The 72,089-nt window shown below is 43.8% G+C and overlaps 1 protein-coding gene across 1 annotated transcript; it reads right to left on the bottom strand.

The window, feature by feature from the left end:
* Window positions 1-40,277: 40,277 nt before the first annotated feature.
* Window positions 40,278-53,084, bottom strand: FDXR (ferredoxin reductase). Its single transcript, XM_088482706.1, has 12 exons — window positions 52,664-53,084; window positions 51,097-51,194; window positions 49,146-49,241; window positions 44,616-44,738; window positions 44,426-44,539; window positions 43,124-43,225; window positions 42,941-43,048; window positions 42,444-42,528; window positions 41,811-42,010; window positions 40,992-41,163; window positions 40,729-40,902; window positions 40,278-40,558 (listed from the first exon to the last, which is right to left on the bottom strand). The coding sequence occupies exons 1-12, from the start codon at window positions 52,749-52,751 to the stop codon at window positions 40,428-40,430; spliced, it is 1,491 nt and encodes a 496-aa protein (XP_088338832.1). The 5' UTR covers window positions 52,752-53,084; the 3' UTR covers window positions 40,278-40,427.
* Between the last annotated feature and the right edge of the window lie 19,005 nt (window positions 53,085-72,089).

Genomic DNA, 72,089 nt, shown 5'->3' with positions numbered 1-72,089 from the left:
GGGTTGAATTGAAATGAGGATTAAGGAGGTTAGGCTAAAATAAGAGAGTCCGCATTGTATGCAGTACTTGTAACACATAATTTGCATGCAGACAGTAATCTTAACAACAGGGAATAAGAAGTGACCTTAATTTTAACGTGATTTAATGCATAAGAAGTGTGTAGAGTTTGACCTTCTGAACATGTATCTATTACTTTCATGATCATTTATTTTTAGCACTTGCTATCCCTGTTCATATTATGTGTACATGAGCCTTGCAAAAGGGTATCACCCAATGAAAGCTGTGGCCTTAGAGGTTATTGAGATTCAAATATTAATATACAGTAGGCTCCATTTATATATAATAATTCCTTCATATGTTAATATTTTAACCACTTAACTGTCATGGTCACATGGGATGCGACTGTAGTCAGCTGTGCCTCAACTGACATGGTCGCGACCATGCCACCCCGCTGCATCCCCTACCTTTTAAAGAATGCAGATCTCCTCTGACTCCCCGGACCCCCAGGCAGTGATGCAGCAGTCTGTGATCGCCGACATCACTGCCGGAATCGCACCCAGAATGCCATGTGACGGCATTCTGGAGTATATGTGCCAGGGAGATAAGTGCGAGGAGGAGAACTTTGGTCCCCCTCGAGTATTATTTGGCTAATTTCTGCAAATGCAGAGATCAGCTGCGAACTGGGGGGACCGATCAACAGTCTCCCTTCGCACACGCTCCGCTGAGCTCTGCATGTGTGGAGGGGTAAAAAACAATGGAGGTCTGGGGGTGGGTGAGCGTGTTTTCTACTATCAGTGGGGGTGGGGGATGGGTACAATAAAGTAATTTCATGCTGAAGGGGGAGGGAATAAACATTTAAAAAAAGAGAGTGATCAACAGGGAGGAGGAGGGGGTGCAAAAAACGGCTTTTAAAACGGGGTGGTGGTTGGGTTATAAAACAGTACCTCTTTTACTACTAAGGCGGTGTGAGGGGTTCTGCATACTTGTCGACAATGTGGATGCCCCCTCCAGGAGGAGGCAGCCATGTCGGCACAGCAGGGGGGCTTGAAGCATATTTAGGGATGGAGCAAAGGGGAGTGACTGTGTGATCGCATCATCTCAGCCCTGCTCCACAAGATTACCTGCATTGTGCAGCAGCAGGCAGGGTCACGATGACACACCATGTACTTGTATTCTCATACTCCTGAGATTTGCTATAAAGATGATTAGAATAACTTATAAATATCTTCTTTGTTTATTGAAACCATTTTTATAGTTAACACTCACCAGCTTTGTGGAGCTCCCTGGGACTGCAAGGAGATGAGAGATGAGGCAGCAACAGCCCAGCCTCACTTCTGTATAGTCAGAGCTGGGGACAGGGCCACACCACGGGCAGTAAGCTGCACAGTAAGAGAGCTAATAAAGGCATGTCTCTGAGTATGGAGGGGGGGGGGTTGGGGTGGGGGGGGGTGCCCTGAGCACTGATGGATGCATCATGTGACGTGGAAGTGCACTGTAGTGTTTAGAGATCAGAGCTCAGTCAGCAGCAGCTAGAGAAGACCCAGTGATGCAGGTAGGAGAATCACTGAAGCTTACTGTAGTGAGGTGAGAGTTACAGTGCGTATGGGGTTTGACAGGCTCCCAGCACTCAGACCCATCTCCATGTGTGCCTCCCCAGCCACTGGCCTCACTGCACGTCAATGGGTACAGGATGCCGGTGCTCAGGATCCCGGCAGTCAAAATCCTGACTCCGGCATCCCAGCAGGGTTAGGATACCAACACCTGTTGGTCGGTATCCTAATCCTCTCCCTCTCTCTACCGCTAACCCTAACCCTCCCTCCCCTGTGCCTAACCCTAACCTCAACCCCTAGTGCCTAAACCTAACCTCCCCCCTCCCTGCACCCTAAACCTAAAGGTGCCTACACACTAGACGATATTATGCACGATTTGGCTGATTCTGTATCGGAATGACAGATCGTGCATAATATGTGCACATCGTGATTTCCCCCCCTAAAGCACAACCAGCTCCAGGCTTTTCAGAGCCAGTGCTGATTGTGAAATACAGGGTAAAAAAAGACGTAGGTATTTAGTACAACCAGCACTGGGCTCAGCTGAGCCGGTCCTGGTTTTGGAAATACAGGGGACAAAAAGAGTAGAGGTCCCCTGCATTTTCCATAACCAGCACCAGACTATTTCTAGCGGAGGAGTAATGCCACAGCCAGAGGAACTCTGAAAGCATTACCCCTTAATGCTAGCCAGCCCAGTCCGGGGATCCCTGGGGAGGTGGGGACCCCCTCTATAAAGTGGCCCTCCTCTACACGGCACCCCAGGCCTGGGTTGATAGCCCCGGGCTATCCCCAGCACCCCTGGGCGGTGGGTGCCGGGTTGATAGTGTAAAATGTGGTGTAAAAAATAGATGTAAAAATATTGTGTTTTGCAGGTGAACTACAGGTCCCAGCAAGCCTCCCCTGCATGCCGGTACTTGGAGAACTACAAGTACCAGCGTGAGCAGGGCACCTGTCAGAAAGGGGCACTTCAATGGGGCACATCCGTCAAAGGGTGTCCTTGAGACATCTATACACTAACTGATGATTGTTTCACCAGCATTTCCAGCACTTTCAGGGTGCATGTCAGCACTTACAAATCGGGCAGGGCGTAGTGCCCTGCTAAAACAGCCTTGCGGGAACACTAGTAGTGTACGCAAGGGGGGAGAGTGTTTGTCTGAGTGCTGCTGGGGTGTTGGAAGTGAATAGGGACAGGGGTGAGTTCATGCAGGAGGAGGAGAGTGTGTGTCTGGGTGCTGTTGGGTTGTTGAATGTGAATGCAGGGGGGAGGAGAGAGTGTGTCTAGGTGCTGCTGGAAGTTGGGTATGGGATGCCGACTAGGTTACCATCCCAATGGCTTGAGATAAGTATACCTAACCTAACACTCCCCGATGCCTAAACCTACCTCCCCCTAGAGCCTAAACCTAGCCCTCCCCCCCCTTAGTGCCTAACCCTGACCCTCCCCCTAGTGCCTAACCCTAACTCTCACCCCGACCACGCTACATACAGTACCTTTGGGATTCCGGCAGTCGGGATGCTGACACCGGTATTCCGAAAAAAGTGTCGGTATTCCGGTGTTGCCATTCTGACAGCCGATATCCCTGCTGTCAGGATATTGAACATATCCCGCTGCTGGGATGTTGGAAGTGAATGCAAGGGAAGGAGAGGGTGTGTCTGTGTGCTGCTGGGGTGTTGGAAGTGTATGGAGGAGTAGGGTGTATGACTGGGTGCTTCTGGACTGTTGGTAGTGAATGTGGTTTACGGGGAGTGTGTGACTGCTGCTGGGACTGGGATGTTGGTAGTAAATGCAAGCGAAGGGGGGGGCACCAACAGCCATCTCGCCTCTGGGCTCCTGGTATGATCATACGCTCCTGTCCAGGAACATGATGCAAGTTCCATTTTCCCATTAATTTCTGTGACATGGCGAAGGTATATATTGTGAATGGGCACATGATGAGTGGTATGGGCCCCCTGTACCAAGGGGCCCGTGTGTACCCCATACCCTGCACCCATTATAGATTTGCCAATCTAATTTCCTTTCTCGTCACTTTACCTCAGCTGCCCACTCTGCCAGTCACTACACTAGCTCCCTATATCACTTAAAATTATATTCAAACGCCTCATGTGCAATTGGTCCTCTAATGTCCTCCCTCCTCACTCCATTAGACATTTATCCAGCCTCCTAGTCTTCAAATGTGCCTTAAAAACATTTTGTTTCATTGTATCTGGTCATCCCTCCTCCATGCAGTTTCTGCTCTCCTATCCCTAATTTGCCTCCCAGTGGTGTAACTTGCAAGTGGTGGGCAAGGTGCAAAAATATGCTTTGGCCACCCTGAGTTTATAATGTGCAGGTAGTTTACAACTTTACCACAAGGGAGAGGCAAGGCAGATGGTGACAGGGAAAACCGTAGGGAACAGGGATAGGCAATGGGTGACAGGGGGAGGCAGAGGGTGACCAGGGGAAGTCAGAGAGTGACTGGGGGAAGTCAGAGAGTGACTGGGGGAAGGTAGAGAGTGACTGGAGGAAGGAAAAGTGTGACAGGGGGAGGCAGTGGGTGACGGGGGAGGCAGAAGGTTACAGGGGGAGAGGCTCAGAGTTCGGCCCTTACCAAGGTAATGCTGCATGTGTCTGTGCAGAGCTGGGCCTGACCAGTTTGATGCCCTAGTCAAGATTCTGGCTGGTGCCAATGTGGGACTCGAGAAGGGGGAATATCCTCACCCAATGGGCATGGTCTCATGATAGTGGGTGACTGGGGAGGCAGAGGGTGTCACCATCTCCAGCCATTAAATCCCCCCTGCCCTTGTATGTCTCCAGCAATCTCTTGGCACGCTCTCTACTGTGAATGTTGTTGAAGCGTCACACTGATGGAAGCTGCAGGAGCTGTATGATGGTGCTGGGCTGTACAGGTTTTCTGCTGCTGCTGCCTCTCATATAACATGAAAGGCAATGGCACAGAAGTGCTGGAATGTCTGTACATCCCATCGGTGGACAGCTACAGTCAGAGGAGACATCCCCTAGGCATTTGCCTATACCAAGTTCTGCCCCTGGGCACACTGAGGCAGCCCCACCAGGCATGGAACCACCAGGTGCTCTCCGCATCTCCCCTAGGGTTCCGCAGTCTCCTTCCACAAGCCACAGAAAGGATGCCAGAAGCATTTTTCTGTAGTGATATTCTCCTTTCCTGTCATCCTTCCTGCTGCCTTGACCACGACCCGGCTTCACCAATGGGTCTGACGTCACAGGGTCATACCGGTGGCTTCCCACTGGTCAGTCGAAGCCTGTGGAAATGGTTGGGATACTCGGGCCAGAGAAAACGAGTTGCTGGTCTAGGCAGCTGCGACAGCGGGCCCCTTAGTTCCCAGGGGGCCCAATTGCAATGTATCTGCTACTCTGCCAGTAGTAGTCTACCCATATGCCCTATCTGTAAGCTCATGTGAGCAGGGCCTTCTCCCCTTTGTCTTCCTATAAATTATTGCACATTTGTAATTATATATTTAAGTGAAATTGTTTACTTGTTTGTACTTATGGAACTTATCAACCCTTGTGACACCTTGTAAATAAAATATATTAATAATATTAATGAGGCACATTGATAATGAAGATGATCGACAGCACTGGCTAGTCATTTGAGAATCATACTTTAAAACCTTCAACGTGCGAAATTATGAAAAAGGAACTATATGCGGCACGCTAAAAATGAAAATGATCAGGAACGGATGGATAAAAGATATACTTTGTGCACTCTTCAGAATTGGGTACACAATACTTTTTAATAAATAAATACCGTACAGAGCCCATTACATGCAGACCTCATATTCTTAAGACCATAACAAACTATATTTGGTGACCAGTTAAACATGGACAGCACAGTCAGTGTAATGGTTAGCATTGCTACCTCAGAGCATTGAGGAATTGAAGCCAAGACCTACCATAGTCCTAACTATGGAGTTTGAATATGTTTCCCCTGATTGCCTGTGTTTTCTACCTCCCACAATCCAAAAATATACTGGTAGAGTGAATCGTCCAGTGAATTAACATTTAAGGAAAATCTCTGGTTTAAGATTATGGTGTATGAAACAGATACAACATAAATTCAATTTTGCGATATGTACCATTATCATTACTATATTTACTTTACAAAGAAATTGTGGTTTAAAGATTGTAGTAATAGTTAGAATTTTACAACCAAAAACCAAGAGAGGTGCAGAAATGACCAGTGATTGCATGCTCAAAGCCAGCAAATGAACACACAAGACCAGTGTATGAACAATGTAATTTACATTAATAAAACAAAGGCAACAGGTCAACTTACTGCGATGGTATGTTAAATCGAAGTACAAGATACTTCAAGTAGATTAATAATAATTGAAGAAAAAGATAATTTGATGTTTAAATGCTATTAAGCATCTTTTTTTTGTCTATAATTTAGTATTTCTATATCCTCTTGAACCAGTTCTTTCCCTCACCATGTTATTGCCATACCATATCCGGTCCTTTTTCTCAGGCCATTTCCGAGGTGACAGGCCAAACATGGTCATGGTGCTTACTTCACCTTGGTTATGGATTTTATCTTTCACTGTTCCTGGATAAAACTCTCCCTCATAGTCTACAATAACATAGTTGTTGACAGTGGTGGCTCCAGAGGTGGGGCTGCAGCACAGTTCAAAATTCAAATAGAGGAGCAACACCAACTGCCAGTGAGTCCTGGCTGGCAATGTTTGGCAGCATTTGGGAGAACAATTGGTGTGGCTCCCCTATTTGAACTTTGGACTACACTGCAGCCCCACCTTTGAAGCCACCACTGGTCGTTAATATATATATAAAGTTTTGACCATGTGTTGGCCCCCTTCTATATTCTCTTCATTGGAGTTCTCGCCTAAACTGTCAGGGGAAAATTCAATTGAGCGCACAAAAACCAATCACCTTTCTAAACTGACGGGGCAATATTCAGTTGTTTCAAATTTTTGCGCATGTTGCTCCCAAATAGACTGAATTTAGCCACGTAAAGTGGCTAAACCCATCTAAAGTCCTGCTTACAGTAGCTTGCCCAAAAAACAGTTTGGGTGTCCAAAAGAGGGACTTTTTGACGATTTCTGCTCGCCACCTCAGGAGCGGGCAAACAGAAATCATGCATTTTAAAATGATACACTTGTCATGATTATTTTGATACTTTAAACTTGAAAACGTTCATTCACTGGAAGTGTTAATTCACTGGCTGATTCACCATAGTTAATTGGCTCCTGACAAAAATTAACCCAAGTGTATATGTGTGTATGTAAATATGGTAGGGACTACAGATTGCAAGCTCTACTTGGGCAGGGACTGAAGTAAATAGCCATATATTCTCTGTAAAGTGCTGCGGAATATATGTGAACTATAAAATTAACTGGTAATAAATAAGTAAATAAATAAATATAGAGTCCATTTTCTGGACTTCTATGTTACAATGTAATGCCTTATTATAGTCACAGTAAAAGGAAGAACCCAAAAAGCTAATATCCTGGTGAACACATTAAAGTAGAAAACTCATAATCTGCCTAACATATTCTAATGCAAAACCGTAATCTTGTGACCACAATACAGTTATAGCCTGGAATGTAAAGACTCTGTTAAGACTCTGGTTTTGGGCGGGCTGCATATCTCCAAAAAGCCTCTATTATATTATATTATATATTTTTTTTCTTTACAAAGTAGGATAACAACTCACCACAAAATAGTGCTGGTCTTGAAAGACAAGTTAGTTGCAAATTCATCTATCTAGCCAGTCACCTTACTTGAAACATTAAAAAAAAAATACATAGCCCACCAAAGTGTAACCAGCAATAGTGCTCAAAGCTTAGGCTGGGCGCATCAAAATCAGTGGGACATCAATAGTCTTGACAGGCTCGGCTAGGGGCACGATAGCAGGGGAATACACAGCATGTGGTCCACAAGTCCCAACCTGTTCAGCACAAGGCTAAATGCCCTAGAGATACCATAAAAAAAATGTGCCCCACCACCCGAGGAAAAAACAGTCCCTTACTAAGAGCACTAGGGCAATAAACATGGTGAAAGATTATTTTATTAAGTGATTAACTACAGGTCTCAGCAACCCCTGTTCCTCCTGAAGTGTAAGGGCATGCTGGCACTAACTGGCTTAGAGTATCCCTGAAAACCTTACAAAAAAAGTGCTGCTGAAACACTTGGTTTGTCAGGTGATAAGCTGCGGCTTGGGCGCCCACAGGTAGCAAGACAAGCAAGGTCGAGAGGGATTGAAAAAAAATATTTAACGGAAACAAAAACTCCACCACATATTTCTTAATTTTCCCCTTTACTATTCACCTATTTCCAAATGGAGGTACTCTTAGGTCCATGTAGCATCCAAGATTCTTGGCTTGGCAAAATAAAAACTACATACAACAGCACAAAACTTGATCTGTGACAAGCCCTGTTCTCAGGTACTCATTGTAGACAGAGTGTCTTTCCTCTCACTGTACAGTGTTAGAAAAGCCACACTGATTGGCTAGATGCAGGGGAGTTTAACCTATCAGAATGTTTTCTCACACCCATTGTGTGTTGAATGTGCTTGTAGAAGCTATAGATACTTACTTGTGGGCTAATTCCTTTGAACATTCCCCTCTATAATATTCAGGTAATACTACACATTGTTTATTTTAATCATTTGATACCGCTGAGTAGTGGAATCTGTAGAATGGGAAGTTCAGCCATCCAGTTGGGGAGCTAAAGCATTCAATATATTACTGAGGAGCAAGTGAGCGCCATGTCCAGTTCTCCGGATACCAGAACCCAGCCATAGACTGGACTCCTCATTTTAACCAAAGACAGGTGACAACAAACAACCTTAAGCACAGTCTCCTAAATGTTAAAATTACAATATTTACTTTCCCATAATTTAAATTCATTACTTCAAATTAAGAAGTAGCAGGTTCCTGTTCCTGTTCCACCTACTGTAATTTGGCATCTAACAAGAGATGTAGCATAGACTTTATGGCCTGATTATAGTTTAGCTTATGTGCTCTGGGTTTACATTTCAAAATAAGTATGGCCATCAGTGGGTTAACCATCGGTAGTACCACTGGTTGTTAACCTTGATGGTATGAAATCATCGACTGAGGGAACCATTGATGGTCTCGTCTCACTGATGGTCATCCCTGCTCTATTAGTCACCAGGCAAATCAGAGGTGGGGATGGGGCTTTGCAGGTTGCGTTGGGTGGGCGGAGGTAAGCTCAGTGTCCCGGTGCCAGGCTGAAAAAAAAAACACTGTTTCAGGGCTCTGTGCCATCGATGGTGGAGAACCATTTTCTATCCACCATCGATGGCAAAACCATCAGTCATCAATAGTTAACCATCGATGCTTGATGTCCATCCCTATTTCAAGAGGATGCGAGGCCTGCATAATGACCATTAAAAAAGGCTTTGCCCACTTTCTAAGAGAACAAAGTAAAACATCTCCATGTATTGTATGTGCACCAGATTGTTTCTAACAACACTTATTAAACAAGCCCCATTCTCTTTCAGATTATCTTGCTATGTTATTTTAATGCCCTAAATAAGAAAACATGCAGTGACAGGAGGACCTGCAATTTGTCTTGGCATCTGGACTAGTACGGAGTAATTTTCTCTAATAACAACCACAGATAGAGGCCAGAAGAGCAATAATGCCTGTGAGAGAATGCAGTGTCATTGTAAAGTCACAGCGCTGACTCATCCACTATGTATGAAATATTGATATTCCATTTCTTCCTATCTCATTTATCAAACCATACAGGTACCTCCATTTATTTATCATTATAATACTGTAGGGCCAGGAATGGAGAAACATCACTTTATTACTAACCAAATTAACTATAAGCTGTAATTGTCCTGATACAGGATAATTATATTCAGTCATTAGAGACCCCTCGGCTAACCTGCAATTTGACAACTGTATATTATTCATATAAAAATTGCAGTTAAGAACTCCTCCTGGTATTTAGAATAGGGTTAAATGATAGCTTTCTCTAATTTTTATTTCACTTTATATCTGTCATTTGTAAGTTTTAAGGAGACAATGTATTCAATAGCCCTGTGCCATCTCTTGCTACTATAATAGTGTCAAACACTCTGCTTTCAAAATGTATTTTGCCTCATGATCTCTTCCCAAATCCCTCATGTGTCACACTTATACTGTATATACATTACAATAAAACTGCTTGGAGTGCTGCCTAATGGTAAAGCCGGGCATACATTATGCAATTATCTGATGCGCCAATTATCTGCTGGTTTCAGGCGGTAAGATAAAATATCTGTCATGTCTGTCAGTGTGACAGACATTTTATCTGACAAGTGCCCATCATAAGGAACACAATCTAATCTTATTGGGGGAAAATTACAAAAAACAAAAAACTAAAGTAACAAAGATCAGGTTTGGGTGAGTCAGACACATCCCACTTATACCCCTTTTACACCAGAGCAAAAACCTGGGTTTTTGCTGGGTCTACCCGGGTCGCAGCTCAGTGTAAAAGGGTCCCTGAAAAATAACCCAGGTTAAGTGACCCTGCAATCCAACCCAGGTAGCTACCAGGGTTAGACCCAGGATGGACCCGGGTAATGGTGCAGTGTAAACGGTGCAACCCGGGTTATCTGACCTGGGTCATGCCTAAAATGAGCTGATTGGTGGTTGTGGAGCAGTCACCGTCCACTTTTTATGACCTCACAGGTTTAGCAGGGAAGACCTGAGTTCAGTGTGAACAGGGCTGACCTGGGAGTAACCCAGGGGTGCAGTGTAAATAGGTCTGACCTGGGTCTGACCAGGGTTGGAACCATGTCCAAAAACCCAGGTCGGACCCGGGTTTTTGGTGGAAAAGAGGTATAAGTGTGATTGTAGCCCATACAGAGAACCAGGGCTGCCATCAGAAATAGACAGGCCTGGGATTGACCAAATAAAATATGGTATGCTGCTCCTCAAGGAGCATCTCGAACCATATGACGTATAGACGCTAGGTGTACCATGGATGTTTCTAAACCTGAACTGTTGGGGTGCCTTGAGGACCGATTTTGGGAACCTGTGTTCTAAATATTTAAACTTTGAAAGAAAAATGCTGATCTATACTAGGAAATGGATGAGCAAACAAAGCAGAAAGGTTTGTTGGAATCTAGTAATTTCCTGTTCTAAAACATCAGTCCTTAGTGATCAGAATGTTCATTTAAGTAACTTCTGCCCTAGACTTATATACATATATATAATGATGTGCTATGTGCATAAAGTATAGCCAGTGTGTTCTGTCTCTACCATTTCTGCCTCATCTTTTATCCCTCACGTGGACATCTCCTGCCTGGGGCACAGAAGACACATTAAATGTTTCTCTCTTTCCCTGACAGTCTGTGCGTCCCCCCTCCTCCCCTGCCCATACTCTGCTGCTGAGCTCCTTGCAATGTACAGCTTGCCTTCTCTGACCACAGGCTAACGCTCAGCTGTCTGTGTCTTCCAATGGGGGTCCATGGTCCTTGGGTACAGATGAGGATAATAGACCTAACAATCAGTCACTGTCTTAATAATTAAGAATTATCACTATGTTGCCAGTCTTGTGTCTTGTTTTGTGCAGTCTATCAGGATAAAGCATTTCCTTTCACCTTCACAGTATGTCTACCATAATAATAGGAATATATTCTTCATCTTTCAATTTCTGCAGACATCCCTGGCTCTTCAATTTGTTAGATTGTTACAAATGTTTCAACAAAGGTTTCAGATTTAATATTTGGATGTAGATGTACTAAAGCTTTTAAAAATTAAAAGTGGTGGTGTTGCTCATAGCAACCTATCAGATTCTGTCTATCAGTTTCTAGGATGCAACCAAGAAATGATCGCTAGAATCTGATTTTTATTTAGAAGCTTTAGTAGATCCACCCTTAGGTGTCTGTGCACCTGAGACACAATTGTCTTGAGGTTTGGGGTGACACATGCATGTCTGTCTCAGTCGGCTCTTTAGCCTAGGTCTTATGGGCGGAAATGGCGCCCTTATAAGAATATGTTCAAAGGAAATAAGAGCCATTGAAAAATGCAGATGCCCAAGTAGTAAGAATTTAAATTGTATCTAGTTTGGGGAACTTAGTAAAAGATGCTTTGTATTATAGATAAATATGAAACATTTAAGAGGATTAGCCGGTTAAATTTCAGAACATGAAGTACACTGGCTTACCAAGAGAAGGCGGTGTTGGGATACAGTAGGCTTACCATGTTGAAGATGAAGTGGAAGGCTGTGGGCAACAGGAGCATGGAAGGTAAGTACATAATAGTTTTACATATCTCACCCCATACACCAAATTACATCTACATTTTATGTGAAAACAGCCTTTATTTTTTTATTACCCTGTGACTTAAGCTGGGAACACACTATAAGATATACTGTACGATATATCGTTCTAATCCACAACGGATCATATGGATCATATAGTGTGTACACCTGATTGCGTGTGCACAGCGGTCGTTCATTGCATCCTCCCATCTGCCGTGCTGCACAGCAGAAGGGACATCGTGTGAACGGGATGTAGTTATGAGACCGGGGGCCGCGATGCTGCCGGTTTCAATCCCAACGCTGAAAGTCCAACACAGGATTTAAGACAGGCGTCGAAATACCGATGCCTATCTTAATCCCGATGCCGGAACACAGCCCAAACGAAGGTAAGCCGGGGCACCCTCAGTGTTAGCATCGTGGGGGGGAGTGGTTAGGTTTAGGTAGCATAACCGGGTTTGCTTTAGGTTTTTTGGGGGAGGATGGGGTTAGACACCCCTAGGGGGAGGGTTATGGTTAGGCACCACTGGGGGGGGGTGTTAAGCACTAAGGGGGGAGGGTTAGGCTACAAAAAGAGAGGGTTAGGGGGAGAAGGGGGGAAGGTAAGTATACTTACCCGGCATTACATACCGATTCCTGTGTGAACGACCAGTGCTGTTAGATGCAGCATGTATTGCACCATCATACACCAGATCATGCGGTGTGTACTGCACGTGCAGTGTATCGTTACATCGCACCATCAGCTGTGTAACATTGTATAGTGTGTACCCCAGCTTTAGATCATAGAACCTGCAGGCAGGTTTACAGGGACGGTAGGAATTCAGCTGAAGATAATGGTTTCTCGTTATCTGGAACAGGCCTGTACAACATGTAGATCTCCAGGTGTTGTGAAGCTACAAGTCTCAGCAGTCTGTGCCAGTATGTGTATGCTGGGAATTATAATGCCTGCAGAGCCACAGGTTGTCAAGGCCCAATCTGGAACATACATTGATTTCACCATAAACCCAGCTAAGGTTCCTGATTTATTGAGCAGCATTTTTTTTAAATCCTCTTATGCTTTATATAGTAAGCTTATTTGGTCAAGGACTACTATACCCATTATTTCAATACATGTCTGGTTTGTTTATATTGAAAACAGTCCTATAAACTATTTTGGTGCTTCAAAATACTAATACAACCACAAATAATAATAATAATAATAACCTTTGCATAGAAAATATTTACTGGCAGGTATTTGGCTTGCTTTTCGCATGGATTCAGAGCTGGGTGCTGCCTATGCTGATGTTTGCGCAGATGAGCAATGTTTTTTATATATTGTACATATACGTCTGGGTCACACTGTGCATGTGTCGGGATTGGTTACCGATGGCAGTCACAGTGAGAATATGGACGCATAGTGATTGACAGTCAGTGTGCGTTTATGGAAAGTAATGAGGGGGTGTCTAATCAAACACTAGCAGCCTAGATGGGCCAAGTGGTTCTTATTTGTCATCAAATTTTATGTTTCTATGTGTATATAATTTCACAGCTTAGTTCCTGAGCACCATAGAGTTGCTTAGAAAATGAATGGTGCGACCGATAGTGTGTCTGTATGCAAGCGGTGGATGAGAGACGCAGTCAGTTGGCGTCTCTATACAAATTTCTTTGGCTGCGGCATTAGCATATTTTTGCAGTACCACAGTGTACGAATGAAATGGCATCCACCTCTGATTCAGGCCCAGGGTCTCTTGCAGTTTTATGTAACTAGAGTTTTATTTTGGGATAGTATGTGCCACCCTCTCACCCACAGCCTCGCTCAGGTTAACAAGGCTCTTGCTTAATCACATCCTTCTTCTTAGGTTAGTGGTGGCTCTTGCCCTCGGCCTCTCTGCAAATTTGCTATTCTCCTCTTATTACCATCATTCCCTGAAAGGTTCTGACAGTTTTTCCTTAAAGGCTCAGATGTTAATCCTGAGACTTCCAAGAATCCCAATTGTCATAGAAGACTTTGCAGCTATAGTGATGAATACATTCTAATGGAGTTTTCACCAATTTTATACAAGAATGTGCTGTTGTATATTTATTTATTTAATACATGGTTAGGGTCTTTTCTACTTATGTATGTTTCACAGGGTCTTCGAAAGCTCGAGGCTACTGCGTTTGTGAGTTTAGGACTATGTAAACTGACACCTGTTAATGCGAGTAGCATTAAAAGGTGCGAGTTTTAGAGAAGCCATCACAGATCAGTGAGATCCGTGATGGCTTCTGTGTGTGCTTAAAAAAAAAACGTGCACCCTCTCCCCAAAAGCATAACCAGCCGCGGGCTTTATAAAACCTGTTCTAGTTCTAAAAATACAGGGACCAAAATGCGTAGGGGGCCCCTGTATATTAAGAACCAGCACAGGGCTTTGTTGAGCTGGTCCTGATTCTGGAAAATCAGGGAACAAAACGAGTAGGGGTCCCCTGAAAGTCCCAAAACCAGCACCGAACTCTTTCTAGCGGGGGGATAATGCCAGATTTTTTTTTTCAGGTACAACCTTTATGAATTACTTACTAGGTGATTTTGTGTGAGTGTGAGTATATTTTATTAAAATTTTACATTCACGGTGTGTGTTTGTTTATTTATGTATTTCTTTAGTTGTGGAACTACAAGTGCCAGCGGGCCCGTAATTTCCCCGCATGCTGGTATTTGTGGCTCTCCAACTACCAGCATGCGGGGGAGGCTTGCTGGTTTATTTAACCCTTAATTTAACACACAACACTAACACTATCAACCCGGCACCCAGGGCCGTAGCTAGGGTAGTGCGGCTGGTGCCATCGCACAGGGCACCACAGGTCAGGGGGCACTATTTGGGCCTGTAAAATTTCTGTTTATTATCATTCTTGCTCGTAGCTTCCTCTTATTTCATCCCCAGCATCTCCTGGCCTCCCATATCTCTTCCCTGGCCCTTCCCCATGAAGCCATGGCCCTTCTTTGGGTGCATTGTCCCTTTGAAAAATGAGGGGGCGCCAATGCTCTTTCTGGCACAGGGCACCAAAAAGTCTAGTTACGGCTCTGCCGGCACCCACCACCCTAGGGTGCCAGGGATAACCCCGGGCTATCAGTCTAGGCCTGGGATGCCCTGGAGAGGGGGGCCCCAACTCCCAAGGGATCCCCGGCCTGGACTGACTAGCGGCCAGGGATAATGCTTTGGCCGGGGAAACCGGTGAAAGGTTTTCCCTGGCTGTGGCATTATCCCCCCGCTAGAAAGAGTTTGGTGCTGGTTCTGGAATTTTCAGGGGACCCCTACTCGTTTTGTCCCCTGATTTTCCAGAACCAGCTCAACAAAGCCCTGTGCTGGTTCTTAATATACAGGGGCCCCCCTACGCATTTTGGCCCTGTATTTTTAGAACCAGAACAGGCTTTATAAAGCCCGGGGGTGGTTATGCTTTTGGGGAGGGGGTGCACGTCATTTTTTTTTTTACATTTACAACCTTTTACATAAGTACACACAGAAACATGCACGTATCTCATGGATATGTGCATGTTTCTGTGTTAATCTGACCTGCTCAGGATATACTCGCTATCCTGAAGCAGGTCTAATATTTGGGGACTTTTGGTAATCTTTTTTTTTGCGAGTCTAAAACAGACACTCTATTACATTGGGAGAGTTGATTGTTGTCAATGTGAAAACATCTGGATGCGAGTTTGAGAATGGAGAGTTTTAGTAACTCTGAAAAATGCGAGTTTTAGTGAACAGAGGGCCTGATTCAGAGCCGGACACTCTGACCAGAGCGCTCTCTCTGAATCAGGGCCCTCCTACCTAAAATTGGAGCGGCCAAAAAGATGGTCGCGATGGTCAAGACCATTGCGACCATCGGGCTTGCGACGAGACCCTGCGGTAAGGTCTCGCTGCCGCAAGCCCAGGAGTGCTTTTGGCTATATCAGAGCCAAAAGCACTCCCACTGACATCACTAGTGATGTCAATGGGGCCGGCTCCAGACGGTAGGCGTTCCCATGGGAACACCTCCGTCTGGGCAGCAACGCCCCTGGCACGCCCACCAAAGGGGGCGTGCTGTCATTCACCATCGACAGCACGCCCCCTTTGGTGCGAGACCCATAGCGACAGCTTGTCTGTCGCTATGCGGGTCTCGCGCATGCGCACGACGGAGCTCCCTCCGTCATGCGCATGCGCACTAGGGCACCATCGACCCGCTTGCGAGCGCTCAGTGCTCGCGAGCGGGTCTGAATCAGGCCCAGACACCCTATTATATTGGAAAGTTGTGAAAAATTTTGCACCAAACTCGCAATTTACCAAAACTGACACCCTATTACATTTGGCTCTTACTGTTTCTTAGATCTTTAAGACTAGTTTAGATATTGTATATAGGTCACTACAAGTCATGGACTGTAAAAGTCATGGTTCTATATCTTGCATTGATAAGAGCTAATAAATGCAAAATATCTGTATGCAAGTTCAACAGATTTGGCTGCATCTGTTCTATAAAAACAGGTATCCTAGTTACATAATTGCTCTATAGGGACATATAAAGAACAAATTACATGTCTCCTTTCACAATACCTCAAATAAGGACCAAACCCTTAATTGTTTGTTACCATAGCAGAATAAACACCTCAAACTATTCCAACCTGTGTGGACCCAGCTTGCGGTCACTAAGGCAGTACTTTTTCGGAGCCTGGGCGATGGTGAGTTCAAGCAGGGCTGCGCCCTTTAGGCTTTGGCGCTCCAGGCGACGGCCCTGCTAACCCGTGCCTTGAGCCGCCCTTGATGTGCATTCTCGGATTGGCTTTGCGTTCAAATCCTCCTTGGGGATGCAGCATATGCAACCCTGTGTCTTATTAATGTACTGTAGGGTCATTTTCTACAACATCCTCGACGAAGTAGGACTGTTCCCTTCTGAAAAGGGACAATGTACATGTGGGTAAATTGCAAAATGTGATTTAAAAATCATATGACTATGGGATATGTCAAAGTCAACTTTTACAGCTCCTTTCAGGCTAAATGTAGGCGACAGGCATTAGAGGATGAGGGGCTTCAGAATGCTGCAAATACAATTACAGTACTTTCATCTTTGCGGCTGGGACATGTGAAACCAGAAATTTTGAATGGACGATGATGCACTTGGAAACCTCCTCAATGTAAAGAGCATGGAAAAGAATGTAGAGTTTAACTCTTATTTTTCACAAACTTTACGTCAGCCACACAGCCATGTCTAGGTTGAAGGAGGATGCTGGCACCACCACCTCAGGGAAGGAGTGTGTGCCGTGAGTCCTCAGAGAGGACTATGGCAACCACTACTATTCAGATGAGTTGGCAGGACTGATAGATTCCTTTCAGGTATCATCAGTACTGTCAAGCCTGCAGGTAAATTAGTCATGGATACTTGCATGGTATTGCAGCAGCTACACTCTGCTGTCAAATCCTTTAGGCCTGGCAGAACTCAGTGGTGGTTTCCCAGGGAAAATTTATTTAGTTCTGTGGAACCTTATTAGCTTGAACATGTTGGAACTGTTTGAGGAGAGCATAGTGACTTTTGCTGAAAAGGGGGTTCCATCACTCATCTGAACATGGACTATAGTTCCTCATCAAGGTTCTAGCTAACTGACTGAAGGCTGTCATTGGGCAGATCATTAACTTGGACCAGAGTTGTGGTATTACAGGGTGCAAGAAAACAGACAATCTTGCATTAATTAGGGACGCTGCCCTTTATATCAAGTAATTATAGCAATAAACCACTGCTTTCATGTGTCACTTGTCAGTTTTGATCAGAAGGCATTTTATTGAGCCTTGCATGAATTTATGGGCAGAGCTGTGCAAACATTTGGGATGACAGACTTGCTTTGTTCATATCCTGACTTGATGTATTTAGGTATTTACAGCATGGTACTGGTGAATGACTGTTAGATGAAGTGTGAAAGCACTCATCCAGACCTGCAGAGATATCGGGCAACTTTCAAGGACAAAACTCAGTTGTGGGAAGTCAGAGGTAATGTTGTCTGGAAAGTGGTATCTGTCATCCACTGACCCTGGGAGCTCTAGTTGGATGTGAAGGCACAACCATGAAGTGCTTGGACAAGAGACTACCTCAGGTCACGCTGAAAACTAGCCAGTGGAGCCCCAGTGACCTTACAATTGAAGAGAAAGCACTGGTGCAGAGCAACAATATTGTTCCTGATCTGCTGATACACAGCCTACTAAGAGACTATTCAATCACAAACAATTCTCTAATAGAATTTCAAGTCTATATCTTCCTTCCCTCCTTTCCATTTCCCTTTACTGGCATCCTTTTCAGCAGTCTTAATAGTGTAGTGCAGTTTGTAGAGTGTAGGGTGCTACATTACAAGCTGTATGTCATGTATTGTGTTATAATGTTTGCATGATTTATGTACCTTGTTGTAGTGCATTTAACTGACTTAAGTTACAATTTATTTTTTTTAATTGTTTTTAAATAACACGGTTTTCATTCTGAAAGAAAATGTACTGGTTAGTTTAACATATTGCACTTCTATATTAAATATATTAAATAAGATTTTTATAACAGGGAGCAGGAAGAACAGTGTGCTCTTTCTACTCCATGCATTGATCAAAAAAAGAAATAAAATAATGTTACTAACAAAAGATTAGCCACCCTATCATGTTACTCATTTCTATTTGTGTGTTGTTGAATGCTGTTCCTTGTAGGGTTATAGGGTTATTGCACTGTCCAGCGGAAGATCTCCACTGGTCAAAGTCCTAGATATGCCCTGTGAAGTGTCATGCTGGTTTGAGAGATGTGTATTTCATGAGCTGTCAGAGCTAGGAATGAAGGAGGGGGCTTGGAACAGTGCATCCTTTGTCTGATAAATTGCTTTTCGTTATCAGTTCTGTGAGACAGGCAGCTCAGCTCCTCCTGACCTAGCCCGTCCTGCTCAGTTGCAATTTGTGTCAAGTCCCTTTCTCTGTCTTATCGACCTGTCTTTAGCAGTGACACAAATCTGTCTAAATATTATAACTCCCTCCTTGCCCCTCTGCTGCACTTCTTCCTGACTTTCCCTGTCTATTATATAGATTGTAAGCTCTTGCTCTCCACAAACTTTACATAATTACATTAACTACATACAGTATTGTAATTATGGAACGTTGTAGAATTGTCTGTACTAATACTATTAGGGGTATTCAATATGGGAGCGAAAACATAGTTTTTGCGTTAATATCGCACTTTTGACGTCATTATCGCAGGTTTGACTTTTACACCGTATTCAATTTCAAAGACTTATCGCAGGTTCGAAAATTCTTTGATAAAAAACGGGGATAACTTTTCACCATTGAATAGGTGTCAAAAAAAAGTGCAGAATTGGGGTTTAGGGGTGCAGGCTTAAAAAATATAGCCTACACCCCTGGGAATGACATTTAAAAAAGAACTGTCAAAAAAAGTTTAAAACAAAATAGGGACACCCCAAAAAATGTATTTAAAAATTGGGGTGAAAAAAAAAAAAATGGGAAAAAATTGTTTAACAATAGGGAAATAGTTTCAGGGCTATTCTGCAAGTATGCGGCAGGTGTTTTCTAGAATAGATTTATAGCGGCAGGTGCACAAATGCAGAAATTTTAAAAACTTACTTTAGGGACATCAAAATATGCTAGTACCCATTTTCATGTACCCCAAATTTGATGGGATCACTTAAAAAAACGAAAAAAAAAACCTAAGTGCTCTTCTGTATCACTTCTTCAATGTCGGGAAAAAGCACCTGCTGCGGCTATTTAAATCCCCGACTTTCAATTACAGGCTAAAATGGGGGTATCCATAGTGATCCCCCATGTTTTTACAACTTTAGGGGGGTCCTACAATTTAAGGAAAAATTCGTAACTTTACGCAAATCCAACTTCGGAGTCTCCCGTTTTCGATAATTTCATATTGAATACGGGGATAAGCGGGCGCGCCCCCGATACTTTAATGCAGGTAAAAACTCCGATATGAAACGTAAACTTCGACAGCGAAGTTTACGTTTCATATTGAATACCCCTCTATGTGTTGGTTGCTCTATCCCATGTTGTACAGGGCTTTGGAATTATTGTATCAGCTTAGAAATCAGGGATGGGGAACCTAAGGCCCCCAGAAACATCTGGATAGCAGGGTGCCTAGAATCAGGGGCGCCGAGAGGGGGGAGCGGGTACAAATTACCCGGGCCCCCTGAGGAGCCTGGCGGGGGCCCGGGTCCGGCGCCGCCTCCCCTCCCTCACAGCAGCCCAGCATACAGCATGTGCTGTGCTGCAGTGGAGACTGCTCATGGCTGCTGAGCAGCAGCTACAGCAGTCTCCTGTGTCTGTTGGGGGGAGCGATCACACTGATCGCGACCTCCCCTGGCTTTGCGCTGGGCTGAGGGGGCTCAGAGCGCCCCCCTCGCCAGCGCGCAGCGCCGCTGAAAAACTTTTTTAACATGAAGGGGCATGGCCACGCCTCCCGTGATTAGGCCATGCCCCGTTACCCGGGCCTGCCGCGGCTCTTGGCGGGTCTGCCTAGAATGTCACCCTGCACCCAGAATCTATGCAGCAGTGCCGCCTGGAGCGTCCTTAGGATGCGCCAGACGGTCACACCACTGCCCTTACAGCTCCCCGAAGCATCCTCAGGATGCTTCAGGCATTGCTGTAATCACTTGCAATTGTGGCCCGTTCCCGTGTGACATCACCTGGATGGGGCGTGGCCTGCACCAGGCCCGCAAATAATGTTACATATATCAAAATGGCCCTCGGCAGAAAGAAGGTTCCCTACCCCTGTTATAAATAAAAGATGATGATAATAATAATAATTCTCACTAGACTTCATAGTACTGGCTTCTAGGTGGGTTGTTAATAAAAAAATACAACTAATGAAACTGATGCTCTAGACTCTTTTCTCAAAATAACTGGAATCTGCTACCAAGTCTGTCACCAAAGTCCATCCAAGCATGGTGACAGCAACCTGCAGCTGAAGGTGATCACTGATGCATTATAATTAACAGATGAGCATCATTTAGCTAAGGTAGATAACTCAATAAATAATTTTTTACCAAAATATTATGTACATTTTTGTGACAAGAAGTTGCAGCACGTTTTAATGTACACTGCAATTGTCCTATAATCTCTTTCTAGCAGCCTTGTGATGTCATCAGCAACAGATCAAACCAAGTATACCATTAAAGTTGTAGTCCTGAATCACTGCTGCACTTAATCATATTAAATACATCTTACTGCAATGTACTGAGTATTAATCTGGGAAACAGTCTAACTTTGTATGGTATGCACAGGGGAAGGCTTTAGATTTGGAACTCAGTATGTCCATGTGTATGGAATATTTCAGAAAAAAATTGAAATCTATAACATAAATATATATATATATATCTAGATTTGTTGCATGCCTATCCTTTTATTTGGCCACTATAGCTAGGCTGTTGAATGATCTTTTAAAATAGATGGTTATGACATATTCACTAAATTAATTTATCAATAGATTATTACATATCACACCAGTACACTCACAATACAGGACCTGTGTTAACACAAAAATCATAAAAGGAACAAACAAGGAGCAAATTGCTCCTGGGACAAACCATGTTGCGATTCAAGGGGCACAATTGCATTAAGCTTTTTGCATGTAGCGAATAATTGTGAATTAAGCTAGACACACCTCTTCCCAAATTTAAATCTCCCTGCATATTGTAAATCTGCCCCACCTGCACTGCAGCGTGGTCTTTCCAAGGTGCAAACTGCTTTTTTTTTAATTAGCAAAGAACTCTGATTCAGGCCAAGTTTTATTTATGAAGTTATTAATATAGTGCACCCTCATTCCTTATCACTTTACAGAGAATATATCATTAGTCACATAAGCCCATGCCCCAGTGGAGCTTACAATTTATGTTCCGTATCACATGGACACACACACTAAGGTTAATTGCTTTTCTTAGGAGCCAGTTAACCTACCAATATGTATTTAGAGGAAACCGGAGCATCCAGAGTAAACCTACACAATCAAGGGGAAAACACACTAATTCCACATAGATAGGCCATGACTGGGAATTGACCTCATGACCCCAGAACTGTGAGGCAGCAATGCTAAGCACTGTGCCACTGTGTTTGTCAGCTGTAGACTGTAGAAATCAAATACATGTATAATAGTGGAGGGGTGTTGTAGTTAACTTCTCAGTAGGGGGTAGATGTATGAAGCAGTGAAAAGAGTGGAGAAGTGTGCCAGTGGAGAAGTTGCCTATAGCAGCCAATCAGCTTCTACCTATAATTTTATAGAATGTACTTGATCAATGCAACCTCAAAGCTGATTGCCAAGGGCATCTTCCCCACTAGCACACTTCTCCACTATTATCACTGTGCTTCATACACCTACCCCTATATACTTGACAACGCTGCACCGATGGTCTATCAGATGACCAGCATCATGCCACAGACAAGAGTAGTGTGACTGAATGCTGGCAGCTCCTTTTCAATACTTATAGTCCACAAAATAATACAATAATAGCTCCACGGCCCTGTCACGCTATAGAGGTCTCCCTCTATGTCAGTACAACAAAGATGGCCGACAACATGCATTCTCTAGAAACACTTTCTTCCTGTCTGGGCCTGTACAAATCTGGAAGTGTAGTCAGTTACCTGCCAATTATTTGTCCTGGTCCATGGTTCATATATGCAGTATTTTACAATAATACAATGGAAATTCTTTGGTCACACATAATCAGTGGTTTCATATCAAAACATTACAATACAATAAAATTATTTTCTTTATATTGTCTCTGTCTCATATAAGTCCTTGAATATCCGTCTGTTGTTACGTTGCTCGTCAGAACATTTCACTCCAAAGAATATATATAGAAAAAAGGAGAAAGGAAAACTATATAGTGTAGTATTTTTTGAAAATTTAATGACACATATACCAATACACAAACATAAACATAGAATTCAAGTTTCTCCCTACAGCATGTAGCCACACAAAGAAATACTCTGAGATCACTCAGAACATATATATAAAAAAATTGCACACACAGTCTTCTGAAATTATCCAGACTTAAAAATAAAGGTTTGAACCGTACCTTGATTGGCACCAGATTGGGTGCTTCTTTGGTGCCAATCACGGTACGGTTCAAACCTTTATTTTTAAGTCTGGATAATTTCAGAAGACCGTGTGTGCAATTTTTTATATATATGTTCTGAGTGATCTCAGAGTATTTCTACATGCTGTAGGGAGGAACTTGAATTCTATGTTTATGTTTGTGCATTGGTATATGTGTCATTACATTTTCGAAAAATACTAACTATATAGTTTTCCTTTCTCCTTTTTTCTATATATATTCTTCGGAGTGAAATGTTCTGACGAACAACGTAACAACAGACGGATATTCAAGGACTTATATGAGACAGAGACAATATAAAGAAAAGAATTTTAACTGTATTGTAATGTTTTGATATGAAACCACCGATTAGCGCCCTATATGTGTGACCAAAGAATTTTCATTGTATTATTGTTTATTATAACGGTTTCTGGGTGGGAACAGTAGGTCCCACTTTTTCTTATTATTCAGTATTTTACAATATTTGACTGTATTTACAAAGCTGACATTCTTAACTACATTTTTTTGCTACCTACCCTGATCTAGGTAATGCATTTTCTTTCCTTACACTATTTGATTTGTCTAATTACATCTTGCAGACATTCATTCTGATTTGTCTACAATCCAGAGTACTGGAATCCCTAAAACTAACCCCCAGTGGTATCAGGTACATTATATCTGGGGCACCTTCTGAAGTGCTGTCTTCTGCATCCAGTGTCAGGTCTCCTGCAGCAGCAGTGAGTATGTCAATGTGTGTGTGTCCACTCTAAGTAACCCCTCCCCCACATAATGGGTGCTGGGAGAACTACATCTCCCAGCAGCCCTTGTGCCTTCCAGCAGCCCCCTCCCCAGTGAGAAGATGGAGGGCAGGCCGCCGGGAGCCGCAGAGACCCCCGGGCAGGTAAATGTAAAACGCAGCACAGGGCTTTTAGCGCTGAAAACCCCGTGACCACTTTCTTTTTTTTTTAATTGGACACCGCGGGTATCAGCAGTGTGCATACCTACGGTAATCCAAAATTAGGCGCAAGTTTTCTTCTTAGCTAAACCTTGCTCCCAATTGAATATGCCCCATAGTTGCATAGTCTCATCTAGAATTTATAACATATTTTCCCAAGTCCCCAACATCTGTTGGAGGGACTGTGGATATGTGGGTCTCATCAAACATTTTTTAAATTGTGTATCATAGGCCTAAAACTATCTGAACAAATAATGATTATTCAGATCCTGGCTGACCCATCAGTTTCATAATTGAATATATCAATGAAGCCTCTCAGTAAACACACACAATATGGCAATAATCCAAATTGCTAAGAAATAAAAAAAGGAGCACCACCCAATGCTAGAAGGGTTTATATAATAGATGCAGTATAATTTTACTATGCTAAACAATGCCTTACCTACATTTAAAAAAAAAAACAACCTGATTTCAATATGTAATTCTTAAAGGAATGAACATAGCTGATGTCAACCTGGTTTCTCCTCTGTTGATTATTCCCATCTTCTCCCCCCTGATTCTTTCCTTGGTTCTTGAACAATCTTACACTGACCAGTCTCTCTCTACTTGTGGTTTTCTATGATCACAAAACACTGGTTCTGTAAAAAATCTAATGAGCCTTTTGCTCCCTTATCATTTTCCAGCCATTATTCTCCTGATAAAAAAGAACCAGGAAATTAATACTTATGCTCTTATGGTTTTGACCACTAAACAAGTTGGTGGTCATTTTACACATGCTCAGAATTTTTCAACAATAGCCAGTCACTTCACTCCAAAGGGACTGCCAACGTCCTTACAGTCTATGGAGTCAATCTTAAGAAAATTACCTTCACTTACCTCCCAGCTGCCGACATCACCCTCGGATATGAAACAGCTTTGTAGACAAAACAAATTACTCACTAGCCAATCTTGCATTAATAAGAATACAGACGGTCACAGATGACCAGACTACTTGCCACATTGGTGATTGTGTTTCACAGTTCACCAAGAACTTTGTTCTAAAAGTGGAGTCTCACAAATTTGTTCCATACTTCGTTACAGTAGCTTTTACATAGTGACCAGTGATTTAAGTCCAGTTATTGTGATCCTCCACTTACTTTTCAGCCTAGGAGCCAGACTTGGCAATTTATTGGGATTCTAATGTCTATTCTGCCTAAATTGTCACAACCCGGGCTTGTAACCCCTGCCTCTGGGTCACTTACTGCTCCTGCGGCCAGCCGGCTTGCTCCCTGAGCTCAGTTCATGCGTCCACTGTCATCCCTGTGAGACGCAGGCTTCATTGTTTTCGGCCTGCCAGGCCACAGCACTGCTGTCCTGATCACCTGATCACGATCTGGCCAATCACTAGCCAGTCAGTATCATCTGACACTGCTCATCCAATCATGGCTAACCCCGGGGAATATATTCCAGTCTGGGCTCTCTGTCATTGCCAGTACAATGTCTAGCTCAGTCCCTACGGAGTGAAGCTCAACTGTGCTCCTGTTACATTAATTTGTTATCCTGCTGGTGAAGCTGTTTGTATATGCTGCGCTGATTTTCATTGCCATTCTACTCCTGTGTAATCAACATCTCAAGTTGCACAGGTAATTCCAGCCTGCTCCTGTTTGCGGAATCTGTTCTAATAATGTGCAAAGTATACACCGGTCTCTGCTCAGGTGATATCAGCTGTTTCAGCTTCCCTGGTTCCGTTCTGAATTATTCTACAGCTAACATCCATTGTTCGGTCTGTGTCTGGTCCTGTCATCTTTAGAGTGCTCCCAGACTACAGAGAATCCCCAGTTCAAGCCTGGTAAATCCTTCTGCCAAGATCTTCCACTCAAGTGTCCTGAACTACAGAACCAAATAAGAAGAGTGCTTTTATTATTATCAAGTAACAACCCAGTTCAGACTGGTTAATCTACTGCTACACTCTTCTCTGCTACATACACCATACCATCATCAACACTGATGTCCCTAGTGGTCTAGTGGGTACAATCCTGCATCTCTCTGCCGAGACCCTGGTTCGATTCCCGGTCAAGGAAGCAACTACTCACATGTCAAGAGGTGTCCTCAGGCCTGCCAGCTTGCTTACGCACCTCCCACTTCTCAAACAGACATCTACCCGAACCGGTTCCACAAACAATCACAAGCGTGACATAAATTCAATTAGATCTACAGTTACCAAACCATCACCTACAGTATTTAAGTCCAGATTCCCAGGTATTCTGATTGATACAACAGACGTATTGTTTGCCTTCAATTCCAGGCTTGTAAGGACTAACGTTGTTATACTTAGTGCTTAATCCAGGATTTTCCATTAAGCTTCTCCTGCTTTCATTAGGTTATTGATTTCAGTCCCTTGGGATAAGGTCATGATATCATTTTATAGTAGTCATTTTATGGAAATTAGTATATCTGTATATATACAATATCATTGATACAACACTTAATACTTTCATAACACAATGTATCCCTGCTTGCAATGTCCATTTAAATGCAATATGCACTGAACACAGGCATTTATCTTTTTGTTGAAGTACCATAGCAAGAAAGTTATTCCCATTTACTAACAATTTCCTAAATTTGAAACTAAAAGCTTAAACATAAGCAATAAAGTGTAATGTGCACGAGGTTAATGTTTTTTCCTAGTTTTGTACTAATGTTCCTGGGAACATTAGAGGAAGAGCAAAGCTTTGCCTGTATCGTTTGCATCTTCGTTCAGGCAAAATGTGGAATTTTCAGATGAGTTTTGATGCCTTTTCTTATACCACTTAGAAAACACGATTTTATTTTGCTAGACTAAATATTTGAGATGCAAGACAGAATTACAATTTTTTCAGTATTAAGAGAGGATCTCTGAGGATTTGGAGATCAGTCCCCAACATATACTTTCAAGAAGATGCTCTTTACACTTATGATTAATTCTAGACATAAATAAGGGTCAAACTCCATGTTAGTAGTTAGCTAAAAGCTAAAGAGGGTGTGTAAAAAAATGGTAGTAGGCAGGACAATGATGTGCATTGTGCATTTTTTTATATATTTTTTTAAAACATATAGGTCTGATTTTCAAGAAGGTATGAGAAGTATACAGAAGATTATGGGGAAGTATTACAATTAAGTCATTCACAATGTACACTGCAAATATTGGCCGTTCAGCCTAACAGAGGCCCTGATTCAGACCTGCTCGCAGCCGCTGGCCACTCGCGGGCATCTTTGAATCAGGCCCCGAATGCGCTAACTGCTAAGGAGAGTATTTGCATCAATTTCTGTGTACAAAGATGACAATGCTGCACCCTGGGAAGGGCCAAAGTGGTGGAGTGACAGAGGTATATTTAGTACAAGTAAGAAATGAAATTACAAAGAGGCAGCATCAGGAGTCTACAGGGAGTTGTAATATAGGAAAAGGGGATCATTCATAATACCAGGTCCTTGCAGTGTCGGTGCTGTTCAATGTATTGGATTATATTAGTTATGTGTTCTAAATTGTGTATTTGCCAGACCTTACTGTATAGATTACGGAATTGATTGTAGGACTTTTGAAACGTTTGGCTAAAGTGCTTGAAGGTGGGGACTAGGTACCATGGGCCTGATTCAGAGCCGTTCGCTATTTGCGGTCGTTCGTTCAAAAACAAGGGGTGGCTATTCAAATGATCAGTTCGCAAATTGCAGTCTGTTCACACCTCTAAGTCTGAATGAGCGAGCAAAACATACGCTCGTTTATTTGTTAAAAACGCCCCCTGGCCGCACGCACCATACGTCATGTCCGCTATTTATTAGATTAATCGAGTACATCGACCAGCGTATGAACTGCTCGCTATTCTTGTGGTTGGTTTTTGCTACCACAATCTTGCGAGCAGTTCTGACTATAAAATAACCCAGTGACGTGGTCAATGACGCTGCTGTATTAATTATGCACACCCATAAAACGCCCGTTTTGACCTTTAAGCACGCCTGCGTTCGGATCTCCACTCCCCATTTTCAAGCACCTTCCCCTGTTACCACCCACATACGCCTCATTCTGTCACTCAAAATAGCAGGCATTCGCTATATTGCGAGCACATGAATTTCGGCCGCACTGACTGGTTCGCGCATGCGTATAACGATCCGTACGCATGCGCAGATGTGCGAACATCGCTCGGAACGAGCGTACTGCCGCTAGCGAGTGGCTCTGAATGAGGGCCCATATCCTTATACAGGACCAATCATCAATTTGTGAAGCTCCTTTAGGAGGAACAAGATGCCTAAGGAAAAGGTTGTAAAGAATGGAGACCAGACCTCTACAGTTTGACATGTCAAGACTTCTATTGCCGAGGGGTTGAGCTGGGACCAAAGTCTGTGCCCTAGAATAGAGTTAAAGAAGTAACAGATTTTTAAGTTTTGGTTGAAGCTGTTGGTACGGAGGTGAAAGTGGTTTCAAACCTTGCTGACCTCTGGAAAGGATAGCAGAGGTGCAATATCTGAAATAAGTTTCATGTTGTATTTGGGCCACTCATGAAATGCTTTATGGTTAAGGCAATGACCAAGGTCATTGTAGAGGGACAGTTCCCTAAACGGTCCATATTTACAGTACGCTGGATAATATATATATACACATTAAAGTCTGGGTAGTGTACTCCCTTAAGGCTTGTACCTCTCTCTAAGAAAGGTGGCTGCAGATTGTTCCTCCATAGATGCAACCGGCTTTGTGCTGAAAAGAGCTTGGGCCCTAAATAGCTCTTCTGTGTAGCGAGAGCAGAAATTGGGATGCCTCTAGTGGCAAAATTATAGTCCAAATGAAAAATAGAATCATCTGTCTCGATTTCTCATAGTCCAATTGAAAAAAAAAAAAAAAAACACAAACGCAACATACCGAAATATCTCCATTCAAATAGTCTACTTGCTCACTACCAATGACTGAAGTCAAACTTCCAAAGCCAAGCTTCCAGGGACTACACTTAACTGCCACACACAAGTGCTTTTCCACAATGGCTGCTTATGATTGGCTAGCAATGAGGGGGGAGTCACGGGAACCTGATACTGTCATATTTGGACTACAACAGATAAGAAATATAATTTTAGTTTTCCCCAGATCACTGCCAGCTCTTGGCTTTCTGTGGAGTGGTGCACTGCTAGAAACACCCCTGAAAATGCACTATTTGCACCCCTTTGTCTCATAAGAATCTTGCTCCATAAAGTTTTTTTTTTTTTGCACTACAATGTAACATGGGGCACTCCCTGTACACCTACTCCATATAAGTGGGAAAGCTTTCACTGCACAATGCCACCGCTCAACCTATGCAAACCTTAAAGTACCCTACAGGAAATGTAAAAGCATTTGCACAAATGAAGAGGTACAGAGATTGTATAATCTCATTGCACAGCATTTTACTGTTCATAAAAGGCTTCCAATGGCTGCTTTACAGTTTTAATTTATAGTAGTTATGTACAATTTACCCTTCTCAAAGTATACCTGCTATGCCTTTCTCTGTCCTGTTTGCATGCGCCTGGAACTTGCAAATGATATCCATGTCAAGGGATGGAATCGGGAAGCCGGCTGACATTATAACGACATCCATCTTCCCGACTGTCATATCCCGGCGAGGGTGAAATGACCGGCATCTAGATGTAGACGCTGCTCATTTCACCAACGCCGGGAGACCGGCACCTGGCATCCTGATCGAAGGGATGCCGGGTGCCGCGAGCGGACAGCCGCGCGCGGGGGGGGGGGTTAGGTTTAGGGCTCCCGGGGGGGGACTTAGGGTTAGGCAGCGGGGAAGGGGGGGTTAGGTTTAGGCACTTAGAGGGGGGATTAGGGTTAGGGACTTGGGGGGGAGGTTAGGCACCCCTAAGGGGGGTAGGTTAGTTCATACTTACCTGGGGACGATCAGGATTTCCAGCGCTGTCGGGAGCTGTTCCACTGTCGGCCTGACGCTGCCGGGATTCGAACTGCCTGCCACGCGGCCGGCGGTATTACATACCGATTCCCTTGTCAATACTGGTAAGTTGTCCTAAATGCTAAATCCTAAATCAGAGATACCTATTAAAAATGCAGCATAACAGCATGAGGTTAAATGCTAGTCTAATGATCAGGTAGATGCATTTTTATGTGTCTCCAAGTTTATCAGGTCAGTCTTAAAGGGTCTTAGGTGATCAAGTTATTGACTTCTTGTACTTTTCCTCCTCCAAGATACAACAATAATATAATAAATAAGGTAAAACAAGAACACCAGCATTGGTAAGTCGCATGGAGCGTAGGCAATTATACAGTATCAGAGTCGTTAAACCAACTTGGAGACAAAAAGCACAGGTGGTAAGGGAGTAGCAAGGAAGAGGGCACTGCTTGTGAGTTTAAATACTAAAGGGGAGGGGTTACCATTTGGAGGGTTAAATGAGAAGGGCGTGTCAAGGTCGGAAAGGTAAGTGGAGAGTTAGGGGCAGCGCTGGTAGGCTTTAATAAGATGTTGTGTTTTGAGTATACCTGTGAAGCTAGTAAGTCTGATCTCTGGAACTGACTCTTTTGCCAAGTCAGACTTTCGAAGGACAGAGTGGGAGAGGTCTTGGAGGTGAGCATGAGAGCAGATCACCAGGACAAATGTCAGCAATCAGTGAAATAGGGGACGGGTCAGGAAGGGGAAAACAGCTTTGAGATTTGAGGGCTTTATATGCAAGGATAAGCAATTTAATCTAGACACTAAAGTGGATATGGCCATTGAGACAGGTTGCTGAAAGGCAGAAAATTAGATGAGAAGCAGCATTCAGAATATACTGAAGAAAGACGAGAGAGGACAAGGATACAGTAGTTGAGGCAGGATATGATGAATGTGTGGTATCAGGGGCAAGTAAGGGCCTGAACTTAGAGATGTTGTACTTATGGAAATGGCAGGTGTAAGAGAAACATTGAATGTGAGGGGTGAAGGAGATGGAGACAAGGATGACACCCACGTAGTGGACTTGATGGAAAGCAGGAAGGGAGATGTTATCAATTAAGAGTGGTTGAGATGAGGGGATCCTGAAGGGCACGATGACAAATCTTGAAGTAGAAAACCCCTTAAAACTGTCTATACAAGATATTTTGATTAGTCAATTTGACAATAATTGACCAACCAATGAATTGTTAGTTCCATAACTACCATGGAACAAACTTCAATGGAATGACGTGGACTAGCACTGCCACATGTGAGTTATTACTTTTTCTTACATGAATGGAGAACACAATATAATTATTGCAGTTAGCTTGTTCATTAAGGCACTAAAACTGCTGCTGGTTATTTTCCCTGCATAAGAAAAAAAATCTTGTTGTTCCTTCTGAAAATTCAACAAACAACGTGTTGGCACTGTTACTGTGCCCACACTTAACACAACCATAACAAGATAATGCATGAGAGACTATGGATGAAAGTAGGTGTGTCCAATATCATTAATTCATATGACTGTGTAGTTCTCATCAGATCCCACCGAGAGACTGTATCCCATTCTAACCCAGCAGGTTTTTTTTTTTTCAAGATGAAAATAATTTTAAAGAATTAAAATTACAAACTTGAAAATTCAATGAAAATTAAAACTACCCCAATTTCCAAATATTCTTTACCAGGGATCCAGTGCTCACTGCTCAGGACATTCAGCTGGTCTCTCAAATTCAAAGCTCTCAATCCTGCAACATTCTGCTGCCAATGTGTTTTTCGAGTGGCCAACAGAGCAGTATCATAAACAAGATTGGTTTGGCCGGAACAAGGAGTATACAGTACAATAGCGGACCTGTTCTTATTTGCAAACAGGAAACATGTTGTCCAGTGACAAAACAAAGATTGCAAAGTATTAAGGGTGAGGGTGGCAGTAGCAAGATACCTTAAAACTAATTGCTGCTTTAAATCTAGTGGCAATCTTGCCGGAATCATGCTGGTACCAGCAAATCAGAACTTTAGTCTACATTCCTCATTATAGGAAGAAATGTAGGCTCCTCAAAAGGTAATTTATACCTTTTGTTTCTACAATGTATTTTTTTTTCAATTGGTTTAATCTAAAAAATGAAATTATTCATATATCCAAAAGGGTGTGCGGTCATAATACCGACAGTCCGGATGCCGGCGCTTAGAATGCCAGCATCCGGGTTAGGGCCAGGCATCAGGGTTAGGGGAGAAATAACCGAACACTGGAGGATTGGAGGTCTGACCTGGAAGTCACAATCACATGACCGGCGGGACACGGAAGACGCCGCTAGAGCAGATAAGTCACCACTGGGCAACCAGGGACGATATATCGACATTCTAACATGTCAACATTTCATTATTGTCTACATGATAGTTAACATTATGACTGTCTACACATAGTGTACCCAACTCTGCTGCTATACAGCAGTGGGGAAAAAGGATTAATTACCAGGTCAGCATAAATTTGCCTCTATAAGAAAAGTCCTTTACCTTCTTCTGAGATTGGACAAAGTACATTAATTACTTCTTCCTTAAAGTTACGGTCATTGTATGACAGGAGAAAACAGCAAACTTTTTAAATACGAGGATTCTTCCCTTAGCCACTTTCACAAAAGATCTTTTTTATTTTTACATCAAACATTTACAGGGATACCAAGCGTAGTTTATTGGAGGTTGTAGATCTAGGATTTGAGACAAAACTTATATAGATAAACATCTGTTTTTAGCACTTTAAGATTTATTTTTTTTCTAAACTTTTGTCTATGTTTACACACAATACTATAGACTAAATCTGGGTACACCCTATACGATATATTGTGCAATCTTGGTACTTTCGCCCAATTTGCACAACCATCGTGTAGTGTGTACACCCAATCTGTCATTTACACACGTCGTTCATCACATCGTTCCCATCTGATGTGCTGCATGTCATATGGGATTTAATGAACAATGTGGTGCACGTCATGTAGGATGTACGCATAACTGCACGACCACATGATATATTGGTACAATCTTTCCTCTGTTTGCCATTGATCTATACGATGATTGCATATTGTGTACAGGAGAAACGAGTAGTTGGATACAATCAGACACAAAATGCCATCATTCAGAAGATTACATAGTGTGTACACTCTATATTGTGTGTTCTGGGATAAGTGAAATTGGAACGACTGTCACATCGCTTGTTTCATTGTTCAAGTATGTACCCAGTAAAAGATGACATGCTAATATACTATGGGAGCGATAATCCGTTTGTTAATAGCCTCAGATCACCTCTTCCATGCAGGAAACACTTGTAATCACATCCAGGCGTTTTGCGCCTGTCACCGGAGGTGCATTGTAGGGCATGCAGAGAGTAATCTCTAGGAGTGCCCAAAGGCTATTTACATGGGAGCTAGGTGCCTTAGAATACTGTAGGCGAATCAATGATGGAATCTATTGTGATAACAGTGTGGGCAAAGCACCATGACTACTAAAGCAGTGGCAGTGAAAAGGTTAAAGTAGACGATACATTTTTTAAGATACTGTAAGACAGTCTAATGTTTTCATAATGATCTAAAAATAAATACACGTATTATTATTACTACTATTAATTAGAATGACTGGGAGTTGGGGGTTTCAGACTTATCTATAGCATGGGGAACCGTACTTACTGTAGACTATGCTATATTTAAAAATGACCTCTGCATTGCCCCACTGTCTGTTACATGCCCCTCATTAACTTGCTTGGCATTCCAAAACATCCTGCATATCAGATGCCTTAATTAGAATAATATTCACACTAGTGTTTCCTATATCTTTGTAACAGTGTCAGTCTTTAACAGTATGCACTAGCCTTTACGAAGGAATGGTGTAACTATTTGGAATCCGTACATACATCGTTTCATGTGTCTATTGGAAATTCCTTCTCCAGTCCACTTACTTTTATGTTTCTTCACAGCTGACAGAAGCAACAGGAACTCAAAAGGTCAAACAAGATGGACAACAGCATAATGTGAAAATTCTGTGTCACCATAGTCAGTTGTATATTGCTCTGGACAGAGGTATTTATACACATTGGTCTATTGAAGATGCAATTAAATAAAAAATGTGAGTTAGAGTCATTAATGATAGAGAAATAACAGAATCTGGCTGCCGTGGGAATGGTGGCATGGATCACAGGAGACGGCTGGCAAGCATCCTGCGACCAGGTTATATCACCTCTTACTGCATTAAAGGAAAACATGTTAACAAGACTTTCCTGGATATAAACTGTAGCGTTGTATATGACCTACTTTTGCTTAAGTTGTTCTTGTCCCCAACACATTAACTGCAATGAACATTTCTCCTAGACTGGCGTGATACACACATCTTTGCATGTTAATAAGGTGCTTCTGTATATCATTACAATGCTCTACATGACATTAGCCCAATATGTCATTTGACTGAGTTAATACATGGCTTTGCATATCAATATACTGCTGTCCAAAATGAAATTTTATGGCCTCTATTATACAGCGTACCCATTTAAGTAAAGTGACGTTTTAAAAGATGTACTAAAAGGATTGGTTGTCATCACTCAGACATGATCACTGCCCTATAAGTGCCTTTTGCCTTATAAGTCCTACTGATAGTCTGCAACCAACGAGAACAGCTAAGCTTTGATACATCAGATCACATTTCCATGTTGTCATTTCATGTTTTGAAAATCCAGAAAGAATAGAGTATACTATATTAATAAAAATACCTGTTGATTTTACAGATGTACTAGCTGCTGAACAATAGTGTGGATATTTCTGATAGTCAGTCCAAGTTGTGCAGCGTGTCTTACTATCCATTCATAGAACACAATGGAGCAGATGTACTAAGCTCTGGAAAGTGATAAACTGGAGAATGATAAACGACCAACCAATCAGCTCTTGTTTTTCAAACACAGCCTTTAACATGACAGTTAGGAGCTGAGTGGCTGGTAGTTTATCAATTTTTAATTTCTTTCTTTCCAGAGCTTAGTACATCTCCACGAGAAATACACACAATCTGTCTCTGAGCAAATGGAGTGGTGGTTGCAGCCTATTCTTGCCCTGGAATTTTGGATCCACCTCAAGGATGAAAAAGTAAACACACTCACCTACAGCCAATAAGCAAGTTAGAGGAGGGGTTAAGTGTGAGGCTGGTGTGTGTCTAGTGAGAGAGTGGACCAATTCAAGACAAGGGGCCATCCTGTTCCTGAAGAGAGAGAGTTACCACACTGACTGGCTGAGGGAACCTCAGCAATACAAGGTCTGTGTGCTTTTTGTGTTCACCTACCAATGAGAAGATGGTAAGCAGCCTAGCTGCCCACTGGTCAAAGAGGGGCCAATTCACATCACAATAGAAAAAATACATTAATTAAGAGATTGTGTTGACTTTAAAGTCACCCCTTGTCCTTTTCTATCAGGAGTATTTAGAAAAATCTGAAGAGTTATGGTTTAACATACCTTTTGTTATCTATTTTTCTTCGAGGTCCATAGGGTCCAGGCACCAAACAGATAAAAGCTTTAGCTCCCAGGATGCACTGGGTCCTCCTCCATATATACCCCGCCCCTGACTACAGGCACTTAGTTTGTTACCAAGCCCAAGGCAGGAGAAGGAAAGAGAAGAAGGAAGGACAATTGTACATCAGAAACACTCTCTCTAAGAAGAGGGAATCATTGAAATACAAAAAAAAAAAAAAAAAGATTACCCTATAACACCAGGTGCATTAGGGAAGGTGCCCTATGGACCTCGAAGAAAGAGAGTTAACAAAGGTACGTTATTTTCTTCTTCGGGTTCCATAGGGTCCACAGGAATTACCTTGGGGATGTCCTAAAGTAGTTCACTTAAGGGTGGGGACACTCCTGTTTAGCAGAAAGGAGAAACCGACTCTCAAAGGAAGCATCCTGAGAGGCAAAAGTATGAAATGCGTAAAATTTGAGAAAAGTGTGGACGGAAGACCACGTGACTGCCTTGCACAATTGTTCAGCAGAGGCACCACGACAGAACACCCATGATGGTCCCACAGATCGAGTAGAATGTGCCATCACTGTGTTTGGAACATATAGATCAGCTTGTGATGGTACGAAGAACAGCTCTATCTTGATGAAAGAGACCCTGCGGGCAGAGGAGATAGCAAGAAGAAAAACCTTCTTCGCTGTCAACCACTTAAGGTCTACTGATTTCAGGGGTTCATATGGGGGAGCCTGTAGAGCCCTGAGAACCAAAGACCAATCCCACGGAGCTACCGGAGGGACAAATGGAGGCTGATCCCTCAGAACACCCTGAAAAAAAATATCCTATCATCAGGCAGGGGGCGATTCTTCGCTGAAACCAAACTGACAGTGCAGATACCTGAACTCTCAGGGTGGCCATGCGGAGACCCAGGTCTAACCCAGCCTGGAGAAAAGCAAGCACTCGTGAGACCCTAAAAAATTCAGGATATTTTCTATGCTTACACCTTTGAAAATATGAGTGCCAAACTCTGTAATAGATGCGGGCAGAGGAGGGCTTCCGTGCCCTAAGCATCGTCTGAATTGCAGAAGTAGTAAAACCCTTGGCTCTTAAGATGGAAGATTCAAGAGCCACGTGGTCAAAGACAGACGGGGAAGGTCCAGATGCAGGCAGGGACCCTCTGTTAACAGGTCCGGCCTTAGAGGAAGAGGCCATGGAGTGTCTATGGAGAGACTCTGAAGGTCGGTGAACTAATGGCGTCTGGGCCAAGCAGGGCCTACCAGTATTACTGTTCCGCCCTCCTGCTTGAATTTCCTGATGACCCTTGGAGGAGGGAGATTGGAGGAAAAAGATACGCTAGCTTGAACTTCCACTTCACTGTTAGAGCGTCCACAAAATCAGCTGCGGGATCCCTGGTTCTGGACCCGTACCTGGGGACCCTGTGGTTGTGGCCTGAGGTCTACCTCTGACAGTCCCCATTTGTCCACTATTGTCTGAAAGACACTGGATGAAGAGCCCATTCCCCGGGGTGTATATCCTGACGACTAAGGAAGCCCGCTTCCCAGTTGAGAGCTCCTGGTATGAATACTGCAGAGTTTGCAGGAAGATGACATTCTGCCCAGGCCAGAATGTTGTTACTTCCGTCATGGCTACCAGACTTCACGTACCTCCCTGATGGTTGAGGTAGGCTACTACGGTTGCGATGTCGGACTGTATCTGGACAGGCTTGCCCTTCAGTATATCCTGTGCCTGAACGAGTGCTGTGAATACTGCACGAACTTCCAGGATGTTTATGGGAGGTGACCCTCCTTGGTCGTCCATCTTCCCTGAATGGTGTGACGACCCGTCACTGCGTCCCATCCACGGAGGCTGGCATCATTGACAAGCACCAAATCTAGAATCCAGAACGGACGATCCCTGTTCAGGTGAAACATCTGTAACCACCATGAGAGGGAAAGTTGAACCTCTGGGGAAAGACTGATAGTCTGTGATTTTATTAACTGGTACTCCCCATTCCACCGGGAGAGGATCAGCTGTTGCAGTGGTCTTGAGTGGAACTGAGCATATTCCACCATGTCGAAGGTGGACACCATGGACCCCAGAACCTGCATCACTGAGTGGATAGACACTGTCTGATTGCATAGAAATCTGCAAACCTGCAATTGAAGGGCCACAATCTTGTATCCTGGCAGAAATATCCTTTGGGCCAGAGAATCCAGGAGTGCACCTAAATGCACCACCTAGTGTACTGGAGAAAGCAATGTCTTTTTCCAATTTATGATCCAGCCGTGTCTGTGTAGGCAGACAATAGTCAGTCTGAGATGATGCTGCAATACCTCTGGAGACTGTGCCAATATAAGGAGGTCGTCTAAGTATGGCAGTATTCTGACTCCCTGACACCTGAGGTAGGCAGTCATTACTGCTATTATCTTGGTAAAGACCCACAGGGCTGTTGACAAAAGGCAGTACCTGAAATTGGAAATGTTGCTGCAGAACTGCAAACCGCAGAAACCTTTGGTGGGAAGGTGTAATTGGCACATGCAGATACGCATCCTGAATGTCCAAGGACACCATAAAATCCCCCGGTTCCATTGCCAGAAAAATTGACCGAAGAGTTTCCATACGGAGCTTGGGCAGCTGGATAAATCTGCTGAGACCTTTCAAATACAGAGTAGGTCGATGCGACCCATTGGTCTTCTGGATCAAAAATAGATTGGAATAATAACCCTTTCTTTGTTGATCCAACAGGACCGGGATTATTACCCCTGAATCCAGCAGGCAACGAATGGCCTGCTGGAGAGCTAAGGCCTTTGCAGACTACGAGGGAGGAGTTGTGCAAAAAAAACCTTTGTGGGGGACTTTTCCAGAAAGTAAGGGCGTACCTTCAAGAGACCACTTCCCGCCCCATCAGGCCGAGGGTTTATCGTCTCACTGGGAAGCCGGACGTCCGATTGCCCATGATCTCTTAGTTTGCAGTGTCTTACGAGAACTGGGTTGTCTAAAGGAAGTCTGACCTTTTGCTTTTCCTTGCGGGCGAAAAGTCCGAAATGACGACTGCCTAGGTCTAGTCGTTAAAGGCAGACCAGCTGCCTTGGAAGCCGCCAAAGTAGCTACAATCTTATCCAATTCTGTGTCAAACAAAATGCTTCCCATAAACAGCAGGGATTCCAAAGCCTTTTTGGCCTGCATCTGCTCCCTTAACCATAGGGCTCTGCAAGCAACAACTGAGGCAGCTGATGTCTTAGAAGCCAGAATATCGGCGTCTAATTCCGCCTCTCCCAGATAGGAGGCTGCCTCCTTGATAAAAGAGATGATCGTCAGCTGCTCTCTGGAAGAGTACAGTATGTCCATTCTTCAATGGCGTTAGATACCTAGGCCGTGGCCATGGCCGGGCGAGTAACTGCTCCTGATAGAGAAAAAAAACGCTTTGAGACAGGCTTCAAGTCTTCGATCTGTGGAATCCTTAAGGGAGGATGCAGATGGTATGGGCAATGAGACGCTCTTAATCAGATGTGCCACATGAGCATCCACAGTTGGCGGAACTTCCCACCTAGCGCATTCGTCAGGTGGGAGGGGATATAAAGAAGTAACCTTCTTTGTAACATGGAATAGTCTATACGGAGAACTCCATGCTTCCCCCATAAGTTCAGATTGGACAGATTCAGGAAACTCAGCCTTTACGACCCTCTTGCGCTTCAACACCGGAACATTCTTATGTTCTGGCTCTTCACTATCTATGTTTAAAATAGTTTTAACCGTCCTAGAAAGAGGAAACATCCATTGTTGCCAGATAGTCCTTCTCTCCAGAGAGGAGTCAAGTACCTCTTCAAATTCATCTGAAGATGCATCAGAATCTGCAGGCTGGACGGACTGATAGGAAGAAGCCGACTGCCTTCTGGTTTTAGGCACTACCGGCCTGCCTACTTGCAGCATTTGCTGAAATGCAGCAGGGGACGGAGCCATACTCTGGCTTGAGTGGGCATAAACATCCATCCAGGACAGATGCATAGGAGGCATAAACATAGTAAGTTGTAGCTGCTGAGGGTACCCCATAGTAGGAGTCGGCATAGGTGTAGATAAACGGTCCACAACCTGTGCCATAATCTGAGAAAAAGAAGCCCAAGGGGGTTCCTGCCCAGGAGCTGGAAGGCTGGACTGATGTGGTGACTCCTTATAACAGTGACCACATAATCCATCCTGTATGAAATCCTGAGGGGACAAGCCCATTTTACAGGACATACATGACACCAACACAGGGGCTTCAACCTCCTGTTTCTCTTTATCTTTAGACATAACAAAACAATACAATGTTATGCAAATATAATACAATGTGAGTGTTCACCCCCAAAATAACCCACGCACCTGTAGCGGAGGGTTGTGAGGAGAAATAGCAGTGATAGTTATAAATGACAGTTATTGAGTAAAAAAAAGGCAGTATAACACACAGCAGAACTTACATAAGTCAAATACAATGCAAAGATAAATGCGCAATAGGCTCTTAATTAACTACGAACAGCACAAAAGCTTAGTAGGACATTGAGCTCTGTATAACCTGGCCACCTAAGGAGAGGTATACAGGGAGACTGACCAAACCTCCCGAGATTCGCAGCTACAGTAGAGCATCTGAAAGTGGTGTCTGGGCGTATCATATGAAAGGGAGGAGCAACTCAGACGCGGGAAACTTGTCTCTGGACCAGCGTCTGGGCTGGGTGAGGGACAGCCGGGGAGAGCCTACCTCACCTAGGCTGTATGGATCCACCGGGCGCACTGACTTTATATGGCCACCACCTTTTACTGTGCCCGCCGCCAGAATTTTATGCAACGGTTGTCTAGTGGGGAAGCAGCCGCCCCTGCTTCCTCACAACAGCGGCCTCCAGCAGGTCTCCACAGCAGGAGGTATGGACCGCCACGCCAGCAGGGAACCACCTTACCTGCATCCTCAATGTCTCCAGCTGCAGTCCCGGGTCCAGCGTCTATCAACTCCGCTGGCACCCCGCCGTCATCACCAGTTCCCTCACTGGTGTTGCGGCGCCGGCGGGGGTAGATGGACCAGCAGAACAAAATGCTATTATAATAAAGGTTTAAATATATTTATTTGCTTAAAAAAAAAATATTTACATAAAAGGAAACTGAAAAATAAAAAAGTTGTTTGAAGTAATTATGGCAATATAGTCTACTGCTTCCTGTATTTACAAATCCCAAAAGGCAGGAGAGTAAATGCTGCCCCCTGTTGATAGCTTTGCAAAGTGCATGTCACCGACATATTAATCGCAGCATTTCTTCAGAATCTAAAATCTTTTCTCGTGGTTTTCCCACCTCCACACCTCGTGCGACCTCTATTGCATCCATCTTCTCCCAGTCAGAGAAGGACACTGTTTGAATCCCTGTGTTGGGGGAGAGCAGGAGATGGTTACCAAGGTTGTACCCCAGTCAAGAAACATGAAAGCAGGGTGAAGTTAGCAACACGTTTTAGAGGAATAAAATGAACATATAGAAACAGAAATAAATGGCACATAGTAACACAAAAGAAGCAGACACTATTTAAAAACCCTACCCCTGAGAAGGAGAAGCCCTCTGATCGCTGAGGCACCTGGACGAGGCTCTGAAAGGTTCAAAACACCTGATTTTATGTCCTCCAACAGGGATTGAGCAGTGTCAAAACTGTCGGTCATTGTTGTTGTGATGACACCAGTGGGACCTCTTTTCACCCAGCCGCTGCAATAAAGTCCTGCCAAGAAATGTAATGTAAAGTAGTGGTAAGATGGTGGTCACTGATCCAACATATACTGTAAGTGCTGAGAAGAACAGAACACTGACCTGGAGTCCCTTGCACTCTGCCCATACTGTTTGGTATAATACCCTTATTTGGGAGGAAAGGCACAACTGGGGAGATAGGTAAACTTTTATAGCCAATGCTGCTGAGGATTAGCCCACAGCTTAACTCTTCTTCTTGTCCTGTAGGAACTGCCACTGCAGAGTCTCCAGTTCCCTGAATGACAGAAAATAAAATATATAGAATCAAGTGACTAAAGAAATAGCATACACTGCACATAGTCAGTGGGGGTGCCACTTCTGCACTTACCCGTCCGCCAGGTCATGGACTACCCCAGGGATGGGGAACCTCAGGCCCGGGGGCCATATAAGGCCCTCTGTATCATTTGGTCTGACCCTCTGAGCTTTTTTCTGCTAGCCTCATCTGGCTCTCAGGGTGCCTAGAATGGCACCCTGCAGCCAGAATCTATGCAGCAGTGCAGCCAAGAGCGGCCTTAGGATGATTCAGACAGTCACACCACTGCCCTTACAGCATTGCTGTAATCACCGGTGTTTGTGGCCCGCCCGTTTGACGTCACACTGAGGGGGCATGGCCTGCACTGGGCCCACGAATAATGTTATATATATCAAAATGGCCCTCGTCATAAAAAAAGGTTCCCCACCCCTGGACTACCCCATTCCCCTCTCTCTCCGGGCTCGTATACTACTTATCTGTACTCACTTGGCTGCCCAGGTGAGTAGTCTATGTCAGAGTTGGAGAGAGGGACGGGGTAGCCTATGACCCGACGAAGGGGGAAGTGCCGAAGAGGCACCCCCTGCGCAGACTTATGACCCTGCATGTAATACAATTTCCAAATTTCTCACCTCAAGTCGTGTGAAAGACAGTCTGACTCCAGCTGCTCTTTTTCCATCTTCACTAGGGAGCACAGCAATAGGGTTACGGAAGAAGCGTAGTCCCCATTCTCGATTACTCTGAATCAGGTGAGCAACATCTTTCTTTTCTGCGGTCTCCAATGCGGACTTTATTAGCAGTTCTGTGAGTCGTTTTCTGGGTCTAGGGAGGTCTAAGGGGAATCATGGAAAAGTTGGTCCAACAAATTAGAAAAGAAAATACAGAAGTCAACATAAAGTTAAATGGGAACAAATATATGGCAAAAGGATGAATGAACAGTGATGAAACTGTAGTTTCATGGAGGATGGGTTATACAGAACATAACCACTTAGATGCTCATGAAATAGGAGTCCACCTCAAGAAACCCTACATTAGAGTGATATGAATGGAACACTTCTCAAGCACAGAAACCAACATCACATAGAAAAGGCAGAACAGGAGCTCTAACACAAAAAACAACAAAAGCAACATTACCTAAATTAAGGCAGAGGTAGGACTAGAACACAGTGTTTTCTATCTAGTATAGATAAAGATGTAGCAAACAGATTTTTCAATGAAAGGGAAATATGTATGAAAAAAGTAGTCAGCAGATCTGCTCTACTTACCCTTTACAATGTCCCCCAGGCCATGGAAATCCGAGGGACAATACAGTGGACGAGTCTCTGGCAGGTGAATCATCTCTCGCAATTCCTTTAATCAAGGAAAATAAATTTACATTAATAAATACACTAATTTGTTTTTAATTCACCTTCTTCCTATTACAATAATAAAAAAACACACTTTTTTGGCCATATTGAGTAGATTTTAGTTGCTGTTCAGAAAGAATTAACAGGTTAATGGCAATTTATGAAAATGTTAAGTCTTCTGATTAAAACATGGTATACTTTCTGTGGGTATTGCATAAAATAAATTACTGATATTGTTGTTGGAATGTAACAAGCCCATGCCAAAATAGACTCAGCACTGGTTTGAGAAGTCTTAGCAGCTATGGGGTTAATATCCTAAATCCTGCGATGGCCAGTCCTATTCTCTGCTGACTTGTAACAGAAAACATGTCATGTAAAAACAAATTATACAGTGATGAAGATCTTGGAAAATGTACCTTTATTGTAAATGCCACCTGCAGGGGCCCACGACGTCCAACAAGCCAAACTCTCTTAACATGACTCTGAGAAAGGGCTGCAAGAGCAGACTGCGTGATATCAGTCTTCTGTAACAGCAAAAATACATCCAATCTGTAACAGAGTAGGTGGCGAAAGCATGGAGCTTAAGTTTGGTCCCTTACCTTCAACAGCTCAAGAGGGGATAGCAGGATTCTTGCAATGTCAAGTGCTACATTCCCCTGTCCCAAGATGACAGCGGTCTCGCTGCCCAAGTCTGGCGACAACTGTGAAATAGAAAAGTTCACATCATAGCTGGTTTTCTGTGGTCTCTGCAGTATTATTACAATAAGTGTTTGAGATCCTGAAGTCCAAATCATTAACAAATTGAGGCTCAGATTAATGTTCATGAAAAGTTAATGTACAGGATGTAGCCGCAGGGGAGAACATACATGATCATGCACAGTGCACATTTACCCATTAAAGTCATGTATGCTATATAGGCGTAATAAATGTTTATGGAGGGTCTTACTGCTTTAGCATGCTGTACCCAAGCCTAAAAAGGGTTCTCCACCAAAATATTATTACATTTAGTGCACTGACACTCTCTCCGATGGTAGAAATTCCTACACCTATGGGATACCGTAACAGGAGAAAACACTATTACTCTCAACAAGGGAGCGTGGACATGACCCATTTAATTTTTCAGTGTCAGAATGCTGTGGAGGCAACAAATCCAGTATCCCCACCATAACAGGAGGATCACAGAGGCTAAACAAATGACTGGAGGGCAGAAAAAGGTGGAGTTGATTTCTTTTACAATGTCTTTTATATCAATAGTGCAATCTGGAAACCTATGAAGTACATAGGACATGCCAAATCATGCAGCAGTGATCCCATACACCACTGGTCACAGTAGTAATGTCAGAGAGATACATGATGGATGTGACTGTTATTCAATTCAAATTAGTGCAAAAGAAAAATACTCTTATTTTTTTTTTCTTATAACAACTGCTCACACATTACATAATAAATAAGGAAATATGCTGTAAGTTAAAAAAAAAGTAACATAGTCAATATCTTAACCTGAGTGTAGTGGGTTGCACTCCCAGATACTGCCCCCCATAAGACCAGTGGTCTGTACCGGCCCTCCATCGATACATCCCATTGGGTACAGGTGTGTAGCAATGGAGTGTACAGTAGAGTAAAAATTAAATCATTGCTAAAACAATGGAGCAATATGATCTGTCATTTAGACCAGAAGCATACTGTATTCTGTAGTAGGGCTAGAGCATGACGGCAGCGTAATAATTTACATTACCTAAAAAGTAACCAATTTCCAGTTTGATGGAAACCTCTCCCAAATGAATCCCCATGGCAACAGAACCTCATCCAGTTAGATGAGGTTCCCTGACATCACCATCACATACACTAAGCTTGTAGATAAAATATTTAACAACAGCTTCCTTTAAACTTTTGATGCTCACATGTCTATTGTCTGGAAGTCCATTGTACCAGCCCACAAAGTCCCTTGCTGAATACACCCCTGGCAGCTGTTCTCCAGGTATCCCCAGCTCCCGCTTATCCTCAGCTCCATAGCTCTGTGTGATGGAGAAAAGTATTAGGAGAGAGGGATAAGGCACCAGGCTTCCAGTCTCCCTTACTCTCAGCACTCACCAGCACTATGGCAGTGTATGCCTTCTGCAGTTCTTCTACCGTTACATCTCTCCCGACTGTCACATTGCCTATGAAACTGCAGCGTTCGGACAGGGCGGTCTGTGTAAAAGTGTTAATAACATTCTGTATGGAAATAAAAAGAACAGTCAGATAAGTAACATGTAAAAAATAGAAAGCCATAAAGATATCTAACTATTTGTTAAACAATTATTTTCCCTCGCCAGCCAAAGTGTGAAAACTCTCTTCTACAGCATTTAAACATTAAAGAGATGCTGATACTGTATAAGGCAGAAAGGTCAGAAAGAAAACTAAAATGGCAGGTAAGACTGCTCTGACAGGAGTGTGAGGTTTGTGAATCCAGTGAGTATAGAGCATCTCTGCTTAATGAGACTGCAAGCCAATAAGACTAATTCTATACTACAGAGGCAGAAAACCTCTGCGCTCACTACATAAAAAGCTACAGCAGAAAGGAAGTGACAGAGCACATTGTATATAGATGTAGGTAAGCATAAACACTTCATGTAATTCAGGTTTATAATTTGGCACAGTCAAAAATAAACAGGATGGAATTACTTGCTATTAAAATGGCATTAGAAGTTCATAAGTAATTTGCCTTTAAAAGGAATAAACCCAGAAAATTAAGGCCGCGTACACATCAGAACGACGTGTATACCAGTCCACCCGGTGCCCGATGGAAGGATATATCGGGCGGCCGTACATACTGCACAATCCAGTGCACGACCTCGCGATATACCCTTCCATGCCCCATAGACCTGCATGCCGTCGTTAGCATGGTCGGACAATCTGACGTGCAGCGCATCATGGGACGACCCCGCTGACTATGCACGTGAATACGCAATAGGGGGTACCCACTGAGCGATATGAACGATATATTGTTCCAATCCGCGTCGGAACAATATATTGTCTGATGTGTACCAGACTTTACTTCTGTAACGGTGTCTCTGCGTCTTTAATTATCTCCCTTTAAGAATGAACAGTGCTATAGAATTTGTTAGAATGTCAAACAATGAGCTTGTACTGTACTGTATGCATAAAAACCAGCCTTAAACCAGCCATGCACATGGTGATCCAGTCCCTCAGTGAGATCTCTTAATGACTGCGTGCCTGATTCATACATGTACGCAATAGCAACATTTACGCAGTTGAGCGAATATCAGTAATCTGTGCATGGGTCTAAGTAGCACTGCGCATGCGTCAAAGTACATTACCATCGTGACTCGCAGTGTGCAATAAATATGGCTCTGGTGTCTCAGTACACACAGCCAAGCTGCGCGACCATAGGTTCACTCAGAAGGTCGGGTATCGAAGGCTCTGCAACTAATGCTGCATCTTTGAACACAGGTGCTTGCATTTGCAATGCTGCTTATGGGCGTCTCAATACAAATACCAGCATCTGCGATATTTGCATATTTTCACACCACAGCTGTATACTAATTCGCAGCTGCAGTGGCATTGGAGTACATCTCTAAATCAGGCCCTGAATTTATTGTTAATCAGGCCAGAAATAACAAAATTCCAACTGGACAGATCTGGTGTTTTGTTGAGTGAGCCTAATGAAAATGACCCCAAGGAGGACATCTTATCTAGAAATGGGACGGGTGGAGCGATGTAATAAAGACTTGGTCACAGTCAAGGTGTGGTCTGAAATATAAATAAAGTCCAATTTACTTGCATTTGGGAGGTTACTGGAGTTCACTCCACTTGACTCAATGCTGTTCAATTGTTTAAAAATGCACTGAATGGAGCAGTAGGGTTTTGCTTCCCGCCTAATGATCCTCAAAAATAAAAAAAATAACTACCTGAATTGGTAGTTTTTCCCTCAGTTATTGTTAGATTTTTTAATAATGACAAAGTATTTCATTCATTCATAACCAAATGTTTCCTCCGGAGAACCAAAGTCACTCCTTGAAACTCTGGAACAGGATGGGATGGCTCCGGGTTGGTCAGCTGGTGTTTCAGATATGGGTGTGCCAGTTTTAGACACTGTAGGACAGGCTCAAGCTCCCTGATTGTGAGTCCTGTACTAATTGCTAAATAAAACATGTCCTATACTCTTTGGTTAAAGATCATGATCTGGGGAGGGGGCAGTCCTGCTTTGGAGACTGGTGTTGTGCCAAGAATTTCCCAAATACTCTCTCTCATATCGACAAGATCCTCCTAGAGCATAGCTACTCTGACCCTCACAATTTTGTAAATACATGGTGTACAGATCTTAATTTCCCATTTATGGATGGCTAATGGGAAAGCATCTTTAAATATGGAGACTCCAATGGCTCCCATCAAATTCTTCTTTAACCTCTTTATCGATGCTTACCTTGAAATACAGCAAAAAATTAATTATGGAAGCACCTGAATAATGCTGCTAAGGTTATTATTTCCAAATTGTGGAAAAATCCTAAAGCCCCCCAATTTGAGAGAGGTTTCGTAGAACAGACCTCTACATTGGAAAAGGAGGACGTCTCACTTTCTGCTCTAGATAAGAGATGGTTCTGAAGTAGTAAACTGGATTTTTGATGGGAAGCTTACCCTTTAGCACAATATACCTATTCAGGTTTAAACAAGTCGCTGTACACCTAGGAGTATTAATTAGTAGTATTAGTGTGCTGAAAGGTCTCCCAAAGTGGGGAGGAGGTTGCAACTTGATGTGTATTGGGTGGACTATCTAGGCGAAGCTGTGCACAATGCAGGTGCTCTGCACCGAGCATCCAGTGCACTTCATAAATAAGACCCACGGGTAATGATTCTATTAAGAGAAAATTTTGTTTTGTTACCTCAAGTGATCAGTTTTACAATTCAGCTGTAAGACTCATCTGCCATTTGTCGCGGGATAAACCGTGTTGTTCGAAGTACGTGTGTGGGAGGAGCTTTAGTACTAAAATGATCCCACCAACAAACATGTGACCACTTCTACAGCAAGTTTCCATAAAACTCCAGTAACAGCCTGTCAGAGATCTTTGTGGTGTCTGTGGCTTCTCTTATCACCTCTTGTTAATGATTGAATTGCACTACAGCAAACACCACTCACTGTTTTGTTTTAGAAAATAAGGGTTATATATTGATAGTAAATTTTCTTTGTAAAACAGTTATAAAAATCTGCAGTGTAGTAAATAAGTAACATCACAAAAATATTTGTAAAAAGCAGACATTATTGTGAGGTATGTAATAAAGGAGCATGCAAGAGAGCTTACACTTGTTGCAGAGGAGAAATATTATGTTTGAACGAGTACTGTATTTTGCATGGAGAGGGCATGCGGTTTTTATACTTAGTAAAGTAGCATGTTGTTGTGTATGAGAAGAATGTAAAGCAACAATTGCTAGTTATGTTGTGTTGTATCATAACAAGTACATTTAAAATGGTTTATGGCCATGGTGTCTCTATTTCATTCTGTAGTCACAGGACTTTGGAGCAGGTTTGCCCTAAACAGACATTTTCCCACAGCCAACTAATTGATTTGCATTAAGATTTAAACACCACAAATCCTTCCAGCATTCAACAGGCAAGCATCACATGTAAGTCAGGTTTACTTATATGTAAACCCAGTAACTACATAAAGAGTATACACTATTGTGAGGGTAAATAGGTGTATTATACATATGGTCACCTGCAATATTTCTCACAGATTTCAGAAATGAACGGCTTGTCAATGCAAAAAAATATTGTTCACTTCTGCAAACAGCAAATGTCAGAAGGGGAAATAGGTTAGAGAGCAATACAAACTTACATGCAGGCTTTCTACACCTGCAAAATGAAATTTAAATATGAAAAAAATCTTGTATTGGCCACAGAATAGGACTTTTATAGGACTGCATTATGTCAAAAAGAAATAAAATAAAAGGACCCTATCCAGAAGGAGAGATATTTACAGAAAGTTGCACAACCTCCAGCAAGTGACCCCTTTAGATGTGTTGTGTGAGGTTGTGGGACACCTCAGTCCCGCATGCACGTGAGTCCTTGCAAAAGTCTGTCTCTTATCTGCAAGGCCACGCTATCTAAACAGCTTGTTCAAGGGCTCTTCTGTCTTATCTCCCGCATACAGCCTTTCATATCTTTGTCATACCATCCAACTGCTCCAATATACAAGCCCCTGAGAGGAATCAAATCAGATCTCTGCACAGCTCAAGGTGATAGACAGTACCAAATCTTCAGAAAAGATTAACTGTACACTTATGTAAATCTCACATACCATTTTTTTGTTAGAGGGGGGAACTCTTTTGTACAAATATTAATATCCCTATTCCCTTTCCAGAACATCTGTATATTTTGTATATCTTTAACCTATGGGCTTTATGTCAGGCTTTAATATATTGTTGCGTTTGTGACTTTGCATTCTGTGTTCTGTATACAGTTCCTATATTCTGCAAGAGTGTATACGTACTGTATTGACATATGTTGCTACACTGTTTATATCTGCCACACATAAAAGCAAATAACTATTAGTGCGCACTAAACATGGGGAATCAGCCATCTTTTATTTATTCATAATCTTTAAGCTCTTCACATTCCCTTACCTTTACTTCAGGGTGATCAGGTGCCACACCAAAGCGGACCAAGCCAAAAGGGACAGGAAGTTTCTCATAAATGTCCACCACCGCCTTTGTGTGGTGCTAAAATCAGAAAGCACAGGTGGAACCTATGAGTGTGCTTCAGCATATAGAAGATTGCCAAAGGACATGTTAATTTATGTAGTAAAGAAACACATATGATGAATATAGAAGGTATTAAAAAAGCATGTGACCAAATAATATAGTAACATTGTAAAGACAATCCTAACTTTCACTTTAATATTTATGCTGCTATGAGTAAAAAAACAACAACAGTGGGGTATTTTCTGAATTTATCTCAAATGGGGGTGATCTTGAAGTTTATATGTTCAGCTTCAAAATGGTTAAACCTTTCCTGTGCCCATCCACTTGGGGTTATTCAATTTGCCGTGGGGTTTCAATTAGCGGGTATTACCCCGTGCGCGAGTCTCTGCAGTCGGACTGAACCTTGTGCCCGGAAAGAGGACAAAACCCATTGATTCGGCAGTTCACACGGAATCATTGTGTTTCCGCGAGCGAATCCCGATATTTCGGTGCGGGAAAAAGGTTATTTAATTGAATAGCCTTTCCCCGCGCCACAGGGATTTTGACCAGCAATTAGCCGCGGGGTTGAATACCCCCCATTGAATCTACTAAGAAAACTCCCACTAACAGAACAATGCATCCATTACCTACACATCATATAGTAAATGCTCTATCATTCATTAACGATGGTTGTTCATCGCATTGTCCCATGAGGTTCTGCATACCAGATGGGACGATGCAATGAACAACATGGTGCTGCACATGCATCTATAGATGGAGATCAAATGTTTTTCCTCTAAACAAAAACTTTAAACTCACTTCATGGTAATACTCATGCTGGTTAAATATGTTCGACAAGTACAGTAATTTCCTTTTGAGTGCACCTTTATTTATGACGTTATACATTGTTCCACAGAAATAAAATTACAACAAAAAATTAATTAATTAATTAATGATTTCATTATTTCTGTGGTGTTAAAAGAACATGGATATAAAGTAAACATTAATATGAGCAAATATAAGAAACAAACCCCGAAAAAACCATGCCAATCAACAAAACAAAAGCAGACAAAACTGGTCAAATTGGTTAAATCCGTTTGTTTTAACCAATATGTTCTGACTGACCATTTTTGTCAGTTTTACGTCATTTAGGAGCAAATGGTCGATTGTCATTTGCTCCCATACATTACCTGATTTTCATTCCAAATAGCCAGATTGGACTCTTAAGAGTCACTATAACGCCAAATTGTAGCCAAACTGTTTGGCATGCTAATACATTTATGGGTGATTTCAAAGATAACACGCACTTCACAAAATATTATGGAAATTGTGTAAGGAAGAATGCAGTGTATCTTTTAACATATAGCTGTGTGTTATAAAGACCAAGGGCAAAATTTACTAAGCGGCGGGTTCTAAACCCCGGGGGTTTGGTGGCGGTTTCTAAATGACAGCCCTGTTCTATTCTAAAATTTGTTTTGATGGCGGTTTTGCAGTGGTTTTGGCTTTAGTAAATCTGCGGACAGCAAAACCGCCACCAAACCGCCGGGGTTTAGAAACCGCCGCTTAGTAAATTTTGCCCCAAATGTTCTTTCAGAGAACATTATTTCATATCCAGTCAACTTCATGTATCTACGACTGTTTCCATGGTTACAGAGTTAATCTGCCAAATGGCATCGACAAGGTGTTTGTGAATTTAAAAGCAAACAACTTCAGGCAAAAAGTCCTACTTCAAGTACCAGGATTGATTCTAATTTATTGTGGCAAATAGTAGAAGGATTTTAATTAGGCAATGTAGTTTTTTTTTTATTCCAGTCTTTTACTATCTGCAGCTTTATATTACAAGCATGCTGCATGGGAAGGATTGGAAAATGAACTTGACACCAAAATTCTTTACCTTCAACAGATGTTGAGCTGTGTAGAATCCAGCTGGCCCACTGCCAACAATGCAGATTTTGGGTGGGTGGGATGTAGTCGACAGCGACTTGTCGGCACCTTGGTATAATTACATGTTACACATTACTCACAATATTAGGATACTATAGATAAATTAGACAGTGGGTCCCTGATAATATTGAACTATTACTTCTGGACCAAGAGCTTTGCAGAGTATTAATAAGTAACTATTGGGTCATTTTCCTCAGTATTCAGGTACAATCACATCTGTACTCTGTATCACTCAAGCCACATTGCTGTAAAGTGGTACACTGTCGGGATGCCGACGGTCTAAATGCCGACCGTCGGCATCCCGACTGTCTAATCCCGGCAAGGGTCTAATGGCATGTGTCGAAATCCTGACGCATGTCATTTTACCTACGCCGGGAGCCCGACATCCCGATCATCGAAGGTAAGCCGGGCGCGGACAGCCGCGGGGGAAGAGGGTTTGGATAGGGGCTCCTGGTGGGGGACTTAGGGTTAGGCACCCCCGGGAGTGTTAGGTTTAGGCTAGGGAAAGGGAGGGTTAGGCACCCCCAGGGGGAGGTTAGGGTTAGGCACCCCCGCGGGAGACTTAGGTTTAGGCTGCGAGGAAGGGGTAGTTAGGTTTAGGCTCTTAGAGGGAGGTTAGGGTTAGGCACCCCTAAGGGGAGGGTTAGGTTAGTTTATACTTACCTTAGCTGCTGTCAGGATCTTCACTGGTGCCGGCATTTGAACTGCCGGACATGCGTCCAGCGGTAAAGCATACCGATCCCCTGTAAAGTAATAGATTTGTTTGCTATAGCCTTCCCAAGCATTCATCCTGTAACCTCCTCACACAGATCCAGACTCCGTAATAACCTGTCTTCTCCAGCCTGGTCAATGCCCATAACCTTTCCCCTATGCCCCAAGCGGTGTTCTGGCACAGCACTGGAATTGGTGAAAAAGGCAACAGACCTGTGGGTCAGGGTTATTGTACACTACACTAATTATTATTTTTATCATTTATATGGTGCAACAAGTGTCCCACAGCGCCTTTCAAAGTATTGTTTGATCTTTTAACATAAACTGTAAAGAAAAGCTCACATTATAACAGTACACACTGATTCCTTGCTAAAAGAGAATTTCTGCACCTAAGATATAAAAATAAAATGATTGCAGTTACAATAAAAAGCTTTGTTATGAATTGCCTACACATCAGTATTCTGAACAAAAAAAAATACTTTATAAAGAAATAAGTTCAGTTACATTTTCATGTTACACTTAATGACAGCACACATTGCTTCCTTATGGCTGGACTACAAGTCCCAGCATCGAAAGCATGTTGACACTTCAAGCTCCACAACAATTCATATACAGAATTTTGCAAAAACAGTGATCTTCTAACACTATATTATTCTCCACCGCATTGTGCACCTAGACAGTTGTGTCACTACTATGCACCTTCATTCATGTAATGTGTATTTATTTACAGCGAGTTGTGTCTCTCTCTCTGCTCCTACCCCAGGCCTGCCCGGCTTCCCCTTCCCCTTCCTTGTGCATTGTCTCACCAAGACATCTTCCGGTGGTCACCGAGCATCTCCTGCCGAGTAGCATGCAGCGAGCATGGCGCCACATCCAGCTACAGCGGGGCGTCATCCTAAGTGACAGCAGGCCGAGTACTCAACCAGGGGCTGGAATGGTGAGAGCTCCACCTCGCTCACTCCTCCCGGCCACTGAGTGGGTCTGAATTTTGAGTAGACGGCTGCATTCACATACCGTGGGAACGGCTGCTGCAGGGTCGCTATGCCGCATAGATCCGGTACAGCTTCCTTGTACATTGCAGCGTATACATAAGGGATTGTTTTTTCATCACATTGGTCTCTGAGTGCCGTGTTTACATGGATATGTATCTATTGGAGAGGGCAAACTTCTTACAGGGTGGCAACGGGGCAAAGTTCACATACGGTATTTATCTGAGTGAGTTCCAGACCTTTATCTGTTTCTATTTCTCTTTATCTCTATCCATCCTGGTCCAGCATTCCAATGAACAGTCATATGAGCCAAGGTGCCTGCCTTAATAAAAGATACAACAAAAACAGCAGAGGTGGAACTCAGGGACTTGGGGGGCATATTTGATACGTGCAGTCAGGGACAGGGTAGGCAGGGGAGTATCTATAATGGGTACAGGGTGCGCTGGGCACACGGCCCAGGGGGGCCCACACCGCACAATCTGCACCCATTATCTTATACTTACCTGTCCGGACTCCGTAGTGCTGCTCTGCAGCGCCAAGCCGGCGCTACAGTGCAGCAATAATCACTGGGTAAATGGCAGCGGCCATTTTCCCGGTGACTTGCGCATGCGCAGTACTGCTTTCCCCTGGAAAACGGCCATTTTCCTGGAGACCCGCGCATGCGCAGTAGAATCTGGCACTAAGCCAGTATCTACTACACTCGGTGCTTCGCGGCAGCACCAGAGAGAGGAGGGGGCCCACACTAAGGGCCTGATTCAGACACGCTCACTAGATGCATTCGCTCGCAGCCGTCAGCTGCCAAAGTATGTGAATCCTGCGATCGCACAGCAAAGCATTAGCACGCCCACTATGTCTTGGCGTGCAATCGCGGTGTGTATATAGACGCCCGCCAGCCTGTCTTAAGACGCCCACTTTCCCTTAGTAATACACGTAATCTCCATAAAGTGTATGTAACAATCGGTAACATAGAGTACCATCGGAGCCATACGCAGCATTTGTGGCTGACCATACCCTACTGCAAGCACTGCGAGTGCTTCAGTGTGAAATTCAGCAATGTGACGTGTATTATGATGCTGCGTCTTAATTATGCACATCTCTGAAATGGCGTTAAGACGCACAGACATGCCTGCGTTCGCAACACCACACCCCCATTTCCATCGACCAACCCCTGTCACCACCCACAAACGGCTCATCCTGTCACTCATTCTTGCGAGGCGTCTGTACAAGAGGCGATTGCTTCACGATCGCACATACTGGTTTGCGCACACGCACTGCGACTTATACGCATGCGCAGATTGCAAACACCGGCTTGCTACGAGCGAACGCATCTAGCGAGCGGGTCTGAATCGGGCCCTGAAAGTCTGCACACGTGCCCCCTCCTCTATTAAAACGCCCCTGCTCCCCATTCATACTCCCTCCCCTATCATATTCCCTGTCATGCTCCAGAGTTTTTCACCTGCTCAGACGTGAACTAAGAAACCTGTAAGTTATTGCATGTGACATAGGCCCTGATTCAGACCAACTCGCGAGCGGCTGTCCGCTCGCAAGTGGGTCGATGGTCTGCACTGCACATGCGCACGACGGAGGGAGCTCCGTCGTGCGCATGCGCGAGACGCGACGAGCGAAGGACTTTCCTTCGCTCGTAGTGTCTGATCAAAGGCGTGCTGTCGATGTTGATTGACAGCACGCCCCTTTGGTGGGCGTGCCGGGGGCGTGCCTCCCAGACAGAGGCGTTCCAAAGGGAACGCCTACCGTCAGAAGCCGGCCCCACTGACATCACTAGTGATGTCAGTGGGAGTGATTTTGGCTCTGATAGAGACCATCGCGACCATCATCCTGCACGCTCGTATATGCTGTGGGTGGTGACCCACAGCTATACGAGCGTCCAGGAGGACGCTCCATATTTATGGAGGTGGGCCCTGATTCAGAGCGAGCGCTCTGGTCAGAGCGTCCGGCTCTGAATCAGGGCCATTGTCTCCCAGGATACGTGGTTATATGTAGTATATCACGATTGAACAGCAGCACACTCTGGGCCTGATTCAGACCTGGTCTCAAGCGCTGTGCGCTCACAACTGGGTCGATGGTGGGCCAGCGCGGTATGCGCACGACGGAGCCGGCTCCGTCGTACGCATGCGCGAGACCCGGATAGCGACGTGCACTCCGTCGCTCCGGGTCTCGTAACAAAGGGGGCAAGCTGTCGATGTTGAGTGACAGCTTGCCCCCTTTGGTGGGCGGGCCGGGGGAGTGGCTGCCCAAACGGAGGCGTTCCCTTGTGAACGCCTCCGTTTGGGGGCGGCCCCACTGACATCACGAGTCTGTTAGAGCCGAAATCTCTCTGGGGCTTGTGGCAACGAGACCCTACCACAATGGTCTCCTCGCAAGCCCGATGGTTGCGATGGTCTTGACCATCGCGACCATCTTCCTGGCCGCTCGCTATAGCTGTGGGTGGTCACCCACAGCTATGCGAGTGGCCAGGAGGCCGTTCTAAAAAAAGAAATAGCCCGGCCCTGATTCAGAGCGAGCGCTCTGTCAGAGCGTCCTGCTCTGAATCAGGGTCTCTATTCCTGGTGAAATCTAAGATAATTTATAACAAATGCGGATATCTATGGATTAATATGTGTTTTTAATATTTTTTGGATCCACCTCCTCCAGCGAGGAGGTGGATCCAAAAAATAACAATATTATAACATAATATTATATTGATACATGATGTATTTTATTTTATTATGATTGATCATTCTGTGTGATTGTTCTTTATTATTGACCAGTCAATTGAATTAACAACAGTAAAAACTTTTTTTTATATTATAATTCTTGTGTTAGTGGTGATTTGTTCCTATCAATTCTCTTGGAAACTTTGGATCTCATTCAGATCCAGACGCTATCAGCCGTTCGCTCGTACGCATTCGATTGTTTTAAACCACGCATGCGTCCGGTTCCCATTGCGCATGTGCGGCCGGATCATTGCGGGCATTTTTCATTCGGTCGTATACACAGCGAACAGGAAGTGACCTATGTCATTTGATTGACAGAATGTTCCGTTTATGGGTGGTAACGGGGGTGGAGATGAGAAAACGCAGGCGTGGCAAGGCGTTTTTTGGGCATACATGTATTATCTTGTGCGAACGTCCAATGTGGACGCTATTTTGTACACATCACTGTGTGATCCAATTTCCATTAAGACTGCTCGCTCAGCTTGTGGTCTGGTATAGTCTACCGCAATGACGATGGTCTCCTCGTTCTTCCCCGGACTCATCGATGGTGTTGCGATTAATAAAGTGAGGCAACAAAAACAATTAACTTTTAATAGCTAAACAGCTTGTAAGGTGTTTAGCAAATAGACCTTTTTTAGTAGCTAAAAACCGAACGCAGGTGAACTACTCAGCTGCTAATTTCTGGGGCATACAATCAATTAGCTAACAATTTTTTTTGTTTTTTTGTGTGCTTTTGGCATATTTGAAAGTGTTTTTATTTTTAATGCAAACAATATTTTACGCATGTTTGGTTTTTTTCAATTTTATTTTTTGACCAAGAAAACACTCGTCCTTTTGTTTTTGGAAAATTGTTAATAAAAACTCATAAATTGTTTTTAACCCTTTTTTTGACCAAAAAATATTAAATATTTCTATTTCCGTTGTATTGTTTGTAAGTTTGTTAGAGGGATTACCTTATAACCAGTTTGTGAATAAATCTACAATAGAATTTGGCAAATTTGGTTCCAAAGTTTATGGTTTTTTTTATTTTTTGTGTTTAAAGTTTTTTTAAAGTAAACATATTTTTTTTCAGGGAACAAAATGTAGAAATCATTTTGGCCACACGCCAATAAAATTAGTGGCATTTGAACACAAATAAAAAAACAATTCACAAAAAAGGAGAGGGAGGTTTTTGGCATGCAGGAATATGGGGCAAACACAGAGATGGTTTGTGGGGAAATTAGCCAGTGTTGTCATCGCCTTTTAGGCCGTTTGGCCGGGGATTGGAGGGAGCCTGAATGGGTCCGGGAAGTCCTTCGGCTGGGCTGGCCAGAGGCAGATGTTGTGGCCTCTGGACTAGGCATAGGGCTAGCCACATTTGGAGGGATGGCTGTTGTTGTGCCAGAGGTGGAGGGTCCTGATGTTCTGGCAGGAAGGGAGGCCGGCTCCAACATGTGCTGGCGAACGAGCTGCTCCAGGGCATTTGCTATTCGCACGTTGGCCCCTGTATTTTCCGCCAGGGCCTTAGCAATGGTCACGTTGGCCGCAGCACTTTGCTCCAGGGCGTCCGCCACCCGTAGCAGATTGGCGTCCATCCTCAGCAGAATCTCGGTCTGCTGATCCATTTTAACATTGAGATCAGTGAGGAGGGCCACTGCATGCGAGGGGGAATGCCCTGGACTGTCTGCCACAGGGTCCCCAGCTGGATCTACTGCTTCCTCCCCTGCAGAGACAGAAGAAATTCTGCGGCCAAAGCTCACCTCTGGAGCAGACTCATCCGCCTGTGTCTCTGTGAGAAAAAAGAGTAAAATTATAATCTAGATATTGTCAGAAACACAGTTCTGAGTTGTTAACATTACAACATTTACCTGGGGCAACATGAGGAGCCGCAAAGTCTGGCATGTCGGTATCCATGTTTGACACGCCAAACACCTCCTCATCCTGCACACACCCCTGGGCCAGCTCCTCCAAATCTGTGAGCTCAAGTGACACAGGGGTGGGACCCCCACCTGTCCCCCCTGCATGCCTAGCCCTATCAGCCAGTTTTTGTTTAAGCCGATATTTGAAGTCGCGCCATCTGTTGGTTTAAAATTTGGCATTATTCCGGCAGTATTTTGACCTGTAAACACTTTTTACTAAAATGTAGTTTTTACGTACCAGCGTTTGACCTCCCGGGTTGAACGTTCAAACTCACCCACACCATTGACAGCACTGGCTATGTCGTCCCACAGTTTCCATCTCTGGGTTGCACCCATATTCCTTGGTGCCTGTGCCAGGTTGTCATTGCACATTTGCACCAAAACCTCCATCTCCTTCCTTGTGAATTGTGGCTGCCTTTTTTTTTGGACCTAGTTTGCCTACTTTGGCCAGCAGCCTCTTCCATGGCATCCTCCACACCTTTTTTTTAAAATGTTAACAAAAAATTTAAGTAAAATGTTTTAAAATGTAATGTTAAACATACGCATTTTCCCATCAAAAATAAAAACACTAACAAGGTGCCTGTTGGCTAGTACTTTGCTGCTCTGTACTCATTGTTTTTCCTCAATGTAGCAGACCGATTTGGGCCTTCAGTGACGTTTTTAGACATGCGTCAGCATTATTCGGCCGCATGATTCCTTGTGCGCTCCTATTGTCCGTCCTTAATTTGAGCGTGAAAATAAAGCCTATTTATGGCTTGGTGTGACTCGAGTCGAGGTGGCATTTTATGATTGTTGGAGGTTTTGCATAGTAGTGGATTGTTGGTGATTTGTGGTTGTGTAGAAGGAGTAGTTGTTTCTTTGATATTTTTTCTTTTTTTCTTTTTGTTTCCGTTAGCATTTTTGTTTATTTTTTGGCCTTTTTTTTTTCAATTTTTGAGTAAGTTTTTCAAAAATCCACCTAAAAAAATAATAGTAAATAGATTCAAAATTTTTTTTTTATTTTTTTTTACAGTTATTTTGGCAGTGACCCAGTGACGTTTTATAACTTTGGGATATTTGTCTGTTTTTGGTAAGTGTTTTTGGTTTCATGAATTTACAAATTCGATGTGTTGGTCTTAGCATATGTTTCGCTAAGTAATGTTTTTTTTTTTCTGTGAACAATCATGTCTTACCACTAAATGTAGCGTACTATTTAGTGAATTAATTAGTTTTTTTTAACTGTAAACGTAGCATACTATTTAGCGAATTAATGTGTTTTTTAACTGTAAAAGTAGCGTACTATTTAGCGAACTAATGTGTCCTTTTTTAACTGTAAAAGTAGCGTACTATTTAACAAATTAATGTTTTATTTTAACTGTAAAAGTAGCGTACTATTTAGCGAACTAATGTGTCCTTATTTAACTGTGAAAGTAGCGTACTATTTAGCGAACTAATGTTTTAGTGGTTTTAACTGTAAAAGTAGCGCACTATTTAGCGAACTAATGTTTTAGTGGTTTTAACTGTAAAAGTAGCGTACTATTTAGCGAACTAATGTTTTTTTGTTTTTAACTGTAAAATTAACGTACTATTTTGCAAAATCATTTTTTTAGAATCTTTTTGTGTAAAATCATGTCTTACCACTAAATGTAGCGTAGTATTTTGAGAACTAATGTGTGCTCCCTTCTCTATTTTTTCTAAAACGATATTTGTTTTCAATCGTAGTTTATTAAATTAATCCTAAAAATATTTTCTACTTTTGAAATGTAGGTTGGTTTGCACATGACACGTCCCAGGCCTGTAAGCATCTTTGGTTTGCTTGGAAAATATAAGTATATTTTTCTTAACACATTTGTCAAAAACAATAACTACCTGGCTTAACATTTCAGGTTGATGTTGGTCGTATTATATTGGCCATGGTTCCAGAACCCGACCAACCTCAACTTCGTCCCAGGCATAGGCCTCGTAGGCATGCAAGGCCCCAGATATATAGAACACGTGTCACCCTTTTTGGAATGCCAGATGATGAGGTGTTAAGGCGATACCGTCTTCCGCCACAACTCATCATAGACACTCTCTCATTAATAGAGAGTGATCTTGAACGGCAAATTGACAGTCCTACAGCAATACCACCACTTACGCAATTAATGTCGGTGTTACATTTTTGTGCCTCAGGATCCTTTCAAACCACTGTGGGAATAGTCGCTGGAATATCCCAATCCTCCTTTTTAAGGATCCTGAGGGCAGTGATAGAGGCACTTTTTAAACACCTCCATCATTTTATTAAAATGCCATTGGATATGGGTTCCCTTAATGTGGCGAAGGCTAATTTTTACCAAATTGCTGGGTTCCCACACATCATAGGGGTTGTGGATGGCACTCACATACCACTTCAGCCTCCAGCAAGGCTGGAGGCTATATATAGGAACCGAAAGCACTTTCACTCGAATGTAATGGTGGTAGGTGATGCCTCCCTCCAGATCCTGTCCCTGAATGCCAAATTCCCCTTCGTCATCCGGCAATCAGGGATTTGGCACAAATTAAACAACCTACAAGCTGGTGATGCGTGGCTTCTGGGTAAGTTGACACCTTCTGTTGAAACCAATGCAAAGCTTGTTACACAATGGTCCTGATGGTTTTTTTTATATTTTCACAGGAGACAGTGGTTACCCTTGCACGCCCTGGCTGCTCACTCCTTATTTGGCTCCCACACCAGGGCCACAAAGTCAGTATAATTCCACACTTACAGCCACCAGGCAAGTGGTGGAGTGCTGTATCGGCCTTTTAAAAGGCCGATTCAGATGCCTCCACCGCTCTGGTGGCGACCTCATGTATTTGCCGGCTATGGTTTCGAAAATTGTGGTCCTGTGTGGGATATTTCACAACATCGCCATAAGGAGTGGTGTCCCAATGCAGCCAGAGGATGCCTTGCCTGAGGACGGCCCCCCCGAGGTTGGTCGGAGGTCAGTATGTGGGGGGGCCATACGCGAAGAAGTTGTGGCCAGATTTTTTAGGTAATTATTTCCACAAATTCTTTTTATTGCCACAATGTAGACATGTAATATTTTAAAGTACACTTTTAACTTTTTTTATTTTTTTTTGTTTTTAATACCTCAAATGACCCTAAAAATGCATGCCTACTACCTGATCAACACAAATGACTTTATGTGGACACATTGGATATAACTTCGGGAACAATGATTTCTTCTCCTCATTTGTGGATTCATGTTGGCATGCTACTTCTTCAAACAGTTCCTGATTCTTGATTTAATTTTGGGGTTGTTTGGACTTGTGTGTGTGTATCCAATGTTTGATTTTATTGTGTCAATTCACTTGGTGTTTATTATTTGTGTGCATTAAATTTTATTTTTACGTTAAACAAACATTTCCTTGGTAAATTACAAGCAAGTGTAACCTGGTCCAAAAAATGCAAACTTGCTTAATGGCTAATCCTGTAATTTCTTAAATTGTAAACGTTTTTACCCTGCTTTGTGGCTAAAAACAAACACCAAAGGTATTATGGTGAATCAGTATGTTTTCTAATCTAGGCATAAGCAGGTTTGTTTTAATTTTTACATTACCCCCAAAAAAGAAAAAACTATTTTTGCCGTTAATTCTAAAAAACCTATTGGTATTGTTAGGTGTTTAATGTGCCAGCTTACATACTTACTTGAGCTTTCTACAATCAAATTTACATTTCTTAAAAACTCAGGGTAAAAGAGTAGACTTATGTAAGGGGAAAACATCCTGGACATTGTTTCACAAAGATATATATACAAATCATTAGAAATACTTTACAATTTTGAACTGCACAGGCAAAAGGACAACATCAACCAAAATTAAAATAATGAAAAAACAACTATAGTTTAAAAGGGAAACATACCGGTCAAAATGCTGACTGGGCCTGTAGCCCCGAAATCCTCCTCATCAGAGGTGGGCCAGTGGATCACGGATAGAGGAGGGGTAATTTGGGGGAAGTTGAGGGTGAGGAAAAGAGAGGGGGGGGTGGAGGGGAGGGTGAAGTTTGAGGGATGTGAATGTGAGGAGAGGGAGGGGACTCACGGTCGGCCAGGTCCGGGGTGGAGGGGGAATTTGGGGAAGAGTCTGCTGAGGATGTTTGGGTGGGAGTGGGGGATAGGGGACGAGCCCGACGTCTGCGCCGTCGTAGTCTGCGCTCAGCCCCTAAATGATGTAGAAAAAATTATTTTTATTTAAATTTTCAATTAGTGCAAAAATTTCAGACACAAAAAAAGAAAAAAAAGAAACAGGGCTATACGTTAAACATGCACACGCAGGTAGGTCCAAAATACAGAAATAGGGCTATTCGGTAAACATGCACACGCAGGTATGCTTACATTTTAAAAGTACAAAAAAAACCACTTACTTTGATTTATCTGCAGACGCAAATTGGCCAACAGGCGTGGGGATCTGCGCCTCAGATCCGACCACCTGCGTTCCAGTTGGCCGATATTTCTACGATAGCCGATGGAACGCAGGCGGCGGCGCACCTCCGCATAGGCCAGACACTTGCGGAGGTTGGTGATGGGGGGCGGATGGCCGGTGATTCTCTGGTCCATCACCTCAGTGAGGACCAGGAGCTCACGCCTACAAAATGCGGAGGCTCTCATGATGGCAATGATTTTTTTTACACAAAACAGTTTTACTAAAGGTCCTAGAAAAAATTTGATTGGCTAATGTACTTTGTAAATTAACAGGAACCATTCTATTGGTTATTGTATGAGTCATGTGACCTACACCCTCACAAATATAATGTGAGTTATGATAGGCTTGATGCAGTGACATGCGTAAGCTAATTTAAATATAAAAAATAAAGTTGTAAAATCGGCTTAAAAAAAAAACGCAAAACAATAGTAGCATTCAAACAAATTTTTAACTTTGAACAACCATCCCATTGGTCCAACCGTACGTATTCTGCGGAAGCAATGACACACACTAACAATAATAAAGTTTATTGACATTGAAAAAAAAAACGGATTGCAAACATGTGAATAACAATTAAGGTAATTAATATAGTGATTGCCATTAATCGATTCAAGTATGTTTGCTGAATGAAATAGCAGGCAATCAAAAACTGACAGGGCCACTTCCGGAAGTGACTTGTGCGAGCGTTCCCTGCAACCAAAGAGGAGATGGACGGTCGCTATTTTGAACGTTCGCTAGCTAGAGGAGGGGTTGGGAGACTATGGGGCGGAAAATTAGCTACGAGCGAACATACGACCGAACGCTTGAATTTAAATATTTCCGCTCGTACGGCGGACGAGCGAACGGCCACTTGCATCCGGCTCTGAATCAGGCCCTTATTCCATTAGTGCAGATACACACTAATTCTAATTTTATACTACATCCAATTAGCGCTGTCTGTTTCTTTTGTTTATTGTGATGGGGGAAGCTTGTAGTTCTGGTTCCATTCAGTCTGCTTCTGCTGCACAATGCATGGAATGCTTGCTGGGTCAGTTGCAGATATATCCACTTCATTAGATGTACCCTGACGTCATCAGTTACTCTCCAACATCATCAGTTACTATTCACGTGGACATAGGACCTCATTCAGAGCCGCTCGTAAAAAGCGAGTGCTCGCTCTGAATGAGGGTGGCCGCTTTTTTTTTAAAAGCCGGCCTCCTGGCCGCTCGCTAAGCTGTGGGTGACCACCCACAGCTTTTGCGAGCGGCCAGGTGATGGTCAAGACCATCGGGCTTGCGATGAGACCCTTGTGGTAGGGTCATCGTCTCAGTACATAAAAATTGGTCACATAAATACGGCGCTAATTAGATGCTCCATACAAATTAATCAATACAAAGTCAAATGGAGAAGACCCAAGTCTTTGCGATGTGTCTCTATATGTCCAAATTCTTGTTTTTCATTCAGACGGAAGTTCAATAATTTCTCTTCCTAGTACACATAAAAAAGAGAGAAAATAATACATGGTGTAGTATTTTTGATACTTTTAATGACATATACACATAAAACATAGGAAATACAATTTTCCACAGTTATCACAAAACTGACATACAAAGAAAAAAGATTATTGTATTCTGAGATCACCCAGAAAAATTTACAAATTGGAACCGTACCGTATGTGGCACCAAAGCCAGGTGCTTCTTAAAGAGCATTAATTAGGAGTCCTCCGGATAGACTGCCCAAAATCCCTTCAAGTCCCATGCTTCACTCGCTATATATAGGGTCATCGTCTGCCCAAAGCCCCAGTAAGATTCCGGCTCTAATAAAGCCGGAAGCTCACTACTGACATCACTGGTGATGTCAGTAGGGCCGCCCACAAACGGCAGGCGTTCCTTCAGGAACACCTCCGTTTGTCCAGCCACCACCCCACCCTGCCTACAAAACGGGGCGAGCTGTCGATCAACATCGACAGCCGCCCCGTTTATAGCGAGCCCCGGAGCGAGTGAATTTCTCACTCGCTACGGGGCTTGCACACACGCGTGTGCAATGCACAACCATCGACCCGCTTGCGAGCAGGTCTGAATCATGCCCATAGAGTGGGAGTAGTAACCTGTGGCGAGCGAAATTGAGCCACTGCACCCAAAACGTGAGGGTACACATTTCTTCTTTTGGTGACCTTTAAGGGCATGGAACTGAACTTCCACACTCACTCCACATCACTTCCAGGTACATATACTGTAGGGTAACTATACACAATCTTGGCGAGTCGCATAAACAATTACATTGCAAGGAGGTGGAAGACAGCAGGCCAGTCACAATTGTGGCTTGTGGTTGTATTTTGCCTTCCCCTGATGTATAACATGCCACAACTGTGTCCCCTCTATCTTCCTCACCACCTCCCAGCCCATTTCCTCTGTTGCCCCCCAGAAGGAAAATTAGAGCATGTCAGCACAGAGAGCCGCTCTTCAGGCTGTTTCTCCACAGGCACAGTACTGTTCACCGCAGTGACACTGGCGGTTCCACCACTTTCTCTGTCCCCAGCAAGGCAGCCACACCACCTCATATATTGACTGCAACGGCCAGTTAGGTAACAGCACTATGTTAGGGAAAGTATTTGCCCGCCCCTAACCCCCCTCCCCCCGGCTAAGCTACTGACCTGATCAGCATGAGCCCCACACTTCTAATGTATATTGTATAATGTACGGATGACCTCACCAAGTCACTTAAGCCATTTTATACCCAATTCCAATCAAACTGAATCATAAGCAGTGGCGTAACTATGGAGGGTGCAAGGGGTGCGGTTGCTATGGGGCCTGGTGGCTTAGGGGGCTCGGTGGCCCAGCAAGCATCCCTGCCACTGCACCCTGCCGAGTCTTTTTTTTACTTACCCGGTGGGCCCCACTCAACCATGGAGGGAGGCTTATGACGCTATCATAGCTCCTCTGCCAGCCGATCCATCACCAGCATTGCATGGTTGACTACTTTTTTAATAGTAGGAAGTGAACTCTGGGCGGCATGTGCCTGCTCTGCCTCTTATCCACGCCCCTCCCAGGCAGTTCCAATGGAGCACTGAGTGAGAGCCTCTGGATGTTGACACACTGTAGTGTTTGTGCTGTATTCCAAAGCCGCAGGTCTGTGTTTTTCATGTTGGGGGGAGGGGGGAGGGAAGGTCTGTCAGTATGTGTGTCTGTGTGTGTCAGTGAGGCTGTGTGTGTTTGTGTATAGGTGAATTTAGGAGGGGGGGGGGCGCTGTGTGTCTGTATCAGTGAGGGACAGTGTGTGCCTGTATCAGTGAGGGTGTGTGTGTCAGTGAGGTTGTGTGTCTGTGTCAGTGTGTCTGTGTATGTGCATAGGGGGATTCAGGAGGGGGGCACAAGGGGGGGTGCCTGTGTGTCTCTGTCAGTGAGGGTGTGTGCCTGTATCTGTCTGTATCAGTGAGGGTTTGCATATGTCAGTGTGTGTGTCTGTCATTATAATTATTACCTCCAAACCGCTCACTCTGTTATGTTAATCCCACTATATTAGCGGGCATATCCGCCCTTTTCTTCCCATTCATCATTCCCCCCCATTTCCTTGTTACGATAGTCCATGCCATGCTTCCTCACATTGCGGCTCTCCACCCAGCTCATACAACTGAAATTCTTCACTCTTACCTGTCTCCTTCTATTTGTCCATTTTCAAGTTGCCGTGCATCACTGTATCCCCCCAATCACTCTTGTCCCTACTCCTTCTCTCCTCTCCTGATCCCTCCTTGCTCTTACTGGCTCACTTTCAACATCTTATCTCCTGTCATCTTTTTATTCCACACCCATCAACCTGCTGACCACTTAGCTGGTGGTGTGGTAATCTTCCTCCCCAGTGCTCCTTTTTGAATCCTACTCCTGGAACCCTCCCTCTCTCCTAGCATCTTAAATGGAGTTTTATAGTATTTTTTTTTTTTTAGTACATGTATACCAAAGCATTTTTAGCTAGTTAAAATATAAACAGAAAAAGAGAGAGGGGAGAAGCTGGCTAATTCTCTGTGGTAGCTGGCCCTCTGATGACTGACCACACCCCTTTGTGGTGGGCCCCAAGTATTGTTTTCCCCCTGCGGGCCCCTCATGTACCAGTCCGCAACTAGGTGGGGGTGGAATAATAGCCTAGGTGAAGGGCAGTACAGTGTGTGGCATTACTGTGGGGCATAATGTGTTATAAGGGACATTACTGTGTGTAGCATAAAGTGTAAGAGGCATTACTGTGGTGCATAATGTATAAGGGAAACTACTACCGTGGGGCATAATAAGGGCACTACTACTGCATGGCATAATGTTTTATAAAGGGCACTACAACTATGTGGCATAATGTTTATAAGGAGTACAACTGTGGCATAACGTGATGGGGGCTCCTTAAAAATTTTGCTATGGGCCCCACAAAGTTCTAGTTATGCCCCTGATCATAAGGCTCATAATTTTACTAATAAAACCCCTTATGCCACACACAGTAATGCCCTGACACCATATTATACCACACCAGAAAAGCCTTTACACCATATTATGCCATACACAGTAATGCCCTTACACCATATTATCCCACAAAGTAACAAGGTTGTAAAATTGCTAAGGCACACCATCCATCCCTCCCACGGGAAAAAAAAAATGCATGCAGTCGTGACGTGACATCATAGGTCGCGGGGCTCTAAACCACTGGCCAACCCATACTGGCAATTGAGCAAGTGTTTAGCGGTGACTGGGAGTCAGTGGGAGTGGAGCCAGTGTGGGATGGCCAGTGGTGCTGAGAGCTTCGGCATCTGAGAGCAGTCTTCAAGGCTGCTGCTGAGGAGAGGCATTTCCTGTGGAAGTAGGCAGCTTCAAGGTGCCTGGCAGTGATCGGCTGTCAGGAGGAGGTGGGTGCCCATCTTCACCACCAAAGTAGGAGTGGCTTAGGTGCGGGCACGTCTGAGTCTCCAAGAAGAACTCAGCGCTGCCTGGCCCCGGGTCCGACCTCGGTACAGTCAAGGGCCGCGATGACACAGCAGCACAGTAGTAGAGGGTTGCGCATGGCTCGCTCGCCTCTAGAAACAGCCCTGCTTGTATTGTAAAGTCGCTAAACTGTGGCAAAATTCTTTTAAATCCTTGGCTCCTGGTTGGTCTTGCTCCTTGCCATCAATAGACATCCAGATGGCTGATACTATCTTTAAATTGTCTAGTGGTTTTACCCACTTAGAGTAATCCACAAGGGCAATGTATAAAAAATGACGACAAGCTTGCTTGTAAAGGATAAAACATGATGAATGAGATATCTTTTACCAGTGATCTTTCAATTTCTCTCCTGCAGCCTCTGGCCGGCGACAGAGGCTAACGCTGTGCATATGTGTGAAAGACTTCTACAATATGTCTGGGATATAACTCGCAGGGACAGCACTTACCACAAACGCTGTCCCTGTGAGTTCCCCTTGGTACATAACGGTGATATTCTCGTTAAAAATTAAAATATCATCCGTGATATGGAATCTTAATAATTGCGGCAATGTGCACTATTTTTTGTTTCTCCCCCTCTGTAACTTTGACTCTGTTCTGTTGAAAATTGAAAATACAAATACATCTTAAAAAAAATATTTTTTGACGACTGGTGCAGACATGTAATGCCTCTCAAAGGGAGGTGCAACACAAATACTAGGGACAAGGAAAAATAAGACTAGTAAACAATTAAAAGAGACTGCGGCAGCATTCCATGTATTGCTGCGAATGGTTTAGTTTATTTATTAATCCAAGTCACTGACTAGGCAGAAATATACGAGTAATCAAAACTGTTCTGTCAAATGTATTACAGATCACTTTCCTCTACAACTTAAAAATAATAAAACAAACTTACAGTAAACTGGTTTAGTTCCTATTCAGGGACAGCCAAACTATGGCCCACAGGACATAGACGGCCTGCTAGAGTGTGGCCAGCTGGATTCCTCTGGAGTCTAGACAAAGGTGTCTGGATCTCCAGAGGTAGTTTAGCTTTTCACCAGCACAGCTGCACGTTATGGAATGCAGATTGCAGTGGAGTGCAAGGACCCAGCGAGTTGACGGTTGCAGCAGTGGACAGGCAGACCACAAACACAGACAGGCAGTGGTGGTTTAAGGGTGGAGGGGCTGTGTGCAGACTCCGGTGAGGTGAGTGTAATTATATCAGTATAGGGCTTGTGGTTTGGGCCCCATGGTCCTTGGGGCCAGTGTGTACTGCACAAACTGCACCGATTATACGAGGGTTGCGTACATTTATTGAATTCGTACATATGCATATAATCAATAGTATGACCTTGGCACAGATTATTTTTCCATATAGTCCCCATACTTGACTGAGCATTTGTTCAAATGATACACTTGGGCCTCTATAAGATTTTCTCTAACAATGGGTCCTATTTGATACAGCTGTTACAATTTTCTCACAAACTCCACAACGATTGGTTCCTCTATTTTCTGCTGTTCCCAGCCTTCCTTCAAGATGTTTGGGCCGCCTCTGGGTTGCCTTGAAAAGAGGAGCTCAAAAGGGCTAAATCCGGTTGAGGACTGGGGTACTTCACGTATGGCAAACATAAAGTAAGGTATTTCATCCCACTCCCGTATATTATCCAGGACAGCTCTGCGAATCATAGACTTTTGGGTCCTATTGAATCTTTTCACCAACCCATCTGTCTGTGGGTTGTAAACCGAGGTATGCAGATGTACTATCCCCAACTTCTTACACAGTTCTCCCATTACTTGGGACATAAATGGAGTCCCCTGATCCATAAGGACTTCTTTAGGGAACCCAAGGTGTGAAAAGTGGAGCATCAACTCCCTTGCAATAGTAGCTGTTTTGGTATTCCGCAAGAGTATCGCTTATGGATAGCGGGTGGCATAATCCAAGATCACCAGGACAAATTGTCACCCCGCTTTGATTTTTCCAGTGGACCAATGAGATCCATTGAGATGCAATTGAATGGTACACCCAGGAGAAGTTTTCTGTGGATCCATGAATGCAGAGTACTTCAACTAACCCTAGCACTTTTCCACTGGCCTGGGCAGCACAGCCCCAGAGATCAGGGTTAACTCACTCCCTGAGTCTATAATAGCTGGGAGTTCTCGGCCATTCAGTAACACAGTTTCCCACTTTAAAGGGGGTCTGGAATCCAGGGGTACCATTGTGCAAAAAGCGGAGTACGTAGCACCCTTACTAGCAACCCCATACTCCATAGGCTCTGTTTTTATGGGACAGTCCCACCTTACATGACCTGGCTCTCTGCACTCATAGCAAATTACCCTGTCTTCTCCAGCTGTGTTTCCTTGAGGAGGGGTGACAGTCGGGTCACAGGCCAATGGGATGCCATCTTAATGGGTCGCCCAATCCCTGGTTTCTTTTCTGACATTTTGATCATATTTCTTGCAGTCTCATACCGCTTCAACACTGTAATTAATTCCTCTAAATTCTGCGGATCAGCGGGTATGACCCAGTGCAGTATGTGCCGCCCAAGGGTTCTTATACACTGGTCAATAACCACCGTCTCTACAATTTGAGCGGCAATGCGGTCTTCTGGCTGAAGCAAACTTCGGCCATGTCTGGCGATTTCTGCCACCTGCTTCCGAATTGGGACCCCTGGTAATAGGGCCCATTCATGGAAGTACTGTGCTTTCCCAGAAGGAGTGAGACCTGACCTAGGTAGAATGGCATTTTTGACTAGGTCATATTTCTCCACATCAGCAGAGGATAAATCAGCATAGGCTTTTTGCCTCACCAGTGAGATAGGGGGCAAGCCTATCAGCCCAAGTATCTGCTGGCCACTTTAAGCACTGTGCCACTCTTTCAAATATCAGCAAATACTCCTCTGGGTCATCTGGGGCAGACATTTTTTTTAAATGCCCTACACCTGTCGTGCCCACTGACTGGATCACCAGCTGCAACATTTGTTCCTTTTGGTGAGAGTCCAACAAAGTTGCTATAGTACGAAATACTTCCGCCATAGTTTTTTCTGGAGGCTTATGTAGGAACTTAAGTGGTTTTAGATAAGAGCAATGACAAGTCAGTGTTTACCAAAATAAATATATATCTTTCTTTCAGCAATGCAGCAGTAATTCAAATTCAACACCGAAAGAGATAACACTGCTTTTTTTTTCTTTTTCCCAGCAATGCGGTGGTTAATTGAAACTCAGTATGTGTGCCTTGCTTTGTTCAAACAACAGATGAACTTAATTGCACAGCATGCAAACACTAGCCCTCAGCACACACAGAAACAGAATTTCTTACAGTGCATAGCAAGTTACACAGTGTCCTTAATATAACTGTGTTTTTTCTGGTTTGTCAACCATACTCACGTATATCGAAAGTTCTGCCTTGTCAGATCCTTTGCCACGCCGGAGGTGTTCTGGCATTTGCGCTGTGACACAGCAGTGCATTTCCATGTACAGGCCACCAAATGTAACACGGGGTGTAGAAACAAGGACTCTCAACAGGCAGGTACTCGGTAAAGAAGTGTCTTTAATAGCAGCAGACTCTACACTTAGCAAACATAGGTTTAGGCCTGGACACACAGGCACACAACATACTGTAAATAAACAGATGACAGTAAATGTCTGTTAAGATCACAGGGAATAGTCGGATGTCAAGTCTGAGGCCTGATCCGTTTTGACTAATCGTGGCCAATGGTCAAATGGTGTGATGCAGCCTTTGGGCTGAAGGAGCAGCCTTGAGGGCTGGTTTGTATTGACTAGTTGTGGCCAAGTGTCTAAAGCTGTGATGCAGCCTTTGGGCTGTTGAAGCAGCCTTGAGGGCTGATTTGCCTTTGCTAGTTGCGGCCTGTGGGCCGAGGGTGAGATGCAGCCTTTGGGCTGTTGAAGCAGCCTTGAGGGCTGATTTGCCTATGCTAGTCTCGGCCTGTGGGCCATGGGTGAGGTGCAGCCTTTGGGCTGTTGAAGCAGCCTTGAGGGCTGATTTTGCGTTTGCTAGTTGCAGCCTGTGGGTCGTGGGTGAGATGCAGCCTTAGAGCTGTTGAGTCAGTGGTGGAGTGTGCACACTGACATGAAGATGCTACCAATGTTGCCGGATTGACACTGGCAGTGGTGCGCCAGGTTGCGCACTTGGAATGCTGAGTTGCGACCAGTGTCACCGAGTTGACACTGGCGACGGTGCACCAGATTGTGCACTTGGGACGCTGAGTTGCGACCAGTGCCGCTGGGTTGACACTGGCGACAGTGTGCTGGATTGCGCACTTGAGATGCTGAGTTATGACCAATGCCGCCGGGCTGACACTGGCGACGGTGGTGCACTGGATTGTGCACTCACGTTGCAGGAGTGCGGCTGGTGTCGCCGGGTTGACACAAGCCGGCAGATGAAGGTAGGCGCTTCAGGACAAGGAAGCTCACCGTGCCGCCTAGATGACACAAGCAGCACGAGCAGGTGGTAAACGGACTGGGCCGTTTGGGTGTAACAAACGACAGCAAACACAGCAGAAATGGAATCTGTAACTCGACTGATACACAGGAGACTGGAACAACCGGAAGCACGAGAAACTCTATCACCGGTATGGAGTGAAAGGCTGGCTGGAATTTAACAAAAACAGGGGCCAACCAGAGCAAGTCTCCCTAATGAGAGACCAGTGAGCACCTGGGCTGTGCACTGACAGGAGAATCAATCACTGTGCACCTGACAATGCACACAGACAGGCAGTAATTAGTGTAGAGCCTCACCAGCAATCAAGACTGGAACTGCAAACAAAATGCTGCTACCACAGATCCTAACAGGAGGAAGGAGGAGACTTCGGCGAATGCTTGCCTGGCGTTCACCCCACACAGCATTGGCAGCGCGGCGGCTTGTGACAATGTCCCAGCACTCCCAGTGCTTAATGGGAGGTCTGTTGCAATGGCCTGCAGCCACAATCTGCTATGCTCTTCTAGCAAAGCCACTCATCAGTTCTTGGCACTAAAGAGACTTTGGCCTACTAAACTGTCTGCTAGCCGGCATCAGTGCCGAGAGCACTGGGTGTATGGGAGTTTTAAACTCTTCTGTCTTTCAGTGATGAGTTACAGCTGGGTCTGTGCAACTGTGAAAACCTGGAGTTCCACCCCTCCACTGCTACTGCAGAATGCACAGGCTTCACTCTAGCCTCCCTTGAAGGGAGCTAATCCCACATTAATGTGGGCAATTCAGGTGAGCGACAACCCCTCTCACCTCAATATATATATATATATATATATATATATATATAATGTGGTTGATGGGCAGCGGCACTCCTCA

Source organism: Taudactylus pleione, unplaced genomic scaffold (genome assembly GCF_031769625.1).
Source record: "Taudactylus pleione unplaced genomic scaffold, aTauple2 ptg000290l, whole genome shotgun sequence".
Lineage (NCBI taxonomy): Eukaryota > Metazoa > Chordata > Amphibia > Anura > Myobatrachidae > Taudactylus > Taudactylus pleione.
The sequence above is the reverse complement of the archived record's forward strand: the minus strand, read 5'-3'. Positions and strand labels throughout refer to the sequence as shown.

Excerpts from the sequence above, each read along its gene's own strand:
- FDXR (XM_088482706.1), bottom strand. The coding sequence starts at position 52,751 with ATGACGCCCCGCTGTAGCTGGATGTGGCGCCATGCTCGCTGCATGCTA. Across the intron at positions 51,195-52,663 it reads GACCACCGGAAGATGTCTTG|GTGCCGACAAGTCGCTGTCG; the intron begins GTGAGACAATGC and ends AATTATACCAAG. Across the intron at positions 43,049-43,123 it reads CCCCTCTTGAGCTGTTGAAG|AAGACTGATATCACGCAGTC; the intron begins GTAAGGGACCAA and ends TTGCTGTTACAG.